This window comes from Diospyros lotus, chromosome 9 (assembly GCF_014633365.1).
Source record: "Diospyros lotus cultivar Yz01 chromosome 9, ASM1463336v1, whole genome shotgun sequence".
Taxonomy (NCBI): domain Eukaryota; kingdom Viridiplantae; phylum Streptophyta; class Magnoliopsida; order Ericales; family Ebenaceae; genus Diospyros; species Diospyros lotus.
Window position 1 is genome coordinate 33012242 of NC_068346.1, and position 72089 is coordinate 33084330.

At 33.7% G+C, this 72089-nt stretch overlaps 3 protein-coding genes, 1 long non-coding RNA gene and 1 pseudogene across 6 annotated transcripts; 3 read left to right on the top strand and 2 right to left on the bottom strand.

Annotated features, from left to right (window-relative positions):
- Nucleotides 1–11922: 11922 nt before the first annotated feature.
- On the top strand, nucleotides 11923–12687 carry LOC127809370 (uncharacterized). The gene has a single exon (XM_052348132.1). It carries the CDS (start codon nucleotides 11923–11925, stop codon nucleotides 12685–12687), a length of 765 nt encoding a protein of 254 aa, XP_052204092.1.
- Nucleotides 12688–26952: 14265 nt separating this feature from the next.
- On the top strand, nucleotides 26953–38599 carry LOC127809742 (uncharacterized). Of its 3 annotated transcripts, XR_008025215.1 has the most exons (6): nucleotides 26965–27206; nucleotides 28570–28624; nucleotides 33620–33713; nucleotides 34290–34587; nucleotides 37875–38008; nucleotides 38261–38599. It is a non-coding gene; the product is annotated as an uncharacterized LOC127809742 (long non-coding RNA). The 3 variants fall into 3 exon arrangements; XR_008025214.1 differs by having other exon boundaries at nucleotides 26953–27206; nucleotides 33620–34587; XR_008025216.1 differs by lacking the exon at nucleotides 33620–33713 and having other exon boundaries at nucleotides 26969–27206.
- A 19773-nt stretch (nucleotides 38600–58372) lies between these two features.
- On the top strand, nucleotides 58373–61301 carry LOC127809740 (U3 small nucleolar RNA-associated protein 18 homolog). The gene is made up of 2 exons (XM_052348771.1): nucleotides 58373–58647; nucleotides 59449–61301. Exon 2 carries the CDS (start codon nucleotides 59469–59471, stop codon nucleotides 61131–61133), a length of 1665 nt encoding a protein of 554 aa, XP_052204731.1. The 5' UTR covers nucleotides 58373–58647; nucleotides 59449–59468; the 3' UTR covers nucleotides 61134–61301.
- Nucleotides 61302–61609: 308 nt separating this feature from the next.
- On the bottom strand, nucleotides 61610–64439 carry LOC127809738 (probable alpha,alpha-trehalose-phosphate synthase [UDP-forming] 9; annotated as a pseudogene).
- Nucleotides 64440–67872: 3433 nt separating this feature from the next.
- On the bottom strand, nucleotides 67873–70958 carry LOC127809739 (heat shock cognate 70 kDa protein 2). Its single transcript, XM_052348770.1, has 2 exons — nucleotides 70623–70958; nucleotides 67873–69856 (listed from the first exon to the last, which is right to left on the bottom strand). The coding sequence occupies exons 1-2, from the start codon at nucleotides 70834–70836 to the stop codon at nucleotides 68121–68123; spliced, it is 1950 nt and encodes a 649-aa protein (XP_052204730.1). The 5' UTR covers nucleotides 70837–70958; the 3' UTR covers nucleotides 67873–68120.
- Nucleotides 70959–72089: the final 1131 nt, after the last annotated feature.

The following is a 72089-nucleotide window of genomic DNA, read 5'->3' on the forward strand; positions in this document are numbered from 1 at the left end:
CACACAAGGGTTTCCAATTGGAACACAATACATGTAGGTTATGTTCTAGTCGATCAATCATGGCTATGATTTGGAGCATAAAGAAGAGAAAAAACCCATCACTAATGAAGATGATGCCCATAGAAAAAAAGGCCACCAACAATTGCCAAAACCCCATAGAAAACACAGAGATTGCAAGTTGTGATGGGTTTTGTGTGTGTTTTACGTATGAACCTAGTTGGATATGGGGTTTGATGGTTCGCATTTGAAGTGGCCATCGGATTTGATGATTAGAATACTAACCATTGAACTTAGAGGCAAATTGGGGTTTTCCCATCATCGACCATCAACGATTGAAACCCCATGGAAAAGACAAAGAGACAAGAAGTTGTGGTGGACTGTGTGTGTGTGTGTGTGTTTTCGATACGAACCTAGTTGAATATGGGTTTGATGGTTCACCTTCGAAATGTCTAGTTTCAACAATTCAAAGATAAACCATTAAACCCAAAGACTAGTTGGGTTTCTCCCCAACATCGATCGTCAACAGTCGAACAATTGGGGATAGGGAGAAATCCCATCGCTCTTTGTAATACCCTAGGACGTCATGAATGAATAAGCGTAATTTTTGGTATATGATCCATAGTAAAATTATTAGAATTGTAGTATCTGTCAAGTGTATTTAATAAAGATAAGTGTGTAAATTATAAAATTCGTATAAGAAAATGTATTTATAAAATATATAATTATACCAGAAATTGTATAAATATTATGTATTAAAAATTGGAGTTTTTTTGTAAATAATTTCAAAATGATGTTATTTAAATGGTATTTATATGTATATTTAAAAAAATAGAAAAATTCAGAAAAAAATCGAAGCAGGCACAATGGCCATGCTCTATTCGGGCCTGCAGCAAGCTATCAGATGAGAGGGGGGCATTAATGCTGAAATGGCCATCAGAGTGGCCTTTAGGACGCGTGGTCGCCCTTAATGGGATAACTCGTGGCCGATTTTAGCTATAAATAATCATGTTCGAGCAGCTCACTTCATCAGAAATTTTTACTTCAAATATTGGGGGATTGGGGCAGTGTTAGAGAGATTGGTGAGTAGGGTTTTAATCCTTGCATCATAGGCAAGATTTTTGAAGCATTTGGTGGCCAACGGAGCAAAGGGAGTAGGGAATTGAGGCCTCGTCGGAAAATCGCGTAACCCCCGGAGCCGCGCCTTCAAACGCCAAATCGAGATATTTTTAGTTATTTTTTATGGATTCTGAAGTCATTTTCGAGATCAAGGGGTCGGGTTTAGGGGAGGTAGAAGCTCGTTTCGAAGGTTCGTGGTGTGGCAGGCTCGCCGACGGCGAAGTGGCCACCGGAGAAGACGAGCTAGGGTCGGGAGCATGGCTGCACGCACCAATGCATGGGGAGGCAGCGCATAGCCTGCACGCGTGCGCCAAGTGGAATAGAAAAGAAAAGAAATAAAATAAAATAAAATAAAATAAATTTTGCAAAAATTTTGAAAAAATTTCAGAAAATCTAGAATTTCATTTACTTATTTATTAAGTGATTTTGTTATTATGGAAATAAGGGAAAAAATAGGAATTTAATCTGAAAAATGACAAGAAAATTTCAAAAGGCTAGAAATGTTATTTTAAGAATATTAATGAAGAAAAAATGGGTTAAATGAGGGTTTAGATATTTATTATGAATTTTTTAGGAAATAAGACTTAGAAGAAAAGGAGAAATTGTGGAAATTATGAAAATTATGAGAAAAATAGGAAATTGATATTCTGGAATAAATTTAATGTTTTAGGAACCCTTGGGGCCTGAGGATTGGGAAATAGCTCGTTGGACACGTTTATCGAGGTCGTCACGTTTATCGAGCCCACTTAATTGTAAAACGTAAGTGTATTGTTACAAGTTTAGTACGGTTATAAATGTTAAACCCCAATCTTCGAGAATGCTTTCATCATATTGACATGCTCTGATATGTATTCATCACATAGACTGCACACATGACATGATATGAAATGCATATGTATACGTTGATATCATTGATCACGCACATCATGGTCGTAGGGAGTACGAACTAGCACCGCTACCTTACCAAGGATGCCCCATACACCCCGACTTCGAAAGAAGTGGCCGTAAAAATGGTAGGTAGCATAAAGGGTGCAGTTGACACCTACGATGAGTAAGACATTACATACACACATATAAAATATTTTGTATCCTTACTTAGATGATTCATCATCTAATTTGGGTTTTACCCCTGAAATATTCACCGTTCCAGTCGGGACTTGCAATGATAGTACGAAAATCGAATATGTGTAATGACACGAGTTGTCGAGGAATGAGCAAGTGTATCATGTTTTGTTGTAGCATGAATATTTCAAGTATTATGTATAGCAATAATGTATGTTTTAAATTATCTTTGGAAGTTTATCTATTGTGAGAACTTTGTTACAAGTACTATATTTGGTTATCTATGTAAGAAATGTTATGATCAGATTCGATTTCAATTTCCATTTTATAAGATTTTATTTAAATCTAGTGCATGAAATGTTTCGCCTGACACTAGATAGATCTAGGAGAATTTCAAGAATAATTAGTGTAATTCGGCATGAAAAAAAAATAAGTCCTAAATTTTCTAAAGTTATAACACACGCTGAGAAAATAGGATGTTACAGTTGGATAAGTCTCAAATTTTCTAGAGTTATAACAGGCCTGAGACTTGGGGGTGTTACACTCTTTACCTCTCTCACTCTTTATATCTCTTTGTCCGATAAAGTGGTGATTAGTCTGCATCTTTGTCCATCCTCAATATTCTTTTTTTATTATTATATATTGTTTCGTGTAATTACGATGTAGGGAGAAAGGAGAGGCATTTTGGGAATTTAAAAAAGTTTAACCGCGGTTACTTAACGACAAGGGCGACAACTTGCTCAAGGGTTTTCTGCTTCACAACATCAGGTAGTAACATCATTTTCCTTTTGTTCATTTTCACCAATTTAACAAGTAACAAACTGAACATCAAATTTATACAGATTCATTAAACTTTTTTATTCAACCCATGACAAAAAGCATGAAAATGACTCCTTTCCCCTCATGCATTTAGACAAGGGCAGCAAACCAATTCATCAAGTGGGCGGTGGCAGCTGCCCATGTCATGGCTTCAATGGGTCACAACAGCAAGTAACTATCAATGGGTCACAACAGCAATACAACTTTTTTCTTGCTATGACATTAAACACAATTAAGTCAATGCTTTCCAATCCATCACTCTTATCTCATTATACTTTCTTTGATTTCTATTTTACCAACCACGTACAAAGCCATGCTCCACAAGTCTTCCCAACGCAAGGTGGCAGTGGCGGTGCACTATATTTTCAGCTTTTGACAATATATGTGTGTATTATTTAGTGTTGATTTTCATCAATCATTTACAGAAATGTCATATGTTTTGATTGGTTAACTAAACCACTCTACTTTGAACCAGTCATATTCATGTTACGTACAGGCAAAGTGGCCTATGATATTTTGGGTTAGGTACACCGGGTAATGTTTTGCAAGATACAAAGGGGAATGTTTTGTACGGGTAAGGTAAATCTCAATTGTTTTGTAAATGTTTTCGAATAATACTTAGAAGTCATGAGGTCATCAATTATGTAACGTCTCCTTATTAAAAGAAACTAACGAAACGATATATATACCATTGTCTCCTCTTCCAATGAGAATGCGACAAATGAGTAATTACAATCATGATTTCTAATATTTTTTAATATTTTGAGCCCATATTTGAAGTTACTAAATAAGATTGTAAATTTTGTGACAATATATAAAAATGAGAATCAAACAAATAGATAAAAGACAAGCAAACACAAGATTTACTAGGCTCAATCACAATGTATAATCTACGTTCACGAGAAGAAACAAACAATGAAAACGAACTAATAAAAGCTCTTGATTTCTCTCAAATCTAGAAACCCTTATTACACCCTTAATCTCTTTTCACCTCACCCTGATTACACAAAAAATTTACATTTAGCTCTTGTCCCAAATTATTTGAGCCAAGTCAAATAACAGGCTTCATTCTAAAATCAAGAAATACTTCAACACAGTAAATGTTTATATTATGGCATTTGAACATAATAACTCGAAAACATGTCTTATCTTTCTTCAAAAACTATTTCAATTTCGTCTCAAGATTTGGATGAATAGATATGCATTTGCACATTTCCCTGTTAAACTAAATATACAAGTGTAAGTGTCAGTAGAACAAAAATATATCTTAGTTGATGTTACGTGTTGCAGCGGGCACCCCTCTGGTTTGACATAACGGGCATGGGGTACCCCTAATTTGATTAATTCAACAGAGAGGGACCACTGTAAAACCAGTCATTCTTTCACCTTTTTTCAATAGTTTCTTATTATTTTTCATTGTGTTCATACAAACATAGGGCAATGACCTGTTTTCAACGCAACCATGTAAAGGGTGGGTGTGGGGGCCACGCTCCTCTGATTTTTTTTATATTAGACAAATTAGATAATATAATAATTCATTACAAACATAACAAAAACACAAATTTAGCCTTCAGCATAGCCTCATGATGCACTAAGCTTTTCTCCCCCTTCACAAACTATATATCTATTCAAACCTCAGTAGCCTTCTTCCTCTGCTAGTTGCGATTCATCATTTGTTGGTCCTAGTCATTGCTTGGGACAAATTTAGGGCATTAGGATAAAACAGATAATTTAGCGTAATATCATATTAAAATTTATGAGTACTCACTATATTTTTTTAAACATTAAAAGATATATAACACTTATGATGAGCTTATGTGAGAACTGATATGATATCCGCATTAACAACATTATGTTTTCGTGAGGTGGCCCTCAAGAGAATTGCACGGAATTGGGTGACATGGACAGCAAGAGAAGGGGTTGTGGGGCTCACGCCTGACAACATAATATTGCCCAACACGAAGAGCATAGTAATTCCAGATCTCATACACCAAGAGTACACCACTCATATTTTTTCATTATATTTTTATTTTAACTTTTTTTTATGTTTTCATGTTGATGCGGTTGAATACCCTTTTACTAGGTGGCAAATGAGTCTTCAATTCACCATTAGTACCGTACTCACCCTTAATCAAATTTATCAAACTAACGATTAGCTAAAGACCCATTTGCCAAGTCAATAGTGGGTAGGAGTGTGTAAACGGTCGATTCAATAATCAAATCAATCAAGATTCACTAACCAATTAAATTGAATCGATGAGTAAAATGGAACCAAACCGACTAATTTGAAAAATTGAACTAATTAATAATCAAAAAAATCAAAATCAAACCATATAAACCAAGCCAAACCAAACCAATTAAACCAAAAAAATCGAAAAAATTTGAAATAAAAACACACAAAATTGAAGAAAATAACATTTTATAAATATCAAAACAATATCGTTTTAAAGTTCGGTCGGTTTAGTTAATTTGGCTCTTTCAACTAAAAAACGAACTAAAAATCAAAGACTAAACTTTGAGAAAAATTAATCAAATCGAACCGATGTAAGAAAAAAATCAAACCGAATTAACAAGTTTAATCGATTCAGTTCAATTAATTCGAGGAAATTAAACTTTTGTTCCCCTAATAGTGAACATCAAGAAGGCACATTTTTAAAAATTTAAATATTCAACTAACAAAATAAATATAAATATGAAACTGGCGATTAGCCTATAGAACAGGGTCAAAGTGCCCTTTTGTCATAAAAAGTTGGAAGGTCCTTTAGATGAAAGTATGTTTAAGTGAACAAGTAATAGTTAATGCGGGTATGTACATGCCCTGCTCTCTATGCGCCTCTAACATATAAATTATGTTAAATTAGGTTTATGGAGTTATTTGAAAATGTTATTTATTGTATAATATGATTTATTGTTATTATTATTATTATAAAATTTATTTATACTTATAATACTATATACTATCATTGCTATGGGTATTCTTGAATTATTATTGTTGTCGTTTGAATACAAAAATAAATTTATTTATTAAGAAATCATTTTCAAGCATTCAAGATTTTGTAAGAAAGAAAAATAATTAAAGTGTAGAACATTTTTTACATAAACACTCTGATACTTAAATTAGATCATCATCTTCAAAAGAGATAATAGAGCTCTTTCTTAAATAAAAATAACTTATCTTTAAGAAATAGAGACCCTTTTATTTATAAAGGAGCTCAGGGTTGATAGAAACATTCTTAATATTTCAAAATCGACTAGGATTTGAACTTTTAACAAATGAGATAAGCTTTATCCTCTACAAGATTCTTGAAAAAAAATTTTGACCATCAAAATTATTTATTAACTTATATTTTATAAGAACATCCTGCGAGAGAGTCTCTTGAGCACCTCCAAAATCTCTTAAATCTTCTTCTCTTGTGGGATTACTTCGCGAGAGAGTTTCCAAGAGTCTTGCAAGTCTCTCAGACCTCTTTGAGATGGTTTTCTTTGACCTTTTTGGGTCTTTGCTCTTGCAAGTCGGGCCTTTATTGGTGGACCTTGACCCATAATACATCAATAGTAATCAAACTTTGTTTATGTAATCTTGAGTGGCTTCAATTTTTATTGATTTGAATGATTTTTAACTTAATTTGATGATTGTTTTACAAATTTTCTTGTTCATTATTAGATGTTATAAGTAAAATTGATTATGTTAATGCATTATTATAAACATTTAAATTGAATGGATTTAAGACTAAGTTTGAGAGATAACGAGGCGGATTTAGGAATTGTTATTCCCTTGTGGGGGCATCCGGGTCGAGAATGGGCCAACCAAAGCCCAACTGCGCTCTGTCTGATAAGGCTAATTAACAAACAAAAGTAAGAATAAAAATGATTAAAAATTATGTGGGCCATTGGGCCCAAGGCAGATGACAAAATTAAATGCCTAAGGCCCACCTGCTCCCCAACAAAGGCAAGTTGGGTTACTTTGGATCCTTCCATCTTGTATTGCGTTCACTGCCCATGGTTTTATGTATTACTGGTGGGGTAATGGATGCATGATAAAAAGGGTTAGGGGTTGGGGGTTGGGTTATAATTGAATTGATTCAAGTTGAGTTTTATTGAGTTTAAATTAGACTAAGTAAATCAATTTTTAGGCTCTCGGGGTCAGCTCAAGTTTGAGCTTGATAAGCTTCTGGCAAGCTTGAGCCTAGACTTGGGTTCGAGCTCAATCTCGAATTTGTCATAATTATTTTTAAAAAATTTGATAATTTGATATATAAATTATCAATAAATATAATTTTAAATCAAATCTAATAATTAACAAATACAATATCAAGGTAATCAATTTATAATAATTTTATATTAAATAATATATTTATAAACGAACTTGTTCATAAGCTATTTACGAACTTCTAATCTAATCTATTAGTATTCATGAACTTCTAATCGAACATATTCGTTAGTTTTAGCTAATCGAGATTTACTTAATTCAAACTCGACTCATTTATAAATCGAGTTTTAAAATTAAACTCAAAATCATGTTATTTACTTTAATGAACAAACTCAAATGAATTTTTGTCGAACCAAATATTAAGTTTCTTGCAAACAGCTTGACTAATTTGCGACCAGATTAGCAGGTAAGGGTAAGTAAGAAAAAATCAAAATTGATCATTTTAAAAATTGTTAAAAATAATTTGATTTGGGTTTTATATTGTGGTAAATTGCAAAACCCAACAACTACTCTAATAAATTAAAAACTTTTAATGTTTAAATTTTTTATTTAGTTATAAAGACATGAATTTTAATTGATTCTCTAGTAAATTAACAAGATCGTCCTAAAAAATTATAGATGTACATAAAATTTCTACAAATACTAACTATTATTAATAAATTTTAGTCCTTTTTTTTTTATACAACACTTAATAAATATCTTGAAAAATATAAGTGTTGTATTCAAGAAAGTAGGCTCAACTCCAATATAGGCCCCGTTTGTTGCACCTTAATTAAAGAAATTATAACTTCTAGCTTCTAAGATTATAGCTTCTAAAACTTAGAATAAGTGGTGAACCTGTTTGCTGCAGCTTCTTAGAAGTTGTAGTTAAATAATTGTGGTGTTTGATATCATAAGCTGTAAAATAACTTATTTTTGTATAATTGTCCATAATACCCTTAGTAGTTATAGAATGATAATTTAAAAATTAATTAGTGTATATATATAAGTTTCAAGTGTTATAAAAAAATTAATTAGAGCATAGAGAGAGAGGAAGATGGTGAGAGAGAGGAAGAGATCTGAAAATGGAGATAGCGGTGGAGAAGAAAAATCCATGATTGCGTAGACAAGAGGGTAATTCTTTATTAAAAATAAGGGCAAAATTGTCACAAAAATGTAATTATTTAAGCAGAAGTTGTAAAAGGTGGGATATCCCAACTTTGAAAAAGTCAGCTTCTACCCCTTTTAAAAGCTAGTAGAAGCTATAAGTTAGAATTCCATAAGTTAAAACAAACACTACATCTCAACTTTTTGAAGCTAGAAGTTAAAAGTTACAACTTTTAAGCTGCAACAAATAGGCCCATAGTCCCAAGAGAAGAAACTGCAGAGGGAAAAGTTCAAGAGTTTAATAGTTCCAGGGAGATTATCTCGAAAGTCACTTTTAGGTACCTCAAAATCTGAGTATCTCGGAAAACTCTTTCTAAGACCTTTCTTGGGTCCCTCTCTCGAAAGTCTCCCCCAAGTCCAAGAACACGTCAACGAGCCTCCGAAATCTTTTTCTAGAGATTCATTACAAACAATTTTGAAAAACTCATATACCCATCTGTTTAACAATCTTAATTTCTATAAATAAATAATGATTCATTCGATCGATATGACTATAACTCTATTTAAATAATATTTCTATTACTTCTACATACTCTTTCAAATACTAACTTAAGCATTGAAATATTCGCATGAGAGACACCCCACATGCTTGACTGTTTTATATTCATATGACTCTTAAAAATTAAAACCCTGTGATATATATTTACCTGCAACTATAAATTTATTATTATATTTAAATAATAATAATAAAGAGGAAAATAAGAGTAAAGATATAGTTACGGGATAGACATAGGAATCCTCTACCCATATCATCTCCTTTGTTATCCCCTTTCAGCTTAACAAATTATAAATAAATTGAAAGCCAAACGAGGCCTATAATTATACAATGAATTATACAAAACCCATGTTTATGGGCTCACTATCTCCATTATGGGGCCCGTCTACAAAGCCCTTTTGTGTCTGAATATAACCCATCATAATGGACCACTAAGTAACTCCAAAAAAATCATTTATCAAGAAATTTAAAAAACTTTAAAAATATATCATATTTTACTATCTCGAACACTTAATTAGATGCACATTACTTTGGAATCTCATTAGTATTATTAATCTTTATACTTAGGTAGTGTTTGTTAAAAATGAATAAGATAATACTTTATCAAGATAATTTATTTATAAAATTTAAGATAAGTTATTCGAAAAACGAAATAGATAAATTTATCTTAAAAATTCAAGATAAAAGGTCTTGTGAGTTCTTTCTAAAAAATTTAATAAATGTAATAAAAAAATATTTTGTCTAAAATATTTTCTATATCCTACCTTTTTCGGTTTATATATTGATTAACAAATGTTACCTTGATGGAATGAGTTCTTTTAATAAATAAAATTATAAAAATTTAAAATAATAAAAATAATTTACAAAGATCAGTCCATTTAAAATTAAAAATAATTTCAAACTAAAATTTTTCAGGTTTGCCCGGCCATAAAGAGTTATAGTAATTTTTTTTTTCTCCAGTTAAAGCTCAGACTAATATTTAAATTATTTTTTGTGCTTAAGTAATATACTTAATTTAAATTATTATGCATGTCTTAAACTATATTGCTTATGAGTTATGGTAAGGGAGACTAAAGTTTGATTTATCCAAACTAATTGAATTGAATTAACTGAATTTGTTGGTTCACTTTAATTTTTTTTCTTGCATCGGTTTGGGTCGGTTAATTTTTTTCAAAAGTTCGGTTTTTTATTTTTGGTTCGGTTTTTAGATTGGAATAACTAAACTAATCAAACCGACTAAACTTTAAAACGATATTGTTTTGATATTTATAAAATGACGTTCTTTTCTTCTGTTTTGTATGTTTTTTTTATCAATTTTTTTGCATTTCATCAATTTAATTAATTCAGTTTGGTTTATATGGTTTTGATTAATTTTTTTAATTATTGATTAGTTTGATTTTTCGAATTAAATAGTCGATTCGATTCAATTTTACTCATCGATTTAGTTTAATCGATTAGTAGATTTCAGTCAATTTAGTAACCAAACTGACTATTTGCACACCCCTAAATTCTTCTCAAAATAAATAAATAATAATAATAATATAATAATAATAATAAATAATTCAAACTTAAAATAAGAAAAATTCACGCAACTCTCTTCAATTTTGATCATTTGACTTAAACATTCCGTTCACCCTTTAAACCTGTTAATGTAGAAACATAAAATTAGGTGTGGTCTTACTTTTGACCAAAACACTATCTCGAGAGATTACCTCAAATATACAAATCACTCATACTTTAGAAATTCTCCACTAAAAAAGATGGAACGACTAACGCCTTGTAAACTTTAATATTCTCAAAGCTTTCGTACATCGAACCCTAAATATTTTTGGGACAAAATATACTTATGCTTAGAAAAAGAACTCACCTCTAGCTTTCTAAGGTGGGACAACCAATGCAATCAAGTGTCGTGGGTAATTTTGAAAAATTTTAGAGACTAATTAAGTGAATTTTAAGGTTCAAACAATGGTCTAACCAAAGAGCCAAAATTAAAAAAGTGTGCCATCAATTTGCCCTTAAAATAATACATAAATTACACTTATTACCCTGAAATGTTATAAAAGAATAGAGATACTCTTGATATGTTCAAAATGACAATGACATCCTCTCACTTTATAATTTTAACTCGTCTCCTTCTATAAAAGCAAAAACAAAAATTAACAAATAAGTTCGATTTCAATAATTTACTAAGAAAAAAATATGGGTATATTTTTATTATACTAAATTTTTAAATATTTATAAAATTTCTTTTAATTATTAAATAGTTTAATCTATTTTGCGCATGAGACTTATCAACAAACTTACCGAATAGGGTTAAAAATGTTCAAATGCCCTCATCCCCGCTATTCTCTCCTCTCTTCCTTCCGTGGCGGCCTTTGCAATTGCAGCCTCATTGCCGCCTTTGCCTCGCAGCTTTGTCGTCGTCACGTGAGGCGAGGTTGCAAAGCGAAGGCAAACGATAAGGTGACAATTATAAAGACGACCATAAAAATAAGAGAGAAACGGGTAACTGGAATAAGGACATTACATTTGAATCTTTTTAATCCTATTTGATAAATCTATTTGTACATTTGGGACAATGTAGAAGGACTGTCGTTAAATATTAGAAGAGTTTATTATTCACCAAACCTGACAAAGTGTAATTTACCTTAGATAATTATGAGCAGCTTTGAAAAGGATATGAAATGGGTGGCTTCATGGTAATCATCATACACCATCATTTAAGAATGTGATATTCAGGGAAAAAGCTCTCTCTCTCTCTCTCTATGTCACTCCTTCTCTGTTTGTTTTGGGTACAGTGATTTTGCAGATAAAGGAAGCATACACCACTGTGGCTTTTGTTCAAAAGAAGCTGAGACTAAGAAATCTGCAAATCTGGTCTGCTGTTTCCCAGTCAAAAGATATTTGTGCTCTCTCTCTCTCTCTCTCTCTCTCTCTGATTCGTTCGTTCATTCATGTCTTCTCTGTTCTGTTCCCACCAGAGCGAGACCACCAACGGTTCTTCTCCACTTTTTTCTTCCTTCCTTCTCCCAAAATGTTTCTGATCCTAGCTAGATGATGAGATAGCAGCAGCATGAAATCTCTGAGCAGCCTCGGCCTCGCCTTGAGCCTCGTTTTCGGATGCCTTTTCCTCGCCCTCCTAGCCGAGCTTTACTACCTTCTATGGTGGAAGAAGAGGATCGCCAACAGGGAGCTTGATGATCCCGGCTACGGCGGAACCCCGGCCAAAGAGTTGCTCTACATTTTCTGCTGGAAGAAGCCCTCGTCTCTCAGCTCCACCGCCGCTCTCGACCCGCAAGAGCTCCGCTCCGACTCCCCTTCCGCCGAGGACTGGTGGCCTGAGACCGAGCTTGCCGGCCCGCCCAGGTTTCTCTTCACGATTAAAGAGGAAACGAAGGAGGATTTGGAATCCGAAGACGGGAAGTCCAGAAAAGGGTCGAGAAGCCGAAGCTTGAGCGATGGGATTAACGTCTCGGTGGAGACTCCGTTTCTCACCCCCATTGCTTCGCCGCCGTATTTCACGCCGCCGCGCAGCCCCATAGCCTTCTCCGGCAATGGGTTCAATCCCCTCTTTGAATCGTCATCGCCGCCTGCCCAGCTCAAGTTCTTGAAAGACGCTGAAACCAAACTTCACAGAAGAAAACTGGGTCAAGAAGTTGAGGAGGAAGTTCAGAAGGTCGAAGGATCGTCGATTCAACAAGATGAAGAGAATGATTCTTTCATTACGCTGGTTATCGATAAGAACAGAGAGGCAGAGATGAAGCACCATTCGAGCTCTTCACAGGTGCTTCCTCTGAGCTCGTCGCCTTCCTCGTTCAGATTTCAGACCACCCATTAACCTCAAAAACAGAAGAAAATAAACCCATCTCTCAGATTAGAGCTTCGTAGACTCAATTAGATTGTTTTTGTTGTTTGGTTTGCCTGAGAATCTGGTGGTTTCTGGCGATCTTTTTGGGAGTGTGTTGGCTGGGGGAATGATGATGTGATTAAAGTTGCAGGCGCAGGGGCCGTGTTGGAAGCATTCATGGGGGAAAGTGGCGGAGCCTGCCTGCCGGGGACCCAAAGGGGGTGAGTTTTGTTTTATTCAATCTCCATGTCCCCTCAAGTGTCTGAGAGACATTACCTGTAAAATGAACTGTTCATTGCGTTGCTGCTTGTAATGATGCTACTGCCCAGTGAGTGCAGTGGCACCCTGAATTCTTTAAGTTATTTTTTATTTATCTAAAGATTTCTTTTTATAACACCCTATTACTAACATTGTTAATTAATCCTTAATTAAGAAAAAATAAGTCAATTAAATTATAATTAACTTAAATTTAAGTTATTTAACTAAAATAAAAAAATCAAAATATTAAAAGAAAAATTGTTGCTGGCTAGAACACATTGTTGGCTACGACTTTTCTTCTATTTTTTTAACTTTGATTTTAGTTAAATAGCTTAATCTAAGTTAGTTATGATTTAGTTTAGTTAAGATTTAATTAATAATGTTAATAGTGGAGGGATCTCTAAGCAAAAAAAGCTAAAGGAATGACCCTTAGAGTTATACTTTTTAAATCATAATTTTTCTTTTTGCAAATGATCCAAATTATATAATTTATAGTGTCGCAATCAAATCAACTCAAGTCAAATCAAGTCGAGCTTTGTTGAGCTTCAACTCAACTTGGAAAACCAATTTCCAAGTTGAAGCTCAACTCAAACCTTAAAATTTGGCTCATATGAAATGAGCTTGAGCTCGACAAATCAACTAACTTAGACTAGGGTGGATTTGCTAGAAATATTTTTAAATAATGTTATATTAAATCTAATAATTAACAAATATAACATTAACATGATACTTAACTAAAAAAAAATTAAATTACATTAAATATAATATTGTTCATCATAATTTAAAATTTGATAATTTTATATTAAATAATATATTTATAAAATTATAAATAAATTTATTAATATTTTTATAAATTATCCTATTTACGAGCTATTTGCGAACTTCTAATTGAACATATTGATAAACCTCTAATTAAATATGTTTACAAATTTTAACGAGTCGAGTTTTACTAACCTCAAACTTGACCTATTTACAAATCTAACTTTTGTTGAGTGGAGCACTTACTCACTCACAAAGAATTCGACTCATTTGCGAGCTTAGTAGATTATCTTTTCTTTTTTAAAAAAAGTTTTAATTTTTTTTAAAATAAAGACAAGTAACTAAATATTATTTTTATTTTTTTAAATATGAAAATTTAAAGAAAATGGAATTAATTGTTTTTTGGCCTCAAAATTTTCATTAAAAAAACAAACTAATTAATATTATCTTTCTTTTATCCATGTTTCTGACAAAATTTCAAGTGTGACAATGCAATATTCATCTCACTATTGGCTTCAGTCCACCCACAAATTATGACCGTTGGATCTTTATTCAATCAACAACGTGACAATCTTTATCACTTATATTTATAATTAAAATATTATTTAGACACTTAATTTTCATATTTTGTGTGATGTTAATATTAATGATCAATTGATCCCTAATGATAATTCACTATATAGTAAATACTTATCAACAATTAATTATTAATATTGAGTATCACAAAATATCAAAATTTAATATTTAGATAATAATTTATGTATTTATAAACCAACTATGATGCATGGAAACGCTTTGGGGGTGTCATTTTGGCATTTTCGAAATATTTCTTGTACCGATTGAGAAACACCAAAAAAATATTTCTCGACTATTTCTATAATTTTAAAAATATTTTAGAGTCGTTTTGTAATATCAAGAAAATATCGAAAACGCATTTCCGACGTACACAAATAAGTGAGATGGAACTTTTTTTGTCTTTAACTTAAAATTTTTAAATTTACTGTTTGTTTTTAAAAAATAAGTAACTTTTTTAAATTTATTGTTTGTATTATGTTTGATTATTTTTTTAATTTATTATTTATTTTTAATTAATAAGTCATGATTCATGAATAATATAATTTATATTTATATTTGTTTGAATATATTATAGAATTCATGTTTATTTTTAAATAGAATAACTATATTTTATAATTTTTATATTAAAAATTATATTTACAAAAAATTCCTTATATTTTTTATTTACACTTTTTCTTACATTTTTATTTATTATTTTTTTAAAAAAAATATCATCTCACTTCCATATAAGTGTAACTTAGGTGACAGTTGTTAAAATGAATAAAATAAGATAATATTAAAATAAAATTGAAATATTTTTTGGACCAAATTATGGAATGGTCAAGATAAAGTTAAAAAATATTTTAAATTTTTTATCAAACTGTTTGTTAATTTATTTGTAATGCACTAAAGGACATATGTATTATTTTTTCTTATATGTAAAAAAAAAGATAAATTTATTTAGAAAAATAAAAATAAATTTATTTTAAAAAAATTAAATAAGAAGTCACGTGACTTTTTTTTAATAATCACCAAATAAATTTAATAACTACAATAAAAATTTATTTTTATTTAAAATATTTTTATTTTTTATATTACATCATTTTTAATTTATATCTTAATTAACAAACATTGTACTACTAAACCATTACATGATGCTAGAAGCCAAAGATATTATACGTCATCATCCCACACGTCCATCCTCAGCCATATAGAAGTTAGAGGGTTAAAAGACCAAAATGCTCTCGTCCACTTTATAAATTTACAAAGTAGATCATTGCTCTGCTCTTTCCTCTTTCTCTTTCTATGGCCACGATGTGACCGTCGATCTTCCTTCACCTCGTCTCCTCGCTACCATCGTCTCGTCGACAGTTATAGCATCACAACCATAGAAAGAGAAAAAGGAGAGAGTAGGACAATGGTTTATTTTATAAATTTGTAAGTAAAAGAGGATATTTTGATCTTTTAATTCTCATTTGCTAAGCCATTTGATGAGTCTTTCTCGCTCTAAAAATTTTTCCATAGGAACCGATGATGTTGGATGCATGGCTGAGATGAAAGCATGTGGAGAGTTGAGTGGACTTTTCCCTAATCAATTCCAGACTGTGTGAGCTCTGTCTCCTGCCCTTCCTTCCGCCGAAAGCCCAATGCCCCCTCCCTCCAACAGTCATTTTATTTATACCCACCAACTTTCCTAAGGCCCTCCACACATTTTCTGGATTAATTAAATTAGGGTTGGTCTCACGATATTTGTAAAAAAATTGTAAATGCTACATAACTTATTATATTTTAATTTAAAAATGAAAATTTTGTTTTTGTATTTTAGAAATGAGTTAAATAAATTTTTATATTTTTAAATTTAAAACACGTTAACTATTATAATAATAAATATTACTTTAATATCAGACATTTTAATTCCATCAATAACAATAATAATTTTAGTAATAATCAAACCCTAATTTGAAGATTAAACCCAAAAACATATTCCAAACACATTGAATAGGAGAAGTACTTGTAATTGTACTTATAATTTTGGACTCCGCACCAGATTGTTGACTTGTCACGTGTTAGCCTAGTTATCGGACAATTCATGTGGCGAGCGAGGCCACTAGCGTGCATAAGGATATTCTTGTAATTTTAGGTAATGTCACATCAATATAGTTTTTTTTTAATCTTAATTTGGTATTTAATTTTGGTATTTGTGACTGAGTAGGGTTTGGGGTTCAATTTGGATGGTTATGATTGTATCGGGTTCTTTGAATATGTATTTAAACTTCAAATTAGGTCTCTGTGATTGTCTGGTGGGTGTTCTTTTGATTGGCAATAGATAGAGTTAATAATATCGTTAATGAAATTAAAATATTTATTTATCACAATAATGATAAATAAATGATCTAAGTCTATCATGATATTAAAATAATATCTATCATAATAATTAATATGACCCGAATGGATATTAAAGTATAATATCTATTTTAATTTTAAATTTGAAAATACAGTAATTTATTTATTTTAAATCTAACCACCGTTTTTGTCTAATATATATATATATATATCTCAAATTTAAATTAAATATTTAAATAAAGAATGTAAATTAAACTTTGCATACGCCTACATATAGATACACTAGCAAATTATTCTGCATAATGCGTTGGTTTAAAGGAATAAATTATTTTGCATGGAAAATTATATATTTTTTGCAATTTTAAAATATAATTGAAATATTTTATTATCAAAAAATAAATTTTTTTCGACGACCGACAAGGGTGTCAAAAAATAATTAATTGAAATATAATTATTTTTTTTGCGACGACCAACAGGAGATGGGTCGGTTTGTCGCAAACTTTATCGTTGTCGCCTCGATCGGTGTCTGGGTGCAGCGGGTGGGTCAGGGCCAAGTGCATGGCAACGACGGCCGACGAAGGCATGGGTCTCTCAGTGAGAGACTTGGTGCGGCAGGGGTTGCGTAGCCGATGTCGACAGGCGAAGAGGGGGAGAGAGAAGTGATTTGAGGATTTAGGGTTAGTGGGTTAAACACCCCCTGCGGCTGGATTTATTATTTTATATTTTATATTATATATATATTTTAAATATAATCAGGTGGTTCAGTTTCAAATTGAACTGCCAACCTCCAAACCGCGACTTGAAGGTTTTTCAAATCGTACTGAACCGCCTCTTTAAAAAACCGCGCAATTCGGTACGGGCGATTTTCGTGGTTCATCGATTTTTTTGAACACCCCTAGATACGTTAGCAAATTATTCTACATAATGCGTTGGTTTAAAGGAATAAATTATTTTGCATAGAAAATTATATATATTTTTTACAATTTTAAAATATAATTAAAATATTTTATTGTCAAAATATTAATTTTTTTCAAAATGATTTTAAACTTGTTTGAATAATATTAAAATTTACTAAGCAAAAAGAATAATATTAAAATTTATTGAGACAATATATAGATTTTTTAAACTTCATTTAATTATTTTTTTGATTTAAAGTACTTTAAATAATTTTTAATTTATAAACTTTACAAATTTGGTTTAATAACGAAAGCTGAAAAATGAAAGAGCATTTATTTAAATTATTTCCATTGAGAAATATAGGAGTGTGTATTCAAGACGAGGTGAATTGGGTGTTTTAAAATTTTCTTGATTTGATAAAGATTTTATACAAAAATTATTGGAGCCGTTTTGTAGCTCTAAAAATAATTCTGAAAATCTTTATCTTTATATATATAAAAGTAGGATAGTTACTACTAATAGTTGACTTGCCCAATTTCTCGCTTAAACTGTGCTGATTTATTTATTTTTTTCTCAAGCTATTAATCTGTTTATATTAATTATTCAACAAGTTTCAATGTAGCAGATTTATTGAATATAGCAGGTTTCAATGTACTAAAAAATAAATTATTTAATAATATTTTATTTAATTTATTAAATACAACAAGTTTCAATGCACTAAACCAAAAAATTAATTATTTAATTTATTAAATATAACAGGTTTCAATGCATCAAAAAATAAATTATTCAATAATATTTTATTCAACTTATTAAATACAACAAGTTTCAATGCACTAAAAATTGAATTATTCAATTTATTGAATATAGCAATTCCGATGCATCAAAAAATAATTTATTTAAACTTATTAAATACAACAAGTTTCAATGCACTAAAAAATAAATTATTCAATTTATTGAATATAACAGTTCCAATGCATAAAAAAATAAGTTATTCAATTTATTAAATACAATAGATAAATATTTAAGAATTAAAAAATAAAAAAATATATCTTACACATTAAACAACAGATAAAATTACCCCTCCAAACGAGTGATACGCTATTTGTCAAACAAAAAAAATTTCAAACTTCTTATGGCATTTCAATACAGCATATAGTGATTAAATAAAATATATAATTATTTAATTATGATTTATTCAATTTATTAAATACAGTAATTTCAATACATCAACAAATAAATTATTCAATTTATTGAATATAACATATAAATATTTAGAAATCCAACAGATAAATATTTTTTGATGCAGTTTCCAATGCACCAAAAAATAAATTATTCAATAATAATTTATTCAACTTATTAAATACAATAAGTTTCAATGCATTAAAAAATGAATTACTCAATTTATTGAATATAGCAGTTCTAATGTATCAAAAAATAAATTATTCAATTTATTGAATACATTAAATAAATATTTAGTAATTAAAAAATAAAAAATATATACCTAACACATTAAATAACAAATAAAATTACCCCTCCAAACGAGTGGACTGTCTTTGAAACCTATTTGTCAAACAAAAAAATTTTCAAGCTCCTTCTGGCATCTAAATACAGCATATAAATATTTACGAGTTAAAAAATTAAAAAATATATCTTACACATTAAACAGCAAATAAATATGATTGATGATGATTTCAGTGTTAATTCAATATTTTACATTCAATTTATTGAATACAGGCATCAAAAAATAAATTATTCAATTTATTGAATACACCAGATAAATATTTAGGAATACAACAGATAAATATTTTTTGGTGCAGATTCTAATGCACCAAAAAATAAAGTATTCAATAATAATATATTAAACTTATTAAATACAACAAGTTTCAATGCATCAAAAAAATAAATTATTTAATCTATTGAATATAGCAGTTCCAATGCATCAAAAAATAAATTATTCAATTTATTAAATACAACAGATAAATATTTAAAAAATAAAAAAAATATATCTTATACATTAAACAGCAGATAAAATTACCCCTATAAATGAGTGGAACGTCTTTGGAACCTGTTTGTCAAACAAAAAAAATTTCAAGCTCCTTATGGCATCTGAATACAGCATATAGTGATTAAATAAAATACATAATTATTTAATTATGATTTATTCAATTTATTAAATACAACAATTTCAATACATCAAAAATTAAATTATTCAATAAATTGAATACAACAGATAAATATTTAGAAATCTAACAGATAAATATTTTTTTGGTGCAGGGTCCAATGCAACAAAAAATAAATTATTCAATAATAAATTATTCAATTTATTAAATACAACAAGTTTCAATGCATCAAAAAATGAATTACTTAATTTATTGAATATAGTAGTTCCAATGAATTAAAAAATAAATTATTCAATTTATTGAATACAACAAATAAATATTTAGCAATTAAAAAATAAAAAAATATATCTTACACATTAAACAACAGATAAAATTACTCTTTCAAACGAGTGGACTGTCTTTGGAACCTGTTTGTCAAAAAAACAAAATTTCAAGCTCCTTCTGGCATCTAAATACAGCATATAAATATTTAGGAATAAAAAATAAAAATATATATCTTACACATTAAACAACAAATAAATATGATTGATGATAATTTCAATGTTAATTCAATATCTTACATTCAATTTATTGAATACAGGCACCAAAAAATAAATTATTCAATTATGATTTATTTAATTTATTAAATATAACAGTTTTAATGTATCAAAAAATAAATTATTCAATTTATTGAATACAACAGATAAATATTTAGGAATACAGCAGATAAATATTTTTGGGTGCAGATTCCAATGCACCAAAAAATAAAGTATTCAATAATAATGTATTAAACTTATTAAATACAACAAGTTTCAATGCACCAAAAAATGAATTATTCAATTTATTGAATATAACAGTTCTAATGCATAAAAAAATAAGTTATTCAATTTATTAAATACAATAGATAAATATTTAGGAATTAAGAAATAAAAAAACATATCTTACACATTAAGCAGCATATAAAATTACCCCTCCAAACGAGTGGAACGTCTTTGGAACCTGTTTGTCGAATCAAAAAATTTATTTGCTCCCTAAATGGCATCTGAATACAACAGATAAATATTTAGGAATACAGCAGATAAATATTCTTCATTTAACCGATTTCTTTGCAAACTAAAACTGAGACACAGTATTTGCCATGGCTCAAATACTACATATGCTGAGATATGTTGACAACACTCGGGCAAATTGGGTGTTCAAGATACGAGTCATCCGGAAGTGAGAAGTTTACAGTTATCATAACCAGAACGAGGTTAACAACATCGTTTTAGTATTGTCTGACAAAGATGTAAATTCGAAAAATGCTATTTTTTGTTCTTACCATACACTTTTGTTGTTTTTGCCAATATATAATATGTGTAATGTGTCATTTATCATGTTGTGTAGGGGACACGAATGCATGCAATTGACCTATGTAGGTCTTTTTTTGAAGAAACCTGTGTTTAGTCATGGGCAACTATACGTTGCAATATCAAAAGTTACAAGTCGCAGTGGATTGAAGATACTAATATGTGATAAAGAGGGTGAACACACAACTTCGACCACAAATGTTATATAGAAAGAAGTCTTCTAAAATTTATTTTAATCACAATGAAATAAAATTGTTGTTTCTTTACTAATTCATGTAGTATATTAAATTTACTATAATGTGCATTTCATATTTTGAACTATTATTATATATATATATATATTTGTTAAATATTGTATCTCGTGCATTGCACGGGTCAAGAACTAGTATAAACTGAAAGTGCTCAAAAATATGAAATCAAAAGTGAGGGAAATGAAAGAGACAAGCACACAAAATTTAAAGTGATTCGACTCAACCCGACTTACTCCACTACCCTGATTACAAGGATTTTCGAGAATCCACTACTTACTGCCTATTTGGAGAGGTATGCATTATCTTCTATTACAATAGCTTTTGCAAGGCTCAATTATAATATTTTCTAAACCTTTTTTAGGGATGAGACATTAACCCTCGCAACAGTTTGAGATAGAAAAATATAGAGCAAAAGCTCATAGACCGAACAACTCTCAAAAGATTATAAAGCAGAAGCTCACAGAGCAAATTGCCCTTAAAAGAATTTGAAAGAAAGATTAAGAGGGATTTTTAAGAATACACAGAGAGTATGAATAATAGATAATGAAAGCTTTCTATTCTCTCTAAATATGAAGTACTTGAAGACAAAAAAACACAGAGATTGGCTTTCAGCTTAGCTTTTTCTTTTTCCTTTTTTTTTTCGTTCTCTTCAAGATAATTTTTCTATCAAATTGGCTCAATCATGTTGTCTTGATGCACTTGTTATTTATAACTTTCCTTCTTCAATGCATTTGTCAATTTGTCTAGAGGATAGAAGTATTAAACTTGTAACCTGTAAGAATATTCCTTTTTATTGTCCTTCCAAGAGTTAGTATATGATTTGAAACTCAAATATAATTAATTTTGATGAAAGAATGTTCAGACAACTTTTAATGAAGATTTAATTGAAGAACAATTTGTTTCTAATGTAGTCTCAATGACTATATTTTTTAATTTTTAAAAACTGTTAGTCGAGTAAGACATATTAATTATTACTCAAGTGAGATATAAGATTACTTGAGTGATTTTAACATTTAATCTATTAAGATAAACATTACCTAACAATTGAATAATCTTTATCGATTAAGATTGTCAGATGCATAAGTCATTATTCGACTAAAAATATTTGCTACTCGATTAAAAATAATAATACTCAATTATGAATATTTCTTAGTCAATTAATTTTTTTAACTACTTTGTTGTTCCAATATGTTACTCAATTAAATATTTCTCATAGTTGATTAAATATTTGAATACGTTTTTGTCCAAGAATTATTACTCAATTAAGAAATTAAGTTACTCAACTAAGTAAAATATTAATTGATTACAAAATAATAGTCGTTTAATCATTTGAGTCTCTTTTTGTTTCAAGAATTGTTACTCAATTAAAAAATCATGTTACTCAACTAATTAAGATGTTACTTAAAAGACTAACACTCGGTCGATTAAACTCTTGAGTACATCTTTGTTAGACTATTATTACTCAATTAAAAAATTACATTACTCGACTAAGTTAAATGTTATTCGATTAAGAATAACTTCTTAGTCGACTAATCTATTGAATACAATTCTGTCATAGAATAATTACTTGATTAAAAATATATGTTACTCGATTAAAATATCTCTTAGTCGATTAACTATTTGGTGCATCAATTAACATTATTTCATCATTATTCGAGTAATGTGAAAAGAGATATAGAAGTGCGCACAAAAGGAGGATGAATCAGGTGTTTCAAAATTTTTCTATTTAATGAATTTTTTATACATAAACTATTTTATGCCTTTTTTTGGCTTTGAAAACAATGTTGAAAATGGAGACTAAAAGTGCTAGAAATTATGAAATAAAAAATATACAAATTAAAACAGACAACATACAAAATATTTGCTACTCGATTAAAAATAATAATACTCAATTATGCATATTTCTTAGTCAATTAATTTTTTTAACTACTTTGTTGTTTCAATATGTTACTCAATTAAATATTTCTCATAGTTGATTAAATATTTGAATACGTTTTTGTCCAAGAATTATTACTCAATTAAGAAATTAAGTTACTCAACTAAGTAAAATATTACTTGATTACAAAATAATAGTCGTTTAATCATTTGAGTCTCTTTTTGTTTCAAGAATTGTTACTCAATTAAAAAATCATGTTACTCAACTAATTAAGATGTTACTTAAAAGACTAACACTCGGTCGATTAAACTCTTGAGTACATCTTTGTTAGACTATTATTACTCAATTAAAAAATTACGTTACTCGACTAAGTTAAATGTTATTCGATTAAGAATAACTTCTTAGTCGACTAATCTATTGAATACAATTCTGTCATAGAATAATTCCTCGATTAAAAATATATGTTACTCGATTAAAATATCTCTTAGTCGATTAACTATTTGGTGCATCAATTAACATTATTTCATCATTATTCGAGTAATGTGAAAAGAGATATAGAAGTGCGCACAAAAGGAGGATGAATTAGGTGTTTCAAAACTTTTCTATTTAATGAAATTTTTATACATAAATTATTTTATGCCTTTTTTTGGCTTTGAAAACAATGTTGAAAATGGAGACTAAAAGTGCTAGAAATTATGAAATAAAAAATATACGAATTAAAACAGACAATATACAAAATTTATAGTGATTCAGTTCAACTTGAGCTACTCCACTATCTTGGTTTTTCACTAAAGATCATCAGAATCCACTACGAAGTGCTTGTTTAGAGAAGCAAGCACTATCCTCTATATCGATAACTTTTCAAAGGCTCAACAATAGCCTTTATAGTACCCTTTACGAAGGTCAGCTATAATCTTATAGTAGATTTTTTAAGGCTCAACTACAACTTTTACAATAATTTGAGAGAGAGATAAAGATATAAAAAAGCTTATAAAGTAAACAACTCTCAAAGAAATATGAGCAAAAACTCGCAAGATAAATACCTTCAAAAGAATATAAAAGAAAGATCAAGAGGGATTAATTTTAAGAATACACACAGAGAGTATAGAGGATAGAAAATGAAAGTTATTCAATCTCTCTCAATATCAAGAAATCGAAGACAGGTGAATAATAGAAGTTAGCTTTTAGCTCAGGTCTTTTTTCTTTGTTTTCTTTTTTTTCTTTTTTCTTCTTCTCAAAGAGAACATTTTCTTTCATACTAGCTCTAGGAAGTGTTGTTTGGTCATGGAGACACTTGATACTTATAGTTTTCCATTCTTCAATGCTCTTTTGCAGTTTGTTTAAAGGATAAAAGCATTAAGCTTGTAACCTGCAAGAGTATTCTATTTCTTTCCCATTCCAATGGTTAGAGTTAATCTTGAAGCTCAAGCATAGTCAGTTTTGATGAAAGAACGTTAAGACAACTTTTAATAAAGATTTGATTTGTCTAAAGTGAAAAACTATGTGCATCTAATATTGTTTACGGTCGTTATAATTTTGAATTTCAATACAACATTAATTGAGTAAAAATAGTGTTACTTGAGTGAGACATACAATTACTTGAGAAATTTAAGAGTTAGTTAATTAAATTTAAACGTTACTTGGCTATTGAATAATCAAAATCAGAATCAAAGTTTACTTTTGACATTTCTTTAGAAGTGGTTTAGCTGAAGGCTGGGAAGTGTGACAAAATAAAGAAAAACAAGCAATAAGGGCCTAATAGTGTGTCGCCCCATCCATTGAATGATCCATGAATTGCTTGGCATCGTGAAATGTGCACAAGTTGAATCAACCTATTAAGCAGTGGGAGGTACGGTACTTTATTATATAACAACACTTGTGTTTATTTGTTTTGTTTGACACACTTAGGATGATGTCCCCTTGCAGACGTGCCATCACAATATTCTTTTTAGTGATGAGGAATTTAATCTGGATATGATTCACCAGCGACTGTTTTGAGAAAGAATTTCAACCTTAGAACCCATGCTAGCCCACCTCCTCCACCTAACCGTTGAGCAACCCCGTGGGGCTATTTTGGTGGAGACACTTGTTCAAGTGGGTTGGGCTCAGGAGGTTTCTCGTAGCATCATGGCTAGGTGGTAGTGGGATATAAACCATGAGTACAGTGCTATAAAGGTCGGATTTGGGTGGGTTTTGACTTTTTTGTTGTGACCTTGGATCTAGTGGTGGCTTTTGATCAATTTATGCACTTTAAGTGTACTTTGTCTATTGGTTAAGTTTCCTTCTATCTTACTTGTATTTATGGTTCCAATGACGAGGTTAATTAATTACAATTGTGGAATAGATTGTTTCCTCTTGTTGTATCTATTGATTCTTCTCCTTGGGGGTTGATGAGTGATTTTAATGATTGTTGATATGTTTCTAAGATGCAAGGGGGGGAAGGGATTAATGTTTCTATTACTGTTGGCATATATTAGTTTAATTAACTTATTGCAAGAGCATCTATTTAGGATTTAAGCACTACAAAAAAAAAATTGTTTTTAGTGGCCACTTTTAGAGACGGCCAAAAAATATTCGCCACAAATACAACTATTAGTGGCAACAAAAAATTATTTGTCACTAAAAATACCTATTTAGTGGCGGTAAAAAAAAAATGGCCGATAATTAAAGAGCTCATTATTTGTGACGGCCACAATCTGTGGCCACTAAAAGTGCATTATTTTGACAGCCAACTATGACGGCCACTAAAAGACGATCATTTGTGACGGTCGAACATGGTGGCCACAAAAAGATTGGGATGCTAGACAAGCAAACTTAATTGTGAGTGACCACCAAAAACACATTATTAGTGACGATCATTAAAGGTGGAGTATTTGTGATAGCCGAACATGATGGGCACTAAAAGCTTGGGATGTATGATCCTCTCAAACAAGTTTATTTGTGATCGTCACTAGTAATGACAATTAAAAGTGCATTATTTGTGACTACTAGTATCGATGGCAACTAAAAGTATATTATTTGTGATGACTAGACGTAGCGGCCACCAAAAGCTTGGGATGTCGGTTTGGCTCCATTATGCTTATTTGTGAGGGCCGACGGTGATGACTACTAAAAAATGACTAGTTGTGACGGCCATTGAAGATGGATTATTTGTGACACTGGAACATGGCGGGCACTAAAAGCTTTTGCCATAACTTTAATTCTAATATATTTATTTGTGATGGTTAACTCTGACAATCACTAAAAATGAATTATTAATACATAAAAATACAACAACGTGTTAATATAAAATGTCACATAAAGTATAAAATATAATTAATAATTAATAAAAATATTTTCATTCTTAATAACATTCTTCTTTCAATATATTTTGATGCACGTTTTTATTTCATAATAGAACTTATTCTTTTTTAATATTCTTAAAAAGTATATTTTTTTATTTTAATATATTTTTATATTTAATTATTAATAATATACTTATTCTTAAAAAGTATATTTTTATATTCTTAAAATATAAAATATAATTAATAAATAAAAACAAAGTATATTTTTATTTCAATATACTTTTATTTCATTCTTCTTTCAATATTCTTGAAAAGTATATTTTTTATTACTATAAAATTTACAAAAAAGAAAAAGATATTTTGTTTATTTTTCTTTTCCTTTAAAATATAAACAAAACTTTAAAAAATATCTAAAATTTACAAAAAGAGAAAAGATATTTTGTTTTTTTTTCTTTCAAAATATAAACAAAAGTTAAAAAATAAAATTTAAAAATAACTTTAAATTTTTAAAGTTATTTTTAAAAATAAAAATAAAAAATAAAAAATAAAAAAAAATATTTTTTATTGACCTTCACCTCCCTCCCTCACCTTCCCGCCTCCTTATTCATTTCCCTCCAGCTCCCTCTCTCATCTTGCCTTCACTGCCTCCACCCCATCGCCTCTCGCCTGATTGCCGCAGCCCTCTCTGTCTCCTTCTCCGTCTCCGTCTCCGGCTCCTGCTTCGGCTCCGTCGCAGCTTCCTTGTTGCCTCAACGCCGTCGCCGTCGCTGCCGCCGCCGCATCCGCTGCCTCAACGCCGCCGCCGTCCCCATCTCCATTGCGGTCTCCGGATCCAGCAGGTCTGTCTCTTATTTTGTTGCAGTAGTGAACAGATTTTGTTTTTGGTGCTTAGAGAACAAATTTCGCTTTAGGTTTTTGGCTTGGAGATGTACAAGGTCGTGAGGATTTTATTCGATTTTTCTTCTTCTTCTGAGGGTTTATTTGAATTGCCTCTGGTTTGGTCTACGCTTAGTGTTGATATTGAATCATCGTTTGCAGGTCTTAGTTGTCTCGTTTGTTTCGCAGATCCTATTGTAGATTCTGATTTTGAGATATAACAGTTGTTTTCTGTTCTCTAGTTTCGTTTTTGATGGGCGATGGCGATGTAGCATTCTGTTCCATTTAATCAAGTTCTACTTCTTGACGGTAGCAGAACAGATAAAGCTCTGCTTAATCTCCATTTTTTTTGGGCTTTCTTTTTATCCTTTTGAAACTATAAATCAGATTTGGGTACCAAAGTCACTTAGATTTAATTTTCCTAACTATTAGCTGAGCACATAAAGTTATACTGAAAGGATTTTTATGCTAAACGTTGCATTCTTTTTTTTATAATAAAAGTGTTTTTATATAAGTAATTTTCATAAAAATTAAATTTGGCACAATACCTAATAGAGTTGTCATGTTTGGGCTGGGGTCTTGGGCCAAACGCAGCTCTACTAGTAGTAGCAGACAATTGTTTGATAAATTAAAAAGAAAAGATAAAGAGTGTAATTCCACATGTTGTCATAAATTCATTGGTTTATATACATGACAAAACGTTGATGGTTTAGTGTGTAAATTTTTGAGAAATAATAATGGAACTCAAGAGAAGTCAAATTACTGACTATCAAGTCCGCAAAATAAAGAATGAATTTACAGTTGCATAAAGCAAACACCTATGCTTACTATTTTGGCTTGGTACATCTCCAAGCCAAAACCTAAAGCAAACAAGTAACTTACAGTTGCCTCTTTCCCGTGCTTACTATTTTCATTTCACTATTGACTCTTCTATTAGCTGATTCAAGTCTTTGATTCATTTAATTAGTTTCTTGCTTTCCCAGCTCAAAATTTTCATTAGTTTCTTGCTGATTCAGGTCTCTGATTCTTGTTAATTTAAATAGAAGTGCCACATTAAACAATGAAATCAGTTCCTTTTGCTGGCATTGCTCATTATAACAATTAACAGAAATTTTTTACCGATGTTTGTTATTCTAAATATAGGTGCAATGTGAAATAATTTTTTTGATCAAATCCTTAATATTAAGTTTAAACTTGAAGACAACAAAAACTTAATATTGTCACCCTTAATTTTGCTGAAACAGGACAACTTAATTTCAAGAAAAATTCTTATTGCTATAAGCTTTGGGGCTACTAATATTGTCACCCTTCTCATTTTCCTTGCAGTGTTGGTTTGTTTTCAAATCGTTGCGTTATTTGGATTGTATTTGCATCATAAGAGGTATGTATCCCGTGAGTGATGAGATTTTATCACTCCCTCCGGGTGGTGGGAGATCACCCTAATTTATAGGTATGGAATAGTGAATATATATATATATATATTGACATTGTGTATGTACCCCATGAGTGATGGGGATTTTATCACTCCCTTCAGGTGGTGGGAGATCACCCTAATTTATGTGTTTATTTGTCCATTTATATTTAGATTGTCTAATGGATGTTTAACAACTTTTATAAATTTTACGTTAGACTTGTACCTTACATTTGTTGTAGTTTCTTTTGTTAGTTTCTTGAATAGGAATATTAATTTTTTATTAATATTTATTTTTAATTAGTGTGATGGATAAGAGTTGGATGCAATTGGATGATAGACTTTGTGACCAATACTTGAATGGAGTTAATGATTTCCTTGAATTCGCGTTCAGAAACTCATGCATAGATGGAAAAATTCGGTGTCCTTGTGTGCAATGCAACAATACATATTTTTTTGGTCAAGATGATGCCAAGTTTCATCTAATTAGGTATGGAATAGTTAAAAATTATGTTAATTGGTACTACCACGGGGAAGAGGTATTGGTTGAGGTAGAGATTAGTGATGAGGATGATAACAACAATAATGATGACGGTATGTGTCCTATGTTGGAAGAAGCCTTTGGGATGCCACGTGTTAATATTGATATGGGTCACGATTCATCTAACGAGAATGAGCCGAACTCGAGTGCAAATTTTTTTTATGAATTATTGCATGATGCCAAACAACCTCTATTTCCAGGATGCACCCATATGTCAAACCTTTCATTTCTTGTGAAACTGTTGCATTTGAAATGTTTAAGTGGGTGGAGTAACAATTCATTCAACATGCTACTTGAGATAATAAGATCTACATTTTCAGCGAGTGAAATTGTCCCATCTTCTTATTATGAAGCTAGAAAATTCATCCGAGCTTTAGGACTCGATTATAAAAAGATAGAATATGCATACTTTTTCAAAAAGAATATGCAAATTGTCATGAATGTGTGAAGTGTGGTGCTCCTAGGTGGAAGTCAGTGGTAGGAAAAAAAGAGGTAACTGGGAAAAAGGTACCTACAAAAATCCTGAGGTATTTTCCATTGACTCCAAGGCTTCAGAGGCTATATATGTAATCCAAAACAGTTTTAGATATGTGATGGCACGAAGAGGAACGTGTTAAAGATGGGTTATTACGTCATCCAACTGATTTTGAAGCTTGGAAAAAGTTAGATGAGCATTATCCTTCGTTTTCAATTGAACTTTGTAATGTTAGATTTGGATTGGCAAGTGATGGATTTAATCCATTTGGCTCAATGAGCGTTGCTCATAGTACATGGCCTGTGGTTGTAGTTCCATATAATTTGTCTCCTTGGATGTGCATGAAGCAGCCTTATCTCATATTAACCTTACTTATTCCTGGTCCAAAAGCCCTTGGAAACCACATTGATGTTTACTTGCAACCTTTGATTGAAGCATTGAAGGAGTTATGGGAGGCCGGTGTTCAAACGTATGATGCCTCAGATAGGCAAAATTTTCAGTTGCATACAGCTATTTTACGGCCTATTAATGATTTTCCTGTCTATGCAAATTTGTCTGGATATAGTACAAAGGGAAAGTGGGCTTATCCTTGTTGCAACAAACACACCGAGTCTCATTGGTTAAGTTATGGGAAAATTTTTTGTTATTAACTTATTGCAAGAGCATCTATTTAGGATTTAAGCTTTTGTGGTTTTGTTGACATTGAATAATCGTTGGTTGGGGTCTGATTATATCAATAAGAGGTTGGACTAGGTGGTGGTGAATGATAGTTGGTTGGGTCGATTTAGGGGTAGTAAGGTGGTATTGTTGTAGCCTAGCTTATATAATCATAACCCAACTCTTGTTTATTTGGAGGGGAAGCAAATGAGGTCTCAAGATAATTTTTGTTTTAACAATCATTTGGTTGACCATTCTATGTTTTGCTAGTGAAAATGTTGAAATTTGTGAAGCAATCATGAAAGTGTTAAATAAGGACAAAGGGCATGTGACTTTGAGAGTTATCCTGGTTTGCGAACAACTTCTTGGGTGCAAAGGTCTCTTGTTGATTCTCCTAATGATATTAATTAATTTGGTGACAAGGATCATTGTACTAGGTTCTTTTTTGAGATTATGTTAACTGATCAGAATTACCAGCAAATTCATAGTTTGAAAAAGAAGATGGTTTTTATACTCAGATAAAGAAAGAGGTTTCTTCTCAAATTGTGGGTTTTGTTCAAGTCTCCTGGGTACTTTTTAGTGCTTTGACCTATTAGAGAAGGAGAAAGTGGCTATGTATGTGGACAAAGAGCTTTTTGAGGTCTGTATGTGTAAAATATGAGTGTTTACCCAAGAGAGGGGTGAACTAGGTGTTTCAAAAGTTTTTGGTTTGATGTAAATTTTGTACAAAAACTATTTTCTACTTTTTAAAAATTTTGAAAATAATACTAGAAATGTAAAACTGTAAATGCACAATGTATGAAAATCAAATGTAAAGGAAATGAAATAGGCAGTACACACAATTTATAGTGAACACAACCCGACCTACTTCACTACCTTGACTCCTCTCCAAACATTTTCAACAGTTCACTAATTATTTGGCTTTTACAGGTTAAGCTATAACATTCACATACTTTGATAGACTCAGTTGAAATCTCAGCTTTTACAAGCTAAGCTGGAACTTAGTTTTTACAAACTCAGTTGGAACCTCTGCTTTTATGGGCTAAGCAGTAACCTTTTCAAGCCTTTTCATAAGATAAGGCAACAACCCTTATGCTTTAAACTAGGCTCAACAATAACCTTTACATCAAATTTAGAGAGAAATATTTGAGCAAAAGTTCACAGAGTAAACAACTCTCAAGGATTTATGAGCAGAATCTCACAAGGCAAATGACCCTTAAAAAGAATATGAATGAAAGATTAAAAGTGATTTTTAAATACAAATAGAGAGAATAAAAAGATAGGAAGTGGATGTACTTGACTCTCTCTTGCGATAAAAGACTTTGTTGACAGATGAACTCAAAGAATGATGGCTTTCGGCTCAGCTTTTATTTTTCTTTCTCATTCTCCTTAGGAAAGCATTTCTTGTTAGCTCAAGAACCTCAACTTTGTGCATGTCATGGGTATTTATAGCTTTAGTTTCTTCAATGGACTTTTTAGTTTTATCTAAAGGATAAATGAATTAATCTGTAAATCAGCAAAGAATATTCTATTTTTGCATTCCAATGGTTAACATATGTTATTTAAGCTCAAGCATAGTCATTTTTGTGAAAGAGATGTTCAGACAACATTTATAATGATTAGATTGTTTGGAATGGAAAACTATGCGCAATTAATATTGTCTATAACGGCTAGTTTTTTGAATTTCAGAACAACATTTGTTAAGTAAAACTTGGTATTACTCAAGTAAGACACACGCACAGTTACTTGAGTAAGCTTAATAGTTAGTCGATTAATAATTCAAATATAGAGACTCACTCTTTGTCAAATAATTTTTACTAAACTATATCATGTAGTTATTTTACTAAGTTATAAAGTTACTCGATTAATAATACCTTCTTAGTCAACTAAATGTTCAAGTACAAAAACTTGACATATTTGGCCCTATGTTTTACTCGATTAGAGAGTATAGTTACTCGACTAATATAACACTTAGTCAAACACCTATTCCAACACTTATTCGAGTAAAACAAATGTGTAATCAATTAATCTATTGAATGTTCAAGTCTTATTTGATTAAAAGAATAAGTTAGTCGAGTACAACACTTATTCCTCAATTAAACATTTCCTTATTCGATTAAAATGATAATTACTTTATTAAGCTCATACATTAGTTGATTAATCTTCAAGTCACAACATACTTTACTTGATTACAAAAATGCAATTACTCAAGTAAGTTCGAAAGTTAATTACAACTAACTTTCCCAAACATATATACTCGATTAATTATGGACTTTACTCGAGTAAGATGTGTGTTAATTAATTAATAAATAGTCTTACTCTATTAACAATCTTTCAGTTTTAAGTATATGTTTACTATTTGAAAACTCATCATTTGGTTCATTAAAGTTTTGCTCGGATCTCATCATCAAAACATTCTCAAAATCAAACTTAATAAGGTCTAACACCAAGATGTCTAATCTTAAGGCAGTTTCTCAAATTCGACCAATTTATTCTTAATAAGGTAGCTTATAACTGTCATTGGTATTGAAGAAATTTTATTCTTATGCGTGATTTGGTGAGGCCTTATATTATATGGTATATGAGGGATGGCAGATCAACTTTTTTTTTGGTATGATTCTTGGCATCCTTTAGAGTGTTGGTTAATCAATTTTCTTGTTAGTTACCTCGAAAGTTGGGGGTGTCGGTTATTAATAATGATGCTTGGAAATGGTCCAAGGTGAAGTCACAAGTGTTGGTGGGGATTTAGGGACCCTTGTTTGTTTATGTGTTTGATGGATCGCCCAAATTTGGTGCAGTATGTCCCAACTTTTAATTGTGTGTTTTCGATAAAATTTGCTTTTTCTATTGTTGTAGAAAGGTGTGAAATTGTGTCATGGAGGAAATTGGGATGACATAGTTCAAGGGTTCTAGCCTATGCTCTCATCCCTTAGTTGACCATTAGGAAGAGGTTGTTCACATTGGATAGCCTCAACTTATACATCCCTTTTCTTAATAGGTGTTTTTCATGCAAGGCTGTGACAAAGAGACAATCATTTCGTTTTTGATTGTGGTTATTTGCGATGCATCTTGGTGTTCTTTTGATACAAGTGTGAGTTTGCTTGCCTGTGAAGACTATAAGACCAGGGGATTTTGTGGGTGGTATGGAAATTGAGTGGTAGATTGCACATCATCATATTGTTCACGTGATGATTTATTTCCTTTCATAAGAGCAAAATAATCAGTGCTTTTATGGCAAAAAATGTATTGAGGTACAGTTAACTTACTAGATTTATAATATTGTGTGAACCAGGTTGGCTACCCTCAATTTTCCTTGTACATTGGAGGGTGTTGCTTTGGTGCATTGTTGAATCTTTTGGCAAATTGTATTCGATATAGGTTTTCGGGTATGCATTTATGCTTTTTGTTATTTGTAACAGGAGGTCTATTTGGTTTGATTTGTTTTTGTGTTTATCTTAGGTTACGTTCTAACTTAAGTTGTGTACATTATTTTATTCATTATGTTCAATTCATTTTCAAAAAGAAAAAAAAAATTCTTAGGACCATTAGTGTAAGTTTGAGTCTCATTGATCACATATAAAATGTATTTTTTAATTAAATTCTCGAGAGGTCACGTTTATCACAATATATGATAAGGTTTATGTGACATTCGACGTGGCATGTGGTTAATGTAATGTTTCAACCATTATACTATATGATGGGGTTTGTATAAATAATGTGTCTCTTTGGTTGCTACAAGTCTCCATTTGCCGTGATATGAAATTTTGCTTGGCTCATGTAAATAAAATGATTTGCATGAACTTATAACCGAGCAAGGTTGCAACAATACGGACACGTGGACAAAGACACGGGACATGACAACAATATAAAAAATTAAGACAGAGAAACGACAATATATATTATACTATTGTTATTATTCAATAATAATAATAATAATAATAATAATGTATAGCGTTTCACAGGACGTCCCGCACTTAAAATGTTTAGGACGCTGGCTGGGTCAACCCGACCCAGACCGGACTTCCCGGGTCGAGTATAAAAGGCAGGCGGGAGCAGCGAACGGCAAAGCAAACTGCAAACCCTAGCAGCCTCTTTCGCCTGTTCGTCTTTCCTTCTCTTCTCGTCTGCGTCTCCGTCTCCGACCAGCAGCCGCCGTCCGTCGGCTCGCTCTCTTTTCCTCTCGTCCGGAAATCCCATCTTTCTTCTCCGGTCAACTGGCTGCCGTCCCAGACGCAGGCGACCTTAGTTCTCCGATTTAAGGTAAGCACTTTGGATTTTTTAGAAAAAAATTAATTTTCAGATCTGGTGAGATCGAACCATTGGAACGTTTTGCTTTATGGGTATGTGGGTCACAAGACCTAGGCGATTCCAATGGTCGGTTTCGATCGTCGAAATCTGTCATGGAGATTCCTTGTAACCAAGTCTGAACCCTACTGAAACATAAAAATTCACATGTTAATGATGCAGTGCCTTACAAAAATTCTTGCATTAAAAAAAAAAAGAAAAGAAGAAGAATGGCAGTAAAAATGGGGAAAAAAAATGAGGAAGTCGATACAGCAGAGAGAAAGAGGGGAAAATCCTTTTTCTGATTTTTTTTCTGTTGACCAATATTGAGGCTAGTCAACCAAGTGTGGTCAACTTTCTTTTTCTTCTTCCAAAATTACATCTATTCCCTTTTTTTTTATCCTTCTGTGTTTTAAAAATACTCAAGAACCTCCTCACATAAGTCTCCTTATCATAAATGCTTTTCACCAAAAGACCTTTGTGGCTTTTTTTGTTGAAAGATAATGTTTAAAATCTTCATAGCCAACTTTTTTTTTTTCTCCCTATTTTTATGCTTATCCTGGAGCTCTAAACTCATTATATATTATATATCAAATCTACAAAGGATGTAGATCTATATCTCCGTTCTCCACCTAATATCTTTTTGAAATATTAAATTATCTTTCTGAATAATAGCTCTTGAAATGTTAAATCAACAAAGGTTGTAGATCTACATCACTTTTTTGTTGACAGATAATGTTTAAAATCTTAATATTTGATTTTTTTTTTAATTGCAAATGAAAAAGACAAAAAAATTAGAAATAAATTTTTTTTATCTCTATATTTTAGTTTTAGAGACGAAGAGGCACAAAATTTTAGAGATGGAACATTTTAGAGACAAAAAATTATTTGTCTCTAATTTCGTCTCAACTTTAAATATAATAATCATAGATGGAATTTTTCATCTTTAATTATCTGATAAACTTTAAGAGATGGAATATTTCTGTCTTTACAAGAAAATTAGGGTTTATTCATCATAACTTGTCTTTCTCAATTTTTCCAAATCCCAAATTGTCTTTCTCGCTGACTGTCTCCCTCTCTTTTGTCATCACCTTGGCTACCATTCGGCTCTCTTATTGTCAATATTGTCGATCACCTTCATTGTCGTCTCTTCCTTCGTCATGTCTAACATTTTTCTCCATCGTTGTCGTCTCCTTCGTCACTTTTACTATTTGCCATCCATCATCCGCCAGCATTAGCACTGCCTCTATTGCCCCTTTCAGCCATTGTTGCCCGTTTTACTTTCTTGGGTATATTTTCTTTCCGATTATATATATCTTCATGTTAAACTTTGATCTGCCAATTCTATAATTTCATGTTTCTACTTCAACTAGTGTACATTGATTTAGTTATTTAAAGTATTATATATATTCTTTTTTTTTTTTTAGGGGGAGGGGGATGTTTCTCATTTGTGTTTGTTTTGAGCCCTAATTACCTAGATTCGCAAATGATTTTTAGTTGTGAACTCTGTCGATTTAGAAAAGCCCTAGGACAACACAATTGAATCAACGAAATTTAAAAGAATCTGACGAAAATTTATATATTCCATCTCATGTCGATGAAGAATTTACTGACACAAAATCTAATTGGGTTGAATGGGTTGCTCCTCCCACAGGTGGGTTTTCCTAATTCGGGTTAGAATTGTTGTTTTCTTTAGTGGCGATTTGCGAGTGGTTCCTTCTAGATGACATGGTGAAAAAGACTTCAGCTTGAAAGAGTACTCAATAAGCAAAGAAAAGCAATCGACAATTAGGGTGCTAAGTAATGATGTTGAACCATCACCTAAATGTTTCCTCAAATCCAGTATTTGTAAGGGTGAGCCTTTTATCCCCCAAAAGAATTCGATGCTTAAGTCAATAAGAAAAAGGTAAGCAAATATAAAATAGATTTCTGTTAGTATGTTTATACCTTTAGGAATTCACTCCTATTTATAAATGGTGTGGAGTGACATTCAAAGTATAGTTTAGCCATTAGGTTGAGATTCTCGAGTGGTCATAGAGATTTTCGAGATATTAAAGAGATTCTCTATTGACCGAGTCTACTAAAGAGATTTTCAGTTAACCAAGTTCAAAGGAATATGTTAGATCTTCCTAAATATTCCATATCAACAATTGTTCCAAATTTAAGCCATGTTAGATCTATGAGACACATAATGCTCCCAGGTAAAAACACATGGTGACTTCAATCGGCTTTCCTTGGTACATGTGGCGCATGGTGATTGGTAGGGCCATATGGGTAACCAAGTTCAAAGGAATAGGTTAGATCTATGAGACACATAATGCTCCCAGGTAAAAACACATGGTGATTTCAATCGGCTTTCCTTGGTACATGTGGCGCATGGTGATTGGTGGGGCCATATGGGTAATGGAGTAATTTCTTTCTCCCTCTCATCACCAATGATGAGGATGAATTATAGGTTGTTTAAATTTATGATATCGACAACAAACTTACAAAGTGAAAGCTTTATACTGCTCCCAATGTCCCATTTTCTTCATTATCTTCAATCTTCATTAGTCTTTTTCCATTATGAGATGGGATTCCAATTTGGAGCCTCACCTCCAAGGCGATGGGGTTCAAAGCCAAACTCATGGGGGAGATAGGATTTTAAAATTTAGTAAAACCCTATCTCACATCGGGGTTATGCGGTACTTGTTTTTCTAAACCCCCATGATCAAAAGTTAAAATGAACTAGAGAAAGAAAGGGGTGAAGGGAAGGAGAGATGGGAGAATAGATAGAGAAAGAAAACATAGAAGCCATGGAAAAGGTGAGAGAGGTAAAATAGAAATAAGATAAGGGTACTTTTAAACTTTAAAAAAATAATTAAATATAATATAAATAATAAATTTAATATTTTTGAGTTAGCGATGAATTTTTTTTATCTCTAACCTTTTCATGAACAAAAATGTACTGTTAAATTGGAAACATATTTCTAATATTTTTTTAATATTACAAAACAATTATAAAATGTTTTTGAAATTATAGAAACGACTCAAAAATATATTTTGACGTTTTAAAAAGAGAAGCAAAAATATGAAAATGAAGCCCGAAGATATTTTCATGCATCATAGATTATGAATCTTACTTAATAGAATTAATCATAAAAATATTATCTTCTCATAGAATATAATATGATTTAAATAAAATAAATTTAATATTTATAGATTTTCGTGCTTGCACAATATTAATAAGTATTTTGTATAATTCTTATGGTGCGTTTCGTGAGAAATAATGAATCAAAAATTCGGAGGAGGAAGGCAGCCCGTAGGTACTCCGTCTCTGGCGTGGTCGTGCGTCGTCGTCATTGCCTCGCTTCTTATCGGCGCCTCCGTCGTCCACAACATGTTCAAGCCTGATCTGGTATTTCCCTTTCCTCACCCTTTTCATGCTTTCGTATTGCTCGTGACCTGTTTGATAAAATGTCTCAATGGCAATTGTAAGTCTAGTTCATGAGAGTTCACAATCTTTCTTTTCCCATAAAAGAGTAATGATAAAATAACGATATCTGCTTTGGTGGGTTTGGAAGGATTTTGAGGTCGATTTCTGTTATGTTCTCTTTTTGAAGTAAAAAATGGTGCATTTGATGGAAATAAAAATTACTTGTTTGTGCAGACGTTGCCGCCGGTGGATGGAGTTCATGGGGCCAAAGCGAAAGAGCTCGGTCAGGATTAATTAGCATTTGGTTCAGAATGTTATACATGTGATGTGATGCTGCGTCTAATGGTTCCCGTTTGATTTATTGTAGTTTTGGTCAGTTGTGAAGGCTAAAACAAATTGGTTTGATCATTTTCAGATTTGGTGATTAGCCAACAGTGATTAGCCTCCAGATGTTTGATGGTCTGCTATTATATGCTTTGTCAGAGTTCATAAGTTTTAAGGGTTTAAGGTTAAGAAAGATAATAACATTATGTTCGCCAACTCATAACAAAAATTATTCTTGAATGTTTTCAACAGTTGATGTACGAGAAGAGAGTATACCAAGTTAGAAGTTGTTGTTGTCGAAATAAAATAATAAATTTATTTAACTGAAAACGTCATCGTCAAGCTGACTGAGTATGGAAAGAAAACAATCAGAATATGCAGAGAGGTTGTCGTGTAAATATTTCAATACTTAAATCCAACATTGAATATTATGAAAATCGTATTAAAACCAGTATCAGAGATATATTTTTTTAGAAATGAATGTTTGCTTATTTGTAGAGGGATATGGAGTAATCTTAATTAATTCAAAATTATGATTTTTATTGATGATATTTATCTTAATATTTTGTTCTTTTAGAATTAGTATTTTTTTATAAATAATTACTTATTCTTTGCTTGGAATATTTTGAGAAATTTTTAAATATTAGAGTTATTTAGTTTGCGCATTAGTATGAGAAACCTTTCATCCCTTTTGGGTTATGGAGAAATTTACATTTTTCAATCCAAAAAATTATTTTGAATTTTTGGATTTTTTTATCATTTAATGAACTTTTGCTCAAAAAAAAGAAAGAAGTAATATTGTATTTTTTGTTATTTAAAATTTTCAAGTTATCTACATATGTAGATAACTTGAAAATTTATGTGAACATATTTTAGAAAATCTATTCAACTCACCTTGAAAAAAATCCTCTAAAAAGACTAAGTAACCCATCTTGAAAGCTTCTCCCAGAGTCCCTGTAATACTCAAGAATTACTTGAGGCTATAAATAGAATTTTATGAATGGCATAAACTGAATTTTTAGAAAAATAAGACTGTAGGGTACACTATCGTAGTTTTAAGAAGTCGAAATGAACGAAGGGAGTACCCCAGACTCTAGATGATTAAGGAAAATATAATGGTATTAACGAGTAATTCGGGTTTAAGTGTAATTTTCTAAATTTGTCCGAGGGAGGTCAAGATGATAGATTTTTGGGAATTTCGAGGATAAAATTAATAGTACAAAACTTGAGGGCCTTAGTGGTATAGTTGGATTTATCAGGGGTGTTATGTAGAGGGCATAAATGTCAATTGAAGAAACTAGGAGGTTAAGTGTAATAAATAGAAAGTTGGCAATGTGAACGCAAGGGAGGAATTCGACCGCAGCCTTCCACCACACGTGGTTGTCGATTTCGACGATGGGACGGTCGAGGAAGGCTCGGGGGAGGTTGTATCCGGCGCTAGGATGCTTGGGGACCAAGGTTTGGCCGTTGATTGGCCAAGATGTGGTCGATTTTTGGGTATAAAAAGGGGCTGAGGGTTTCGATGTTTTGGCAACAAAATTGCCTGCGTTTTGGTGTGAATCGAAGAGAATGGTTAATGGGCTTTCGATCCTTGAAGCAAGGAGAAGGATTCTGGAGCATTTGGGATCATTTGGAGTGGTTTTGGTGGTTGTTTGACCTTGGCTGGAAAACCCGAGGCTGTTCGTCTCGCCGCGCCTGCAACCGGCCGTTTGGGGCCCTTTTCGGTAATGTTTCGTCTTGAAACCGGTACCCCTAGGATCAACTAAGCAAGGGCTATAAGGAGGTACCCTCAGATATAGAATTGGAGCCATCGCCAGCGGCTGAAAATCGGAGAAGAAAATGGCGCGTGAGCTACACGCGTCACACTCCATGCACAGTCACGCACTAGGCGCGTGAGGGCACGTGAGCAGGGGCATTTTAGATATTTTTCTTCCAATATTTTCCTTAAATTATTTTAGGAATTATAATGTTGAAATATTTGGGAAAAAGGTTGAGGAAATAATTATTTCTGAATTATCGAGATGAAAATTGGGAGAAAAATAGAGAAAATTATGAAAAAATTAAGAAAAAATGGTTTTTGATGCTCTTTAATTAAATATGGTGTTTAAAGAGTATTATGACTAAAAAAGAGATATCATGACTAATTTTGAAAATATTATGAGACAAGTTGAGTCAATTTTAAAATTTCAATAGTATTCGAGTCAAATAACAAAAGTTTAAGAAATATATGATCAATCTACTCTTCAAACTAAGGTTAAATTTCACATATCATCATTGATGTTTGCTTAATTTCTATCTATTACCATATACTTTTAAAAATATCACTAATCTCACTGTTAAAATAACACATCAATTTGACAATTTTATCTCTATATTTAAATCATTGTTCTCTATCCTCTTTGTTATATCTTTTCTTTCTTTTCTCTCATTTTCTTTCTTTTTCTTCTTCTTTTTAGGATTTCAAAAACAAGTTGAACCCTTTGCAATTGACCACTATTACATCTCCTTTTATCGCACCTTTCACCATCAGTTGTCACAATTTAGCTTTCAAATCTAGTACCTAACATCAAGTTGGATTCAGATTGAAATGTCGGTTCTAAATATAAAGAAAAGAGATATCATGGGTGATGCAATGTGTAGCGCATATAAAGAAAACACACAAAGAAACTCTTGAAACAATAAGTTTCAAATACCCTTGAGAGAATAAACTTCAACGATCAAAGCTGGACTCTCAACTAAGCAGAAGAACCGAAGCTGCTTGTTGAAAAAAATTGAACTGATTTACTGGAATTTATTGAATAATAAAACTTATTACAACCCCTAACATCTAGGTATATTTATAGAATTTGGTTACTCCATCTAATACTTGTAAATAAAATCAAACTAGAATCCTAATAAAAATAAAATCCTAACAAACATGAAATAGAATTAACATCCTAAAACATATGAAGTATTAAAATACTGTTTCACTACTATTCTGGCACTATTGTTTCGGACTACTTGGTTTGGGTCGGGTCAGTCTTAGGTTAGGTCTTGATCGATGATCGCATCATTCACCTCCATTTGAAAAGAATTTGTCCTCGAATTATGATCCGGGTACGACAACTCAACATCTAGCAAATACAAAGAAAGATTAGCAATATGCCCCCATGGCACATGTCAAGTGATTGGGCCACAATAAGTTATGATTCACATTAGTAAGTCGTGATTTCGATTCCTTGTCTTGTGTAGTTAGGCAAAGTCTCTACCTACAATTTACCTCATCTGTAGAAATCGAGGGCAAGAGTAGCGGGGGATTGCGCAATGGCGGTAATTCCAAGAAAGATCAGCAATATTAAAGGTTTTGGAAATACACATATGATTAGGCAAATCCATAACATAAGCATTATCATTGATCTTCTTTGTAATGTTGTAAAGATCATACTTCTTTAACTTGAGCTTGTTTTACTTTTCTGTTAGAATCCGTCTCTTCTTCAAGAATATCATGACTTCATCTCCAACCTCAAATACCGTGTACTTTTTATGCTTGTCAGTTGTCGCCTTATACTTTTTTTTCGCTTTGTGCAACTTTTACTTGACATCTTCTTAAACCAACTTGCTTCTATAAAAAATTGTTTATTTTTATTCTCATTATACTGGCGATAGTTGTCATTATGGACTCTCTCACTCAACATTAACTCATTTTTTAAAGCTAAGTTCTTTGTTTCTTGCACACTTTGAATCATTTGAACCCCAATTTTATCATGAATAACAGGTTTCAATCCATTAAAATAATGAGCTGCTTGTTAATTGTCACTTTCTAACAATTGGTTTCTCTCTGCCAATCTTAGAAACTCAGAGGTATATTCATTCACATTCTTCATTATTTGTGCACATCTTTGATAAGCTTCAAACATGTATTGTTCATAGTCAGGGGGTAAAAACCTACCTCTTAACATCTATTTTATTCGACTCAATGTCTGAACTAGATGTCGGCCTTCTCTCAATCTCGTCTTTCTTAATCACTCCCACCAAACAAATGCACCGCCCTTCAATCTGTAAGCCACTAACTTGACTTGTCGTTCATTTGGGATCTCCATGTATTTGAAAAATCGGTCAACCTCAATGATCCAATCCAGGAATCCCTCAATATTAAGATCTCTACTAAAGGTAGGAATATCAACCTTTAGTTTACACTCATCGTTGCCCCAATGGTTTGCTAATGTGCATTCCTCCTAACCCCTCTCCCACCATGGTAAGCTATTGCTTGACCAAGATCATCATCTTCATCGCTATCTTCAATCATTGGTCTTCTAAGATTAACAAGGATATGATTAATGGGTGGTCTTCCCGCTTTGGCTTGATTCACCTCATTATTCAGGTTCCTATCATCATCAACTCCTAGTAAGGTGCCCAATTAGTTGTTGATTTGCTCCAATTGTTGCTAGATGGTACGAGTTACTTCCTGTTGTTCTTCGATTGCTCTTCAAACTGCAGACAATCCCTGATCACCGTCACAAAACTGGTTGCTACCGTTACCTTCAAGATTAGCCATCTGATTGGTTAATGAACCACTATGATACCACCTGACGGAGCATGTAGGGTGTGTGTAAAGAAAACACACAAAGAAACCCTTAAAAAAACAAGTTTCAAGTACTCTTTAGAGAACAAACTTCAACGACCAAAGCTGGACTCTCAACTAAGCACAAGAACTGAAGCTGCTTACTGAAAAAAATTGAACTGATTTGCTGAAATTTATTGAATAATAAAATTGATTACAATCCCTAACTTCTAGATATATTTATAGAGTTTGACTAATCCATTTAATACTTAAAAATGAAATCCAACTAGAATCCTAATAGAAATAAAACCCTAAGAAACATTAAATAGAATTAACATCCAGAAACTTATAAAGTATTAAAGTACTATTTCGCTACTATTATTTCGAGCTGCTCGGTTTGGGTTGGGTCAGTCTTGGGCTGTGTCTTGATCGATGACCGCATCAATGTGGGAGAGCCTTTGATGGTCGTTTTCTAACTAAAAGAAGAGAGAAAGACAAAAAGAAACACATAACCCTTCATCTTTATAATTGTTATCGATATATCATAGGGGAAAACCTTCAATGGTCATCTTCAATGATTGTCAATTGTCATCAATACAATTCAAGGTTTGTTGGTAATGAAGATGACGGTTTGATGGGATGTTGGGGGTAGATATAGCGATGGGTTGTTAGTTCAAGTGATAAATTTCTCTCTCTCTTTTTCTTTCTACATCATCTAAATAACTTTAAATATTAAAATTAATTAATAATATGAGCAATTCCAAAAAATCAATGGTCTTTCAAGTTCTATATATTTATAATTTTATTAGTTTTAAATACTCAAAGTAAACATCTTATTATCAATATTTTATCTTTTAAAGACTAATTCCAAAAAAAATCAATGGTCTTTCAAGTTCTATATATCAAGGTCCAATGATTCATGTAGAGAAATTGACTAAGTCCCTTAAAGTATAACAACAATGGCCACCCCAACTTACAAGTCCCATATTTCGAGTCACATTTTGGAATTAATCCACATACTACCAGAGCATTTCTTTATTACTCTATTGGATACTGAGGAGGTAAATGGCATTCTTTTTTCTTTGACTATTGATAATGAAAGTCTTGATAAACTTAGCTCTTAATTGCTCAAATGAGGAGATAAACCCTTCAACTAGACCATTAAACTAAGTGCGAGCATGACCCATCAATGTCAAGGGGAAAGCTCGACACATAATTTCATCCTCCCATCCATGTAGAAGCATTAAGGACTCATAGTTCTGGATGTGATTATGGGAATTATCCCATTTGCTTGAGTATCTAGCAAGTTGAAACATTTTAAACTTTCTAGGCAGAGATTTTTCCATTATCTCAAAGCAAAGGGGATCTTTTTTCTTAGTTGGTCTTTTGATGTGGGTAATAATCACTTTTGCTCCAAGATTTTTGTTTTTGTTCTCTTCATATCACGCCATCTCCCGGGTATTGAACGCGAAAGGGTTATCAAATTTGTCCTTCCTTGGTAATCATCTTGGGGCAACCTAGTCTTCCCCCACAGTTGTACTCTCCATAATTTCTCGGTATTTTTCTTTTTGAAGATTACCTTTGTTCACTTGTAGTATACCACATGCCTTTTTCCTCTCCTAATGTTGCACTATTTTGGGGAGAATCTTCTGTAGAGGGTTAGACTATAGAAAAGTCTCCCATAGTTCCAAGTGAGTAGTCCCTAAGAGAAGACTAACATCTCTTATTCTTAGGAGAGTGATTGAAGCCAACACCAAATTCCTTAAAGTTTGTGGAAGAGAGGCATAAGGGACAACACTTTGCAATAGCCTTATCATTTCTTAAAGCGCTTACATGCTTTCCTTGTGTTGTTTGCGTAAGGCCTCGTAATCAACAAGAGGCACAGTGAGCTGGACCAAAAGTCCTCGAAAGACTAGTGATGAGGGTCTCCCATAGTCTTTGAGAAGGTCCAAGAGATTATGCTGTCGAAAGTTCAGTTGTAAGGGTTTCTTGAGGTCTAGTGAGGGTCTCTCAAGGTCTTTGTTGGTTCTCCAAGGACTGAACTTCCTATCCATTGTGACTCTGTTAGCTAGTGGTGTCCCTCGTTTGTGTCATTACTTAACAGTTTTTGGACTTTTTGATTATCTTCCTATAAACGATTCTAATTGTTGTTTCTTAAATACAATAATAAATTTATAGTTGTGGATGAGTGTCCATCTCGAGCCTTAAGTCTCTAGGAGGCCTGCATAAGAGGAAACAATTAGGGTCACAAGGTGTCTCCCGCACGAGCCCTCCGATTCGTGCCCTCCGATGCTTAAGGTAGTCTCTCTCTAAGTGAAAATGCAATAACAATAAAATTGTAATTGAACTAGAGTTCTGAACGTAACTCAATTGGAGAGATTTTTCCCTAATTATAAAGAATGAATTCGACAGGTGGATGAATACCCACATATCTCGATATTACCTATTATGGATTTTCAAGCAAGTACATTAGAGGTAAGTTTAACTCATTCTTCATAGTCTTATAGCATGAGTAGTCTTCCAAAAACTACATCTAAGAGGCCTGAGAGTCTATTGGAAAGGCCTTTCGTTGTAGGAGAGAAAGGCTTCAGAGACTAGGTCACGAGAGGCTTTTGGGGACTGTAACACCTCACTTCTTCGGAGCGTAAGGTAACGTAAGATTACGGGGATATTTTTTCCAATCAACAGAAACTCAACACAAAATCGTTCCCCGAAGATCCCGTTACACCTTCTCAGTATATCAATTATGAACCATCAATAAACTAAGACAAGTCCATCATCTTAAATGCGGAAGCTAGATTGAAATCTCAATAAATCATAACCGAAACCACTTTATTCATAATATAAAGTCGAACCAACGTTTACATGACGTCATCAAAATTAACAACATAATTGAAAATGACATAAAGTAAAGTATCCACTAATTGCCGTCACTTCTCGACAATTCTTTTTCCCTTCGCACTACTGCCTTCACTTGGAACGTTTGAATATTTTAGGGACAAAGTCTATTTTAGATGATGAATCATCTAAGTGAGAGTTCAAAAACACATTTTTCATGAATGAATGCAAGACATGAAATAAACCAATACACCCGATAAGCCCTGGCCCAAGAGAATCCCAAGCGCTTAACCCTACCACGGGAAAAGAGCAATCTCTCTAAAAGTTATGCCACCATATAGACACATCAACACGACGCGATTCTAGCTTTAAGTGGGGCAAGTCAACGCATATCTCCAACATCGTGGGAACAATCGTTACCAACTCCTAGCCTAGGAGGGTCACATCAACGTAAGAACCCGGCTCACCACATTTACGTTGAAGATTATGTTCCCACTCTAAGCATCCAGCAACCACCACACAATCTCAATTCCAAAATTTCACATGGACCACCTAGTAATTCTAGTGCAACTTCCCTAACCAAACGGGCGGCACGGAAACCAAGATGGCTATCCTGGCATGCACATCAGCACAAGATACTCCTATTATTCCGTCACCCCCTTGGAGAATTATGGCTACACTATCTAGAAAACATCCTAGACTGACATTCCATATGAACAACAAAACCCAAGACAACACCACATTTCACAATTCAAAGAATCATATAAACAACAGTTTTATAAAATGTAATGCACAATTTCAAAACATTTAGGGACGAACCTCCCTCATAAACCAACTGTTACCGATTATCGTTTGCATGCAACAAAATCATTTTGCATGAAATCACAACACATATAGATAGAACAACCACCAAGATTTTAGGTAGAATACTCACCTCAAACGTATTCGGATCGCCTCGATCAACGTGCATGACCTCGATTTGCGTGCCAAATCACAATCACCCGAACTTACACTCAACCTTGAGCCACAATACTCTCTAAACACCATATTTAATTAAAGAGTATCAAAAACCATTTTTCCTCAATTTTTTCATAATTTTCTCTATTTTTCTCCTAATTTTCACCTCGATAATTTAGAAATAATTATTTTTCAACCTTTTTCCTAAATATTTTAACACAATAATTCCTAAAATAATTTAAGAAAAATACTGGAAGAAAAATATCAAAAATGCCCCTGCTTATGCGCCCTTATGCGTCTAGCGCGTGGCTGTGCGTGGAGTGTGGCGCATGTAGCTCACGTTCCACCTTCTTCTCCGATTTTCAGCCGTCAGCGACGACTCCAATTCCAGATCTGAGGGTACCCCCTTGTAGCCCTTGCTTAGTTGATCCTAGGGGTACCGGTTTCAAGCTGAAACACCACCGAAAAGGGCCCCAAATGGTTGGTTGCAGGCGCGGCGAGGCGGACCGTCTTGGGTTTTTCGGTCAAGCTCAAACAACCACCAAAACCACTCCAAACGATCCCAAATGCTCCAGAATCCTTCTCCTTGCTTCAAGGATCGAAAGCCCCTTAACCATTCTCTTCAATTCACACCAAAACACGGGCGATTTTGTTGCCAAAACATTGAAACCCTCAGCCCATTTTTATACCAAAAAATCGGCCACATCTTAGCCAATCAACGGACAAACCTTGGTCCCCAAGCATCTTAGCATCGGATACAACCTCTCCCAAGCCTCCCTCGATCGTCCCATCACCGAAATCGACGGCCACGTGTGGTGGAAGGCTGCGGTCGAATTCCTCCCTTGCGTTCACACTGCCAATTTTCCATTTATTACACTTTAACCCCCTAGTTTCTTCAATTGACATTTTTGCACTCTCCATAACACTCTTGATAAATCCAACTATACCACTAAGGCCCTCAAGCTTTGTACTATTAATTTTATCCTTGAAATTCGCAAAAATCTATCATCTTGACCTTCATCGGGCAAATTTAGAAAATTACACTTAAGCCCGGTTGGTCAATTTGACATTAAATCCATTCGTTTCAACCCGAAATCACTCAAGAATTGTTCTATATATAAAATATTGGTCCTCAACACGCTCCGTTAACTTTCCAGATGATCCTTAAGTCGATTCGATTTTCTCAGCTCGATTGACAACTGTACCGAAAACTGTTCTCGATCCCATTTCTTTTGATGCCTAAAATCATAACTCGAATTACTCGTCAATACCATTATATTTTCCTTAATCATCTAGGGTCTGGGGTACTTCCTTCGTTCGTTTCGGCTTCTTAAAACTACAATAATGTACCCTACAGCCTCATTTTTTTGAAGATTCCATTTATGCCCTTCATAAAATTCTATTTATAGCCTCAAGTAATTCCCAAGTATTACAAGGACTCTGGGAGAGGCTTTCGAGATGGGTTACTTAGTCTTTTTGGAGGATTTTTTTAGGGTGAGTCGAATAGATTTTCTAGGATATGTTCACACGGGGATCACTTAAGAAACCCGTGAGTGACCTCTCATCCGGAAGACCCTTAAAGAGTCTCTCGAATACCTTTTTTTCACAAGAAATTCTCTTGATAAGTGCTAGGCCACTTTCTTTTGAGCTTTTTCCTTTTTGGTCTCTTTTTTTGAGGTTGGACCTATTCTAAGATACAACAATACAAAATGAATGAGGACTAATCTAAATAATTTTAATATAACTTAATGGTAAAATTGAAATGAACTTTAAAATTCTTTTAAATTTGTGCTTTGAATTATTGAAAATGAGAAAATGAAAGAATACTTGTTTAATTGTTTTAATGTAATTTAATAAAGGTTTTCTCTAACTAAAATGAATATCTATAACATTTTTATTTACTAAAACTTTTCAAATTATTTTAAATTTGTTTAAGCCTTTCATTTGGAGAATGAAAAAAAAAACCTATTTAAATTATTTATTATATAATTTAATAGATTTAAACTCAATGTGATTGAATAATATTAAAATTGCAATTTTTTTTTTTGTAAATGTTGTAATTTAATGTGATATAGATGCTCTAAGTTGAGCTACATATGTAGATAACTTGAAAAATTTAAATAACAAAAAACACAATATTACTTTTTTTTTTTTGAGCAAAAGTTCATTAAATGATAAAAAAATCCAAAAATTCAAAATAATTCTTTGGATTGAAAAATGTAAATTTCTCCATAACCCAGGAGGGATGAGGGGTTTCTCATACTAATGCGCAAATTAAATAACTTAAATATTTAAAAATTCCTCAAAATATTCCAAGCAAAGAATAAGTGATTATTTATAAAAAAAATTCTAATTCTAAAAGAACAAAATATTAAGATAAATATCATCAATAAAAATCATAATTCTGAATTAATTAAGATTACTCTATATCCCTCTATAAATAAGCAAACATTCATTTCTAAAAAAATATGTCTCCAATACTAGTTTCAATACGATTTTCATAATATTCAGTGTTGGATTTAAGTATTGAAATATTTGCACGACAACCTCTCTGCATATTCTGATTGTTTTCTTTCCATGCTTAGTCAGTTTGACAATGACGTTTTCAGTTAAATAAATTTATTATTATAATTCGACAACAACAATTTTTAACTTGGTGTACTCTTCTCGTACATCAATTGTTGAAAGCATTCAAGAATAATTTTGTTATGAGTCGGCGAACATAATGTTATTGTCTTACTTAACCTTAAACCCTTAAAACCTATGAACTCCGGCAAAGCATATAATAGCATACCATCAAACATCTGGAGGCTAATCACTGTTGGCTAATCACCAAATTTGAAAATGATCAAACCAATTTGTTCTGTACAATAAAGTCTCAATGACAACTGATCAAAACTACAATAAATCAAACGGGAACCATTAGGCGCAGCATCACATCACATGTATAACATTCTGAATAATAAAGTTAGCAGCATCAATGGGAACTTCCATTAAAGCTACCAAATGCTAATTAATCCTGATCGGGCTCTTTCGTTTTGGCCCCATGAACTCCATCCACCGGTTGCAACGTCTGCACAAACACATAATTTTTATTTCCATCAAATGCACCATTTTTTACTTCAGAAAGAGAATAGAACAGAAATCGGCCTCAAAATCCTTTCAAACCCACCAAAGCAGATATCGTTATTTTATCATTACTCTTTTATGGGAGAAGAAAGATTGTGAATTCTCATGAACTAGACTTGCCGTTGCCATTGTGACATTTTATCAAACAAGTCACGGGCAATACAAAAGCGTGAAAAGGGCGAGAAAAGGGAAATACTAGATCAGACTTGAACATGTTGTGGACGACGGAGGCGTCGGTAAGAAGCGAGGCAATGACGACAACACACGACCATGCCAACGACGGAGTACCTACGGGCTGCCTTCCTCCTCCAAATTTTCGATTCATTATTTCTCACAAAACGCACCACAAGAATTATACAAAATACTTATTAATATTGTGCAAGCACGAAAGTCTATAAATATTAAATTTATTTTATTTAAATCATATTATATTCTATGAGAAGATAATATCTTTATGATTAATTCTACTAAGTAAGATTCATAATCTATGATGCATGGAAATATCTTCGGGCTTCATTTTCATATTTTTGAAACGCTCATCTTTTTAAAATGTCAAAATATATTTTTGAGTCGTTTCTATAATCTCAAAAACATTTTATGATTGTTTTGTAATATTAAAAAGATATTAGAAATATGTTTCCAATTTAATAATGCATTTTTGTTCATGAAGAGGTTAGGGATAAAAAAATTCCATCGCTAACTCAAAAGTATTAAATTTATTATTTATATTATATTTAATTATTTTTTAAATTTTAAAAGTACTCTTATCTTATTTCTATTTTACCTCTCTCACATTTTCCATGGCTCCTATGTTTTCTTTCTCAATCTATTATCCCATTTCTCCTTCCCTTCACCCCTTTCTTTCTCTAGTTCATTTTAACTTTTGATCATGGGGGTTTAGAAAAACTTTTGATCATGGGGTTTAGAAAAACAATTAATGCATAACCCCATTGTGAGATAGGGTTTTACTAAATTTTAAAATCCTATCTCTCCTATGAGTTTGGCATTGAACCCCATCGCCTTGGAGGTTAGGCTCCAAATTGGAATCCCATCTCATAATGGAAAAAGACTAAGGAAGATTGAAGATAATGAAGAAAATAGGACATTGGGAGCACTATAAAGCTTTCACTTTGTAAGTTTGTTGTCGATATCATAAATTTAAACAACCTATAATTCATCCTCATCATTGGTGATGAGAGGGAGAAAGAAATTACTCCATTACCCATATGGCCCTACCAATCACCATGTGCCACATGTACCAAGGAAAGCCGATTGAAGTCACCATGTGTTTTTACCTAGGAGCATTATGTGTCTCATAGATTTGACATAGCTTAGATTTGGATCAATTGTTGATATAGAATATTCAGGAAGATCTAATCTATTCATTTGAACTTGGTTAACTAAAAATCTCTTTAGTAGATTCGGTCAATAGAGAATCTCTTTAATATCTCAGAAATTTCTATAACCACTCGAGAATCTCAGCCTAATGGCTAAACTATACTTTGAATGTCACTCCACACCATTTATAAATAGGAGTGAATTCCTAAAGGTATAAATATACTAACAGAAACCTGTTTTATATTTGCTTACATTTTTCTTATTGACTTAAGCATCGGAGTTTTCTTGAGGGATAAAAGGCTCACCCTTACAAGTACTAGATTTGAGGAAACATTTAGGTGATCTTTCAACATCATCACTAGCGCCCTAGTTGCCGATTGCTTTTCTTTGCTTATTGAGTACTCTTTCAAGCTGAAGTCTTTTTCACCATGTTATCTAGAAGGAACCACTCGCAAATCGCCACTAAAGAAAACAACAATTCTGACCCGAATTAGGGAAACCCACCTGTGGGAGGAGCAACCCATTCAACCCAATTAGATTTTGTGTCAGTAAATTCTTCATCGGCATGAGATGGAATATATAAATTTTCGTCAGATTCTTTTAAATTTCGTTGATTCAATTGTGTTGTCCTAGGGCTTTTCTAAATCGGCAGAGTTCACAGTTAAAAATCATTTGCGAATCTAGGTAATTAGGGCTCAAAACAAACACAAATGAGAAACATCCCCCTTCCCCTAAAAAAAAAAGAATATATATAATACTTTAAATAACTAAATCAATGTACATTAGTTGAAGTAGAAACATGAAATTGTAGAATTGGCAGATCAAAGTTTAACATGAAGATATATATAATCGGAAAGAAAATATACCTCAAGAAAGTAAAACGGGCAACAATGGCTGAAGGGGGAAATGGAGGCAGTGCTAACGCTGGCAGATGGTGGATGGCAAATAGTAAAGGTGACGAAGGAGATGACAACAATGGAGAAAGATGTTGGACATGACGAAGGAAGAGAAAAATGGTGGAAGAGACGACAATGAAGGTGATTGACAACATTGACAATAAGATAGCTGAATGATAGCCAAGGTAATGACAAAGGAGAGGGAGACAGTCAGCGAGAGAGACAATTTGGGATTTGGGAAAAATTCAGAAGGAAAAGTTATGGGGAATAAGCCCCAATTTTCTTGTAAAGACAGAAATATTCCATCTCTTAAAGCTTATTAGATAATTAAAGATGAAAAATTTCATCTATAATTATTACATTTAAAGTTGAGACGGAACTAGAGACATATAAGTTTTTGTCTCTAAAAGGTTCCATCTCTAAAATTTTGTGTTTTTTCGTCTCTAAAACTAAAATATAGAGATGAAAAATTTTTTATTTCTAATTTTTTTTTGTCTTTTCCATTTGCAATTAAAAAAAAATCAAATATTAAGATTTTAAACATTATCTTTCAACAAAAAAGTGATGTAGATCTACATCCTTTGTTGATTTAAGATTTCAAGAGCTATTACTCCGAGAGATAATTTAACATTTCAAATAGATATTAGGTGGAGAACAGAGATATAGATCTACATCCTTTGTTGATTTAATATATAATATATAATGAGTTTAGAGCTCCAGGATAAGCATAAAAATAGAAAAAAAAATGCTGGCTCTGAAGATTTTAAACATTATCTTTCAACCAAAAATGGGACAAAGGTCTTTTGGTGAAAAGTATTTATGATAAGGAGACGTATGTGAGAAGGTTCTTTAGTATTTTTAAAACACAAAAGGATAACAAATTAAGGGAATAGATGTAATTTTAGAAGAAGAAAAAGAAAGTTGACCACACTTGGTTGACTAGCCTCAAGATTGGTCAACTAATGGCTCTTCTCAGGAAGAAAGAAAAGACTTTTGTGATAATTTGGTTGACTAGATGATACATCCGGTCGACTAGTTTAATTTGCACCAGACGTTCCCAAGATATACTGGATGCATTTGGTTAATCATGTCTTGCATCTGGTCGACTAAACTAGATGTCTAATAGGATGGGATAAGTTACGTTTTCTTTTGGTTGACTAAATATACCAAATTCTTAACATAATGCACACCATCTCAAAATATTATTTTTTATCAGAGATAGGATAAGTAAAAAATATTAAAGACGGAAAAATTTTAGTCTATAAAATTAAAAATGGTTTAAAGATAGTATTATTTTAGCTTAATACATCCAAAAGTCCCTAAACTATTACAAAAGATGACATTCAGTCCCTCATCTAAAAAACCTCAAGTTTAAGTCTTTAAACAATTAAAAAACTACTCTTTTAGTCATTGCCGTCAATGCGAGTAAATAGCTCCGTTATGTTTGTCCCAAACCTATACACACACACACACACACACACACACATATATATATATATACACCCGACTCTGTATACATATACATATATATACAAATACACAAACACACACAGGGTCGCGGCTATGGTAGTCACCACCAGCCGCCATGGCCACGGCCATCACCCATCCCCCCAACCATGGTCGTGGCAATCACCCACCCCTCAATATACACAAACACACGCACACATATGGCAGTTATGAACGCAGCCGTCACCCACCCACCATGGCAACCGCGATGAATGTGGTTATCGTTGCGAGAGAGAGAGAGAGAGAGCTAGCTTGCATAAAGCCTTCAAAATAGGCCTCACCACACTAAGGACAGTTCAAAAGGCGGCTCTGCAGCTTCTGCTTTGCTCTCTCTGCTTTGTTGTTGTTTCCTTCTTCTCTTCCTTCTTTCTTTCTTTCTCTACACCCAACTTCAGTTGTCAACTGTTGTGAAGTCTTTAAGATTCATTGGTTTTCAGTTTTTTCTTCCGAACCCAAGAAATGGAGATGGAGGTGATGATACTGTCGCAGGCGGGGGATTTCAACTTCGACAGTGCGTGCACTTCTCTGTACATAAGCGCGTCGTCCAATCCCCAGAGCTTCGAAAACTTCTTCTTCAGTGCCCCCACCAACCCCACCCGCTCCTCCTTCTTCTTCTGCGACTCTGCCACAGCGTCCGGGGGCGATCTCCCTTCCATGATCCCCTTCAAATGGGAAGAGAAGCCCAGAATTCTAAAAACCAAGAAAGATTGACAACGATTTTGAGTTCAAGTTCAGCGGGTCGTTGGAGCGAGCCTCGGTCTCCGTCGCCGACAAGCTCTTCGACGGCGGCAAGATCAAGCCCTTGAAACCGCCGCCTCGCTACAGTTCCCCGATCACGACTTCGCATATTCTCCCAAATCACCGATTAACAAGAAAGCTCTCAGAGAATCCCTCTCGCCAAGACACAAGAAGAAGGATTTCGACCCCTTCCAAGCTGCGATGGAACGGGCTTGCCAAGAAAACGCAAGCCAGGAGCGAGATGTCACGCACCTTAAACGATGCGTGATGTCACGCACAAACGGATGTAAATGGTAAGGACTAAAAAGGTATATTTTTAATTATTTAAAGACCGAGTCTTAAAGTTTTTTAGGTGAGGAACTGAATGTCATATTTTGTAATAGTTGAGGGACTTTAAGATGTATTAAGCCTACTATTTTCATTTATAAGCCTTATGTGATAATTTTATCAAACTAGAATGGAAATAGACATTTCTATCTTGAAGCCTTTCAAATGTCTAAATAGGAATTTAGATATTAATATGAATATCTAAACTCTTTGGATTATGTTTAGAAGTCTAAAATATGGCTTTAGATGTTTGGACCAATTTGTAAAGATGAAAGTCGAAATCAGGGTAGTTTAGACATTTATTCAAACGTCTAAAAGGGTTTCCTCGTACACATGAACATTGTTGCGAGAAACACACTTAGTGAGAGGATATTTGTTCTATGGGCACTCGAACCCAAATATTTCATCTAATTCTCATATGTTCAAAACACTCATTTTTGTTTGAGATTTTGTCTTGATTATCTCTTTCATTTTCAAAGAAGTCCAAAAGTTAAAGAAATGTTGTAATTTGGTTAAATGATCTTTTATATCATTTTTTATTGTTCCATGTTTTAACTATCATTTTAATCTATGTTCACCTGATAGTTTTTATTCTTTGAAGATATTATCATACTTGAAAATTAGTTTTACAAGTATTATCTTTTCTTTATTAATTACATTTGATAGCATTCTAATGAAAGAAAAGGGTACATGGTGAAGACATTTGACTTTTATCTTTATTATCTCTACTACCTAGTTGAGGAAGCTATCTATTAGAAGTCTTCTCATCTTTCAAATGGAAGATATAGAAAGTTTAACAATACAAGTGAGCTATATTATGTTGAAGCAAAGAGGTGTGTTGAAACATGAAGAGTTGTGACTAAATTTACTCGTTATCTTCGTATTAAAATTTTTTCATGGAATTTGTAATAGTTGCATCAAGAGATTGTCTTGTTTGCAAAGCATTTTATTTTGAGATTTTCTACCTCTTATGCGAAGGCTATAATTGAGATTACTAACTCTTGAATAAAAGTTAGAGATTGTTTTATAACGAAACTTTAAAAGAATATTTTGAAGAGAGATGACAGAAGCTCTTAAACTAAGTTTGGGCTTCTTGGGTATAAAAAAAAAACTCTATGTCTCTCTAGTTAAACCTTTAAACCCTTACCTTGAAGACAAAGGAAATAGGCTCTAATCTTAGGTATAAAAAAACCCCTATTTCCTTTTAAGACACCATAAATATTAAAACTAGGGTTTTATAGATTTTTCATGAAATTTAAAACCCCAAAACACTAAATATGTCTTCTTTTCTTGCTAACCAAGGGGTTAACTCAATGTTAAGAGGCAAAAGGTGTAATTGGAGGTTTACTCAAGCCCCAGCCTTACTATGCCTCTCAATGGGCTTGGGATGGCCCAAACCCAACATGCACTAGACCTAACCCAAGTCCATTTATAATAGGCCTTAACCAAACCCATTAGACCCAAATTCTTTAAGCCTAATTATTAGATAGGTTGTATCTGGACATGCCCATTGGCTCAAAATTAGACCAAGACCCATTTATTTGTTCTTCACTCACAACAATCAATTGGACTAAGGTTGTTTGTTGTTAGTGGGTCAGGTTTGACCCAGACTCAAACCGTTCTAAACTCGTGAGATCCAAATCCATTTAGAACCTAGAATCGTTGGATTAAAAAAGGGTGGGTAAGTAGAAATGAGAGGCTTTACCACTTGCGTCAAATTCTAACGTAAAACTTGTGAAATTTACCACTTACGTCATGTGATAAATTTATCTTTAGATAGATACAATGTGGAGCTAGTAAAAGGCCACAATCGCACTACGCAGACGAGTTGAAGCATCCCAATGAATCACTTGGATTTGAATCTATGGATTGTTATTGAAGAGAAGTGTTGTGGGGTCCGAGTCTTAACTCTCAATCTAAACCCAATCCATGAGGTCAGATGTTTCATTTGAGTTTGGTATGCCATAAGTTAGATCTCAGTCCCAAAAATTGAGATTCGTGATGTCCTTTAATCTTGTCCCAAGTTTGAAATGTCCCTGGCCATGTATCCTTATTTCCATTCATCAGGCTAATGAAAAATAATTACATGAATATATTGATAAATCTAACTTTTATCGGAAACATAATAATAATAATAGTAAATTAATTAGAAGTATCAAAAGAAATTATTCTAATATAGTACCTAGGAGACAATAAAAATAAAAATGCTCTAAGTAGCTTCCTTTATTGACATTTATTGATGAAGAATTTGTAATTTTAATTTAAATTAAAATAAAAAAAATAATTACCAGAAACAAGGGCCCAGACAATCATGGATGGACGCTAAGACTGTTGAGCTCAAAGGTTTAAGTGATGGCCATTAAATCCACCCAAAATATTTGCTTGGGGACCAACATCATGTCGCATTCTTCTTATTAAAGAGAGTATGTGGGTACTCAGTATCGACAAAATGAATAGCAAAATAATGAGTAACAAATGGTAAATAATGAGTAATAAATGGTGAGGGATCAACTACTACAAATGGTAAATCATCTAATGTAGTAAATAATTTGGGTCTCATTACCAGAAGAGTATGGGTATTTCTTGCAAATTTATGGATTGTTCAATTTAGGGATTGAACTCAAAGTTTGTCATTTGGAATGAAAAGAGTTGCATAAGAACGAAATGAAATTCTATGATTATGATTCTCCTAGTGATTTTTTAGCTGTCAATCGAGAGAATAAAAGAACTAAAAAAGATAAACCATACCAAGGGCAGGCGAGGTCGACTGGCCGAGCAAGCAGACGAGCAAGAGAGAGGGAGAGAGCGAGGGTGAGGGCGAGCGCGAGCCCTAGCAGAGGAGCAAGAGAGATGAGGCAGAAAGCGAGAGGCAGCGAGGGTGAGAGAGATCGAGGGCGAGCGAGAGCAAGAGATATCCAACGAGGGCGAGCGAGAGCAAGAGAGACGTAGAGAGCGATGGCGACTGGCGAGCGCGCACGGACGAGCAAGAGAAATAAGGCAGCGAGGGTGAAAGAGATTGAGGGTGAGCGAGAGCAAGAGGGGCCGAGCCCTAGCGAGAGTAAGAGAGATCCATTGAGGGCGAGCAAGTGCAAGAGAGATGCAGAGAGCGAGGGCGCTCGGACGAGCAAGAGGCAATGAGCAAGAGACAGCGAGGGTGAGAAAGAGCGAGAACGAGGTCGAGAGAGGAAGAAAAAGAGAAGGGGAGAAGGGTTTGCAAGCAAGGCAATTGGGCTGGGGTGGGCTAGGAAAGGGTGGACTGGGATGTATATAATATATGTATTATATATATTATACATATTATATTATATATATAATATATTATATATATTCGATTTTGGTTCAAGTTTTGGTTTGCTTTTAGTGAAAATCATAACCAAACCATACCCATTGAAACAGTGTCTGATTTTTTTTCAAACCAAACTATTACTCAGTCAAACGATTTTTAACCACGTTGACCGGTTCAGTTTTGATTCGATTTTCCATAATTTCGATTGTAATTGCCATTCCTACAGCTGTACTCAACCATAAATAGTGGAAATAGAAGGCAAGAATAAAATAGTACCCTCATTTTTTTTTTTTCCCATTTTTACTACTATTCTTCCTTTTTTTTTTTTTTTTTAATTTTTGAATGTAAGGGTTTTTGTTACGCATTGCATCATTAACAGGGGCAGATCTATCCTGTCTGGGCCCTCACGATAAAATTTAAATTTATAAAGTAAAACTTCGAATTATTTAGTAATAGCCCAGTTCAAATTGAGTCCAGCCCACCTGCAAACCCTTCTCCTTCCTCTCTCGACCTCGCTCTCGCTCACCCTCGCTGCCTCTTCTCTTTTGCTCGTCCACTCGCGCTCGCCCTCGCTTTCTGCTTCTCTCTTGCTCTCGCTCGCCCTCCGGCCCTCGCTGCCTTTCTCTTGCTCTCGCTCGACCCCCCTCGCCCTCGCTCGCTGCCTCTGATTCAGGTTTTCGTTTTACCCCCCAAACTTCCAGTCTCCAGATCTGCTTCATTCGAGCCCGGATCTGTATTGCTGGTGTGTTTTCTCTTCTTTGATTCTCTCGACTGACAGCTAAATCTAGATAGTTTTTATGTTTTTCGGCCATATTTTTTTTTACCTGTTTATGCTTGATTTGTTGTTGAAGTCTCTGCCTTTTTTCAGCAAGTTTTAAGTAAGTGATTTTTCTAACTTTGTGTCTGCTTTCCTATTTGATTACTGCATTTAGTAAGGAATTGTCGTGGCTGGAAGCCTGGAATTCGTTATTGTGAATCTGTGATTGAATATTTGAATCGACCATACTTTTGCCTTCTCTTGTTTGAACTCTAGAAATACAGTTGTTGTATTGGCCTTGCATTTGCCTCAAATCTTGAGTTAAATATTTTATTTGTTCGATTATTGAATTGTGCTATTTTTGTTTGTGTCTTAGAATTTAGGATGGAACAACAATCTTCCGCGAAGAAAGGAAAAACATTGTTATCTTTTTTTCAGAAAGAGAGATCATCATACTAGTGAAAGTACTTCAATTCATAGTGTGGAAAATCAATCTAGTGAATTTACATCAATTCCTTCAAGTTTGTCTCAATCTAGATGAATTTTTTGTTTCAAAACCTCATTGAGCACAAGTTTAATGAAAATTTGTTGTACTGATTTTTTGGTTACATAAGAATTTTATTATATTAAGTTTTTAAAATTTCAGCCCCCCCCCCACCCCCCCCAAAACCTACATTCCTGGATCCGCCCCTGAACATCAACATGTGAATTTTTATGTTTCAGTTTCCTTGACCTGAGGATCTTTGTTATGAGCTGCTGTGCTTATCAACTGTTTGATTTCTGCAGGAGTAACCATTCACAAAAAGATGAGTTTGATTTCTCAAAATGTACTTCCTAATGACCAAATTGAGGAGATTAAAAGGAAGACCTCTGAGAAGCCTTCACTCTCAGATGGTGACAAAATAAAGAAGAGAAAGAAAGAGCAGAAGGAAGAGGACATACAGATGGTAATTCATCAGGAAAAAGAAATGAAGAAGTTGGAGAACTTTTTGTTTGGTTCTTTGTACTCCCCAGTTGAGTTTGGGAAGGATGATGGGGAGGAACTGATGAACGTGCCTGGCAAGAACTCTGCTTTGTTCTTCACAGACAGGTCTGCAGATACGGTGGTCTCTGTTTATGAGGAGAATGTGATGCTCCAGGAGAGTAGTAACGATGAAGGGAAAGGAGGGGAAAGGGAACCTGTATGGGTGGATGAGGAGGAGAAAAAGATCAGCATAAATATAGCTAAAGTTAACAGATTAAGAAAGCTGAGGAAGGAAGAGGATGAGAATGTGATATCAGGTTCAACATACATGTCCAGATTAAGGGCTCAGCATATAAAGTTGAACCCAGGAACAGAGTGGGCCCAACTTGATTTGCAAACTGGGTATTACAGCTCTGATGACGAAGATTCTGGTAAAGAAGATGGGATATCTTTGGCACGTGGTTATAACAATATTGAACGTGTTGATGAAATTCTCCAAACAAATGAGGACCTTGTTGTGAAGAGCAGTGTGAAGCTGTTGCCTGGACTCCTTGAGTACTCAAGATTAATAGATGCAAATGCTGAGGATCCTTCCAGTGGTCCCATAAATTCAGTTCAGTTCCATAGGAATGCTCAATTGCTGCTTACTGGTGGATTAGACAAAAAACTGAGGTTTTTCCAGATAGATGGCAAAAGGAACACAAAAATACAAAGTATCTTCCTAGACGATTGTCCTGTTAGGAAGGCCGCTTTCTTACCTGATGGATCTCAAGTGATTGCATCAGGAAGAAGAAAGTTCTTCTATAGTTTCGATCTAGTGAAAGCAACTGTTGATAAAATTGGGCCCCTTACTGGGAGGGAGGAGAAGAGCTTGGAAGTTTTTGAGGTTTCACCTGATTCTAGAACAATCGCTTTTGTGGGTAATGAAGGATATATCTTGTTAGTCTCATCAAAAACAAAGGAACTTATTGGAACGCTCAAGATGAATGGGACTTGTAGGTCATTAGCTTTTGCTAATGATGGGCAACACTTACTTAGCTCTGGTGGTGATGGGCATGTTTATCATTGGGATCTGAGAACAAGGGCTTGCTTCCACAAGGCTGTTGACGAAGGCTGCATAAATGGTACAGCTCTTTGTACATCCCCAAGTGGAAGTCTATTTGCAGCTGGTTCAGACAGTGGGATTGTGAATATTTACAATAGAGAAAATTTTTTGGGGGGCAAGAGAAAACCGATGAAGACCATTGAGAATCTAACCACAAAGGTGGATTTTATGAAATTCAATACAGATAATCAGATATTGGCAATCAGTTCTAGCATGAAGAAAAATAGCCTTAAGCTAGTTCACATTCCATCATTTACTGTCTTCTCTAACTGGCCTCCACCAAATCGAACCCTACATTATCCCCGATGCTTGGACTTTAGTCCTGGTGGTGGTTTCATGGCTCTAGGAAATGCAGCTGGAAAGGTCTTATTGTATAAGTTGCATCATTACAACCATGCATGAGGCAACTATGAATTATGTATTTTCATGAAATTTTGTTCATCACTCAATTTCATGTTTAGGATGCTCTGTTACCTAAAAAGTAGAGCAGTTTAATACATTCAGTCTTTAAGTCTTGATGCTTTCCTCTTTTATTTAAAAGAAAACGGTCATTTGACCTTTTACACTCTACCTAGCAGATGTTTGTTGCCCTTTATTTTTTCTTGAATTATTATCTCCAGTTCCGCTCTTTGGTGGTTCTTCTCACGGATGATGTGCAATACTTACTGACTGTTTATCATCTCACCTCTTTCAGGTATGGGAATATTTCTTCCTTTAAATATGCAATATTTCTCTCAACTGTACCTTCACTTTTTCGTGGCTTGCAGATTTACTTCTTTATGTTGGATTCAGATAACCACTAGATCTAGATCTCTAGATCTATTCCATGTCATTTATTCACTCACAGCTAATGTTTGGCTTTGAAATCACAAGTTGAGTTGAGTAGTTGAATTGGAATTGTCATTTATTCATTCACTGCAGTATCATCAAGATAATACTTGGCCTTGCTTGGCTTTTGCCCAACAGTACAAGCAAATATCTCAGGAGCTGGCAATGATGGGCCTGAAACTGTCCTTCTGCTTTCAAACATGTCCTCGTCTGATCTGTCATCCCCAATGCACATTACAAAATCTGGTGCCCCCCCTCTGTCGACCATCATTGATAGAACCTTATGTGCCACCAACCCTTTGCTCACTCCCTGGGCAATGGAAGAAATCAATTGGGAAATTTTGCTCAAAGATGCAAATGTTTAATTGAATGCACGTGTTTGATGAGGGTGAGGGGGGGTTGTTTATACTTGTGGCTTGTCTTCAACAATATATTGGCCCCTATTAACAACTGCCGGTTCATTTGCAAGTACATTTTCCAAATGATCCAACAATTCCTTGGCTTGACAGGATCCAAAATCAGGATCTGCATGTTGATGGTGCCACACCAAAGCACTCTCTTTAGTTTCTATATAAGATCCATCTGTTGCCTCCATATATAGCTTCGTCACTGGTTCCACAATTTCCTTCCACTCAAGGTCTGAAGTTGGGGGACCGGATTCCCAGTCAGTGTTTTTGTTCATCCTGCAACAAGGGAAAACAGAAGTCACAACAAAGAATAGTCGAACTTTTTTTAACTTTAAGAAAAAGGCTTCTGAAAAGTACCTTATGAAGTATCCATGTTCCGCAGCTATTCCCAACCTATCACAAGGGGCAAGCCACTCACTCAGTGAGCTTCTTCCCCTCCCACTAACAATAAAGACTGTTCTTAGGATCATTGCACAGAATATTCAGAGTAGTCACAACTTCAGTGCTCAGCGTTTTAACAATAGAGCTTTGGGGAACAACAGTACCATCATAGTCCAGAAATACTACCCCCTTCTACTTGTCCTCTTTATATGCTGAGACAATGTGGTCAATAGACAACTTCCTAAAATTTGGAGAAAGCGAAACTACTCAAAATCCCAGGCCTAAACCAATTCCCCAGTAGCGCTTGCTGTAATGACCTTTGCATGCTCTCTCCAAATCCTGAGCAAAGCTGCGAGCCCAATAAGCCACATCATGAGAACTAACATATCGGTAATGCTTTTCATGCCGCAGGTGTTTCTCAGAATCAGGTATGGTGATTGCCAAATGCATGGCATCGGTGACAGAATCAATGTCCCATGGATTAACTCTAATTGCCCCACTTATAGGAGAGCACCCTACAAACTCTGACACAACAAGCATGCTTGTGCGAGGGGAATCTGTCTCAATCTGCATGGCTTTATCCATAGCCATGGAGCCTTGCCGGCAAACTATATACTTGTAAGGAACCAAATTCATACCATCCCTCACAGCATTCACAATACAACATTCTGCCACAGCAGAGTAGGCAGTTTTTTCACATCGAGCAACAGGGCGATCAATCAGAACTACTGGCTCATAATCTGGAGATCCATAAGCCTCATTGATCCTTCTTGCAGTCAAATAAGTCTCTCTCTTAGCTTCTTGCACATCCTTCCCAGAGCTTCTTGCAGGATTCACTATTTGAACTAAGACCAGTTGGCCCTGCAACTCCTGATGCTGCTGCAAAAGCTGTTCAAATGCTAGGAGTTTCAGACTGATACCTTTGAATATGTCCATGTCATCAACACCAATGAACACCCTTTTCCCCCTGAACTGTTCCTGGATCTCTTTTAACTCTGATAGATGTAGATGAAAGATTCAATACAGATTCAAGTCGACCCATATGAATACCTACAGGGAGAATTTTAATGTACACTGCCCGTCCAAAGTAATCAAGCCCAATATGTCCGCGCTTAGATTCATAGTGCAGACCTAGCATTCTTCTGCAGCATGACAGGAAGTGACGGGCATAATCAAATGTGTGGAAACCAATTAGATCAGAATTCAGCAATCCTTTCAAAATATAATCTCTTACTAGCAGAGTTCGATATATTTCAGATGAAGGGAATGGACTGTGCAGAAAGAATCCTAGCTTGACTCGGTTGTAGTGCTTTCTCAAGAAAGTAGGTAGAATCATGAGGTGATAATCATGAACCCAAATATAATCCTCCTCGGGGTTAATTACTACCATAACTTTATCTGCAAATATTTTATTTGCAGACACATAGGCCTGCCAAAGCGAGCGATCAAAGTGATCACCATGGTCAGGGCACATGGGTAGCATGTAATGGAAAGGAGGCCATAGTTGCTGTTTGCAGAAACCATGATAGAATTTCTTTAGAAGGTCGGCACACAATTAAATTTGTCAAGAAGTTTCTGGGCAACTTCTTGCTCACTGACATCTATTTCAACCTTGAGAGAACCCACATAAATAACATCAGTCTCAGCTGAAAAGCCATCCTTCAATTGCAATAGAAGTGCATCCTCATCCCAGCTGAAGCACCATTTCCCACTTCCTGCATCCCTTTGAGCATGCAAAGGTAACATGTTTGCCACTACAATTTTCCTCTCTTGATAAACTGATGAAGTCCCCTCTGAATCGCCATCTAAGTCAGAGATAATTCCAGGAACTGTCATCACTCTTGGAAGAGATCTAGGAGTTTGAGGGATGTCCAGTAGATCACCAGAAACCAAATCCAGAAGGTTGGCACATGATCTTGAAGCCATTACTGGTAGAAAATGTTACCCCAAAGCATCTGGTTCTGCTATTCCAGTACATAGATTAAGCAGCCTACGAAACAAAAAAAACCACCTTCAGCATTTGAATGAGACTGCAAAATCCTGCCTTAGCACATAATCTACTATATGATCATCACCACATATCATATAAAGCATTTAAAAGGAAAAAAATGAAAAACAAAAAAGATTAAAAACACATTTCAATTGCAGTATCAATTACTGGACAATTAATACAGGAATGCATTAACATTGAATAACCCTATTGATAGGTTTCAATTCCACAGTTCCCACTGCAATACTTACCGACTGTTTATCATCTCACCTCTTTCAGGTATGGGAATATTTCTTCCTTTAAATATGCAATATTTCTCTCAACTGTATCTTCACTTTTTCGTGGCTTGCAGATTTACTTCTTTATGTTGGAATCAGATAACCACTAGATCTAGATCTAGATCTCTAGATCTATTGCGTGTCATTTATTCACTCACAGCTAATGCTTGGCTTTGAATTCACAAGTTGAGTTGAGTAGTTGAATTGGAATATATGAACATTCTAACTAGGTGTTTAATAAATCAAAAAAATGACCAAAGTGGGTTGAGTTAAATGAGTTGTATATTAGCTTAAACTCAATCTCACAAATTCCTTATGGTTGAGTTTAAAGCCTTTGAATGTATGTAGAGTCAAAAAAATTTCAAAAATCAATTTTGTCCTTACAAAATAGGCAACACAAGTTTTGTTTTATTTTATTTTTCATCTTTTATTATATATATATAAATGATAAATCAGACTCTCTCTCTCTTTATATATATATATATATATACATGCTCTCGTGGACATATCTTTATAATGATGGTATAAATAAGGGTTTTTGTCTGTCCAGTTATTAAGATTTACTTACGACTGAGAATGAAATTAGGAAATAAATTGGGAGTGAGAATAGAAAGAGAGGGGAAAACCAAAAAGAGGGAGAATTTAGAGAATGAGAGAGAGAAATAGACTTTAAACTTATTCATAGGCTATTTAGTCTCACCCTTTAGTCTATTTATAGGAAGTTGCATTCTTTTAATTGGTAGCATCTTCAAAGAGAGTATCATTTTGGAGTATTAAATTACTTATTTATAATTTTAAATAATATTATAGTACTTTTAAAAAATAAACCTGCTACAATAGCAGGTGCCAAAATATGGGTATCATTTAATATTTTAATATTTTTTATCAATATTTTATAATAAAAATTGAAATAAAATAATTAAAAATAGTAGTTTGAGTTTGCGTCTCTTCCTTTTTCTCTCTTCAGTGGTTGCAAAAATGGCATCCCAAGATGGTTGTTGCTATTTTGCAACCTTATATGTCACCCCACTGGAATGGTTGATTTTTAATCCGGAATGTCATTTTGACGGTTATAGAAATGGCACCCTAAATGCCACTCCCATTGATGATGCTCTAACAAACTCAAAAGTACAATTCTAGAACATTTAATGGTACAATAGGAAAAATTACATATAAAAGAACAATTACTCCTATTGCTTTGGGGTCATGACACTGCCCCTTTTTAATATAGCCATCAAGGAGGCTTCAAGCAATGGTCTAACTGAGACTCAATAGTGGGCCTTTTAACTATTGTGTTCCTTTTATCACAATGATTTTAAGGATAAATTTTATAACCATCTCTTATGATTATACGTGTTTTTTGTGAGATCTTTTATGCTTTAAAATTAGTTTTAAAAGTTCTTATGCTTTCAAATTTTATTTTTTGTCCACACCCTTCCATCAATTTCAAGAGTTAACACCATTGGTTTTGATTCAAAATGAGGTAGTCTTGCTTTTATAACTTTAATAAAATTTGAATTAAACGAATTAATGTATTAAATTCTGATTAAGTTATATTTAATTAAAATAAAAATTTAAAAATCCAAGCAGCCAATGAGATTCCAACGAGTAAATAAAAATTTACTGGTTGGTCCTTTTAACATAAATAGAAGTAAATTTAAGTAATATTCCTTTTAACATAAATTCCTCTGTTCTTCATAAATAGAAGTAATATTTTCCTTTTTAACATTCCTCCTCCTCAAATGGCACTTGCTAGTTTGCATAGAGGCATTGTGCTCTACTTGCTCTTGAGTTTTATTATCTTTTAGAATTCCCTCATCAGTATTGGACACGGTTATCTAGTCACTATTTATCATAAGAAGGGGAGTGAATTGGATTTTTTTTTTTTTTTTAAAATAAAAATGTAAGTATTTTTGAACATAAATAACTTTAATTTTTAATGAGTTTGCTTTGTTGATGGATGTAGATGGATTGGTAAAAGCACAATCAAGTATAAATACATAAAATTTTATAAAAGTCTTGGGACTTTTAAGAGAGATTATGTTGTCTCTTTTAGGGTAAAGTTTGAAGGTTTCATTATAAAATAATAAAGAGTCACCTATAAAGCATGGGACATTGTGAAGAGGTCACCATGTTGATGATGCCCAACATTGCTCTTGTCATTTACAAAAGATATATGAGGGAACACGTGCGGCGAAGACGAATGGTTACTCAAAAGTCTTGAACACTCTATTTAGTATTATTTTATTGAATAACTATAATTATTATTATTATTATTATTATTATTATTATTATTATTATTATTATTATTATTTGGTGGTTATTAACTTTGAATTTGGTGGTGCTCTATGAGAGGAGGTGAGGACAAACGTTGAGTGTGAGAGAGTGATGAATGGGAAGGAGGAGGAGGAGGAGGGAGAGTAGTCATTGAATTTGAAAGGCGGAAGGATCTTATCTGGACTCAATAAGATGAGAGAGAGAGAGAGACTCCCCAAGTCATCTCAATAATATGTGGAGAGAAAAAAAAAAAACAAAACTGAAACCGAAAGATATTTGATATATTATATTGTAATCGTTTTCTTATTAAAAATCAAAATAAGCAAAACCTAAATGAAAGTTGCAACCACTTGCCTTTAATCAATTTAGTAGAAAATAAAAACATTGGAACTACACTACACTAGACTTAGACTAGGAGGACTAGGAGGAGGTTGCATAAAAAATTATTATATTTTATATTCCAATAAACATTTAACTTAAGGAAGAAATTTTTGAGTTATTATCAAAATTCACCTTAAACCAAATAAATTACTTCAAAGCAAGCACTTCTCAATTTCTTTTCCCTTTTTAAGTTGTGTGTTGATGAATGGATCATCATCAAATGATTCATCATTTATTAAGATTTACGAATGAATTATTTGAATGAAAAGATCAGATTTCCAATGACTACTACGCAATCATTTATATATAATAAAATAGTTCATTCTTACCTTAAAAACACGTGTGTACACTAGAGTAGTTGAATTTAAAAGTATCATGTATAATAATAATTATCTTAGTACTTGGGATTTTTTAAAATAATAATATTTTAATAAAATTTAAAATATAAAATATTGGATAAAACCCATCAAATATAAAATATTGATTTCCTAACCATAATTAAAAGTTTAATAATTCTAAGTAGCTGCCGTGCCGTGCCGTGCCGTGCCCGCTCTGTATTGGATAAAGAACCCAAAACACTACTTGTAGAACATCATCGATTCTGCTAAATGTGAAACATCATCATCGATGGCCAAATGAACTTCTTACACAACCTACGAGCAGCAGAAAATGCTGCTGCATCCAAACGGGCCCAGAAAGAGAATAATTCGTTCGATGTAATAATAAAGAGAAAAATGGCAAAATAGGGTAGAATCTTAACTAAAATGCAGATAAGATAATATAAAAATTCAATAGTAGACCACCTCCCTCCCTCCCTCCCTACCAGCAGAGCAGAGCAGAGCAGAGCTTAGTCAACTTCCTCGATCTTGGGTCCGGCACCGCTACCGCCGGCTGGAGGGGCATCGTCATCCATGGCACCGCCCATGTCAGGAGCCCCGGCACCCTGATACATCTTTGCGATAATGGGGTTGCAGATGCTCTCAAGCTCCTTCATCTTGTCCTCGAACTCATCCGCCTCGGCCAGCTGGTTGCCGTCCAGCCATTGAATTGCTTGCTCAATAGCCTCCTCAATTTTAGTTTTGTCCGCCGGCGAGAGCTTGGAGCTGATCTTATCGTCCTTGATGGTGTTTCTCATGTTGTAGGCGTAGTTTTCCAATGAATTCTTAGCCTCGACCTTCTTCTTGTGCTCCTCATCCTCAGACTTGTACTTTTCAGCCTCCTGCACCATCTTCTCAATCTCTTCTTTCGACAGCCTTCCCTTGTCATTGGTGATGGTGATCTTATTCTTCTGACCAGTGGTCTTGTCCTCAGCAGAGACATTCAAGATTCCATTAGCATCAATGTCAAAGCAGACATTGATCTGAGGTACACCCCTGGGGGCTGGTGGAATGCCAGAAAGCTCAAACTTGCCCAATAAGTTGTTATCTCTAGTTCTTGTTCTCTCGCCCTCGTACACTTGAATCAACACGCCGGGTTGGTTGTCTGAGTACGTGGAGAACACCTGCTCCTTCTTGGTGGGGATTGTGGTGTTTCTTGGTATTAGAACAGTCATAACACCTCCAGCAGTCTCCAACCCTTGTGACAGAGGGGTGACATCCAACAGCAAGAGGTCCTGAACCTTCTCGTTACCCTCACCGCTCAAGATTGCGGCTTGAACAGCAGCACCGTAGGCAACAGCCTCGTCAGGATTGATACTTTTACAAAGCTCCTTGCCATTGAAGAAATCTTGTAAAAGTTGCTGCACCTTGGGAATTCTAGTAGATCCACCGACAAGGACAACATCATGGATGGTGCTCTTGTCCATCTTGGCATCCCTCAGACACTTCTCAACGGGCTCCATACACTTCCTAAAGAGATCCATGTTAAGCTCCTCAAATCTGGCACGGGTGATGGTTGAGTAGAAATCAACACCCTCATACAACGAGTCAATCTCAATGGTAGTCTGAGCAGTCGATGAGAGAGTTCTTTTAGCTCTCTCACAAGCAGTTCTCAATCTTCTAAGAGCTCTAGGGTTCCCGCTGATGTCCTTCTTATGCTTCCTCCTGAACTCCTGAACGAAGTGATTCACCATCCGGTTATCAAAGTCCTCTCCACCTAAGTGAGTGTCACCAGCAGTGGCCTTGACCTCAAAGATACCCTCTTCAATTGTTAGAAGAGACACATCAAAAGTACCGCCTCCGAGATCAAAGATAAGAACATTCTTTTCACCAACACTGGTTGCCTTCTTGTCAAGACCATAAGCAATTGCTGCAGCAGTGGGCTCATTGATGATGCGCATCACATTGAGGCCAGAAATGACTCCAGCATCCTTGGTTGCCTGGCGCTGGGAATCATTGAAGTAGGCAGGAACAGTAACGACAGCGTTCTTCACAGTCGAGCCAAGATAAGCCTCAGCAATCTCTTTCATTTTGTTCAGGACCATGGATGAGATCTCTTCAGCTGCAAATTGCTTCTCCTCACCCTTGTAGGAGACAACAATCATGGGCTTTTCACCAGGGCCAGGAATTACTTTGAATGGCCAGAGCTTGATGTCGCTCTGCACCGACGAATCACTGAATCTCCGACCAATCAATCGCTTTGCATCTGTCATTATTATAAAAAAACAAAAATAAAAGTTTCAGATACAAGCAGTAGAAAGGAAACAAAGGTTAGGTAAAATAATCAATCAATGACTTTAATCTATTTCAAACAATACAAGCAGTATAAAGGAACCAAAGGTCAAATACATCCATCAATTAATGATTATTTTACGCCTATTCATTTAGCTTCGTCACGTCTCTCTTTACCAGAGTTTGGGAGTAAAGGAAATTAGAGAAAATAACAATAATTACATTTCTGCTGAGTTGCACGAACAACTATATGCAATCAAAATAATTAATTTCAATCAAAAGCAATCAATGACAACATATTAAGGATCCATTTTTCCTAATAAGGCTGAAAAGCCAAAGGATTTATACCATCACGATAGTATAACACGCGCAGATCTAGAATAAAAAGAACGTTAACCCAAAGTAACTTCTACAAAGAGAATTCTTTTCTTGTAAGGCGAGCACATATTTTCAGTAATCAAAACAAGCCTACCTAACAGTTCCCGAGAGCCCCAGACACCAACAAACAGATCTAGATAAAATATGAAATCGTCACGTCCAGATGCAAATTTACGCGAACCAAAAGAACTCCAAGCACAAAAACGTCACAGATCCGAACAATGAAATCGCATTGAGCTCATAATAAGAAGTGCAAGTACTAAAATCAAAAAAGAAGACGTGTATAAATGCTAAAAGCACAAGATCTAAACGAGTGCACATTCCAGGTCGACGAATAGCAGTTAAAAAAGAGAGCATCTTACCGAAGACGGTGTTCATCGGGTTCATCGCGACCTGGTTCTTCGCAGCGTCACCGATCAGACGCTCGGTGTCGGTGAAGCCTACATAAGACGGCGTCGTTCTATTCCCCTGATCATTGGCTATAATCTCGACGCGGTCGTGCTGCCACACTCCGACGCACGAGTACGTCGTCCCGAGATCGATCCCGATCGCCGGACCTTCACCCTTTCCGGCCATCCTGAACCAAATCGAGAAAGCAAAAAACAAGGAGAGAAAATGCGCGGGGCGGCGGAGTAAGAAGAAAAGAAAAGATAGAAATGTTAGATCTAGGGTTCCAATGGAAACCGAATTATATTTTTGCTAAGAGAGTGGCGTGTATATATAGGTTACAACTAGCATGGTTCCAGAATGTTCTGGGAACATCTTACACGGCATTGATCATATTCGTCAACGGCTGCGATCTTTTCCGTCAAATTTGGGGTGCGAACCCAACAATTATTTTATTTATTTGTAGTGGCGCACAAAAAAAACAAAAAACTTATTTATTATTTGGGAAAAATATTTGTGGCGGTGCGAATATATGCTGAATTTTCATATAAGATAATAAAATAATTCTTTATTTTCTTGCTCAGTCTATTTTATTATTTAATACTTTTATAAATGCTATTTTTCGATTTTTGTACTGCTAAAATGTTTTATTTATTATAATAATAAACTTGAGATTTAAATAAAAGATTAATCCAATCTCTATTTTAAATTTAAATGTGGGGTGAAATTAACTTTTTTTATAAAATTACAGTCCTGCCCTTGTGTCCAATGGTCGGAAAACGCCACTCTAGTCGTCGGAAAACGCTGCGAAGGATCCTGAAGTTGCCACGTTTTCATTGGAAACCACTTGTCGACATCGCTGTTTACCATTCAGATAGCTTCTAATTCTTTTGACAAATTTCAACTAAGATGGGTCACGTGGGTTCACCTTTGGGTAGTCTCTAAAGCCCAGTATTGAGCTCAGCCCAATTTGATCTGTTCCTCTCTAATTTCAACTTCAAATTTGGCTCCCTAGCTTATTAAAATTGGCTTATTTGTAATTTTTACAAATTATACTTTAGCTCAAATCTTTTGAAATCTTCAATTATTTCGTTGCGATTTCCTCTCAAACCCATTAATTTTGGTGAATTACCATTAGACCCTATTTTTATTAAATTCGTGATATTTCTCAAAAGTCTAATATCTAAAAATTGTCTAAGATTTTGTAAATATTACAAAGATGACTTTTAGGTCACGATACGGACACTATGAATACCTAGTGATGTCATTTGATTTAATCAATGCATCTACTATATTTATGAGTCTCATGAATCGAGAGCAAACCTTATTTGGAGAATTTTTTTTATTATTTTTATTGATGACATATTGATGTATTCTACTACTAAGACAAATATGAGAAACATTTAAGGAAAGTGTTGCAAACCTTGAAAGAACACAAATTA

Coding starts and splice junctions, on each gene's coding strand:
- LOC127809370 (XM_052348132.1), top strand. CDS start 11,923: ATGAAATCTCTGAGCAGCCTCGGCCTCGCCTTGAGCCTCGTTTTCGGA.
- LOC127809740 (XM_052348771.1), top strand. CDS start 59,469: ATGAGTTTGATTTCTCAAAATGTACTTCCTAATGACCAAATTGAGGAG.
- LOC127809739 (XM_052348770.1), bottom strand. CDS start 70,836: ATGGCCGGAAAGGGTGAAGGTCCGGCGATCGGGATCGATCTCGGGACG. Junction 69,857..70,622: donor CCCGATGAACACCGTCTTCG/GTAAGATGCTCT, acceptor TAATAATGACAG/ATGCAAAGCGATTGATTGGT.